The sequence below is a fragment of the Papaver somniferum genome, chromosome 2 (genome assembly GCF_003573695.1).
Source record: "Papaver somniferum cultivar HN1 chromosome 2, ASM357369v1, whole genome shotgun sequence".
In the NCBI taxonomy this organism is placed as follows: Eukaryota; Viridiplantae; Streptophyta; class Magnoliopsida; order Ranunculales; family Papaveraceae; genus Papaver; species Papaver somniferum.
Genome location: NC_039359.1, coordinates 31,331,022 through 31,403,110, shown reverse-complemented (window position 1 = coordinate 31,403,110; position 72,089 = coordinate 31,331,022). Strand labels below are relative to the sequence as shown.

Here is a 72,089-nt window from a genome sequence, read left to right as displayed (position 1 = left end):
GGCATGCCATTGGCACATGTGGCATGGCCGGCATGCCTTGGCGTGGTTTGGGCGTGACCAAAACTAGGGTTTTGGCCTTGAGCCAAAGGTTACCATGTTTTGGTTGGTGACCTTGGACGGCTGAGATTTGCATCTAAGATGGAAGGGTTGCCCGTTGATTGTCGCACGCCTTCGTTTTGGTAGCCGTGAAGGGAACGTCGGCATGGCATGGCTTAGGCGTGTCAAGGTGGATGGCGCGGCATGCCATTGGAACATGTGGCATGGTCGGCATGCCTTGACGTGGTTCAGGCCCGACCAAACTAGGGTTTTGGCATTGGGCCAAAGGTTACCATGCGTTGGTTGGTGACCTTGGACGGCTGAGATTTGCATCTAAGATAGAAGGGTGGCCGTTGATTATCACACGCCTTTGTTTTGGTAGCCGCATAGGGAAAGACGACATGGTATGGTGCGGCAAGGTGGTTGGCATGCCATTGGCACATGTGGCATGGCATGCCTTGGCGCGGTTTTGCGTGGCCAAAACTAGTGTTTGGGTCAAAGGTTACCATGCGTTGTTTGGCGACCTTGGACGACTAAGATTTGCATCTAAGATGGAAGGATGTCCGTTGATCATCGCACGTCTTCGTTTTGGTAGCCGCATAGGGAAGGCCGACATGGTATGGCGCAACAAGGTGGTTGGAATGCCATTGGCACATGTGGTGCGGCTGGCATGGCATGCCATTGGCGCAGTGTGGTGCGGCTGGCATGGTTGGAATGCTTTGGCGCGGAGGTGCGGCTGGCATGGTTGGCATGCCTTGGCGCGGAGATGTGGCTGGCATGGTATGCCATTGGCCCATTGGTGTGGCTGGCATGGTTGGCATGCCTTGGCGCGGTGACGTGGCTGGCATGGTCTGCCATTGGCACAGTGGTGCGGCTGGCATGGTTGGCATGCCTTGGCGCGGTAGAATGAGAATTGGGGTTTGGCATAGATGATGTCAGTCAGTGTTAAGGGTTCTGCCGTGGAACCCCGGTAATTCTTACGTAGGCATGCTGATTGATTCCATAAATGTGCTAATGGTCATAGTGACGTCATGTCAGATGTACAGTTTTACGATTTTGACCCTAAGCTAAAAACCACCATCAACATTAAGTCCCCTGCTTAGCTCGGAACATGAGCATTCTTGCGAGGTAAGCATAAAATGGTGACAGGCGAGGACAAAAATCGAAATGACAGGTCGTGAAAAGATGGTCAGGAAAGTCCGACTAACCTTTTTCGAGAGGTAAGGAGAGTTCATGATCCTCATGTTTGGCGGCCTTGCGTTGATTCTATTTGTGGTGTATACCGTGAAGCGGTGGGATGAAGATCGTCGGCTTGGTATGGCCAAGTATCACCTTGGCTGGGTTAGGGAACATTATGACGTTGGCTTGGCGAGTTGTTGGTGTTGGCGTGGCAAGTCATGGTGCAGACGGCTTGGCATGGTGGGGCCAAGGTAATAGCGCGGACGGCTTGGCATGGTGGGGACAAGGCAATGGCGTGGACGGCTTGGCATGGTGGGGCCAAGGCAAGGCGCGGTTTAGTGAGGCAAAGCATGTGGACGGCTTGGCGTGGTGGGTCCAAGGCATGGTGCGGACGGCTTGGCATGGTGGGGCCAAGGCAATGGGAGGTTTGGTGAGGCAAAGCATGCGCAGACGGCTTGGCATGGTGATTTGTCTTCGCGGCCCGGTTGCCTCTTTTCCTTACTTGACTCAAATAGGAAGTCATTTCCTTATTCAAACTCCCAAATACCACGCCTATAAAAGGGGGCCGGCCTCTCCTTTTATTTCACACCTTTATATTATTTTTTTTATTCTGGCAGGGTGGTAACAGTAAAGAGGACGAGCGAATCCCAAGTATGTCTTCCAACACTTCCTCTTTAACTTGTTTTTCTTGTTTCTTGTGTTAGTGCAAACCCTAGCTGTAGGCGTACCTTTTCATGAACTTGTAAAAATATTTTTATTTTGTGTTGGTATGAATCCTAGCCGTGAATATGCTTTACGTGAACTTGTAGTAACATTTAGGCGTGAATACTGTAGTAATGTTGGCCGCCTCAATTACTGTGCAAAGTAGGCATGCAAGAGCTAGTAACTGTCATTCCCTTCCCGTGAAAACCTAGTTCCTAGGGTTTCCTCCATTTTCTTGGTGTGGCCGTGTGTATTGTTCCCATGGTGGGGCGCGCCTCCTTGTCCGGGCGCAATTTTCCTGCTGCAGGGTACGACCTTGGCATGAGGTGGTAATGCAGGGTCTGTCAGTCCCCATTTCTTTGCTCATGCGCATTATGAATTTGCAACAAATTGGTTTGCGTCCAAGATGGATCTTTTGTGTATGATAAAATAGTTTCCATGCACTTTCCGTAATAATTTGTCTTTGTATTGTTCCATTGTAGTTATTTCGAAGGTGAAAGTAGCGTGAGAGAATTTCGTTAGGATGTCATTTGAGAAAAGTTTTGCCGTACCGGAAGATGTTGGAAATTCCAAGCCAAACATAGACGATGAGTTCTTTACAACATCCGCCACAATTAGGAAAAATCATCCCAAGTATGTGTCGATTCTTCTGACTGGTCCGGAAAGTGAAGGAGGGGCCCGGTCAGTTCGGCCTGGAGGTGTAATAAGATTTTGTCTTCAGAGGAAAGAGTATTCTACTTCTCCCATTGACTCTAAAATCTGTGTGAGTCCGTTGCGTCCCTTTGAGAAATGGATGCGATTCATGACGAGCCAGGAATGTGTAAAAGCCAGTTTGACCAAGGCGCAGATTATTGATGCTGTCGCGGCTTCCACAGTGCTTCAAATTAGGAAAGATATTCCAGGATTGGTTGCTTTTATTTCCAGATGGTGTCCGAACACTCACACGGCCATATGCAGGTGGAGTGAAATGACTATTTCTTTAGAGAGTGTGGCCGTCTTGCTGAACCTTCCCGTAATAGGAAACCTCGATGTCAAGTTGTCTGCAGATGAAGAAGAAATGCGCGCCGCTCTGGTTGCGAAATCAAAAGGATTCGTTCGGAAAGAAAACGAGACGAGGTGCTTCTATGGCTGGTGGGTGTTTCAATGGTTTCCTTATGAGTTGGAGACAAATCATAAAAATAGTACACTTCATGTCGCAGCGTTGTTGGCTCTTTGGTTATCCATAGATATTTTCGATGACGGCTCTGGTAAGAAGGAGATAAGACAGTAACTTATCAAGTTTTCCATAAAATTGGAAAAAGGTGTCGTTCTCCCTATTGGCAGCTTGTTTCTTGGTTCTCTGTACACACACTTGGATCATCTGGTCGCAGACATGTGCGCTTCAAATGGCTACATGAAAGTGGATTCGTATATTCATGCCGCCTTTCTCCAAGCGTGGTTGTGGGAGCACTTCGAAAGGTATGCTCCAAAGCCGTTGGCCGTACTTCCTGAGTCTTGGGGTGGTTCTAGGATACTTTGCTGGTCAAATAGGCGCCCAAAGATTGGTTCGAACCTGGTTGGATTCCTTGACAACTCGCACACGGTCAATTTTCGTCCATGGGCTCCGGTGCATGCGTCCATTGGTGGGTTTTGAAAGAAACCTACAAACTGACCTGCAAGTGTACAGGGTCAATTGTAGTTAGTGATGGGAAGAAAAGGTTTGTCCACAGGGACTTGGAGGGAGCTATTGAAGTTTTCTAGCTAGTCTGAGCTAGTGACAGGTAGTGAAGTTAAGAGACAAAGCACTGAAGCATGAATAAGATGGTGTTTACAGGGGCAGTGAAAATGGTATTTACAAAAGCAATAAAAATGAAGCAAGAGAAAGACCAAGGCAGAGAGCCAAGGGCAGGGAAGCTCAGCAAATAACCAAAGGCAATGAAAGAGAAGTAAACAAAGACAATTCAAGAACAATTTAATCAAAACAAAACATGGGAAAGAAATTGTGGATGGGGAGTGCAAGGAGATGGGTGAGAATTCCCTTTACCTAGCCAGTTCACCTAGGTTAAGTTTTTGTCAAATGTCTAGTTAACCAACCTTACAGCCTTAGCTAACCCCTAGTATTGGCTGTCTGTTTAAGGCACAACCAATCACAGACTAACTAGGCAGTGGCTTACTAACTAATGTAGCTGATTAATTCCTTAGAGCCACCACTGACCCCTAGCATTAGTGGTCTTCTTACAGCACCACTAATCACAAATCAGTTGGGCTTTTAGGATTCTAACTAGCCTAAGCTATTTTAAGTTCAGCAAAAACCATCCTAATAGCTAACCATCATGGTTCAGTTGTTTTCTCACCCTAGTGGGGAATCAGAACATGTTGCAGTTAAGAGTCCTCATGGTTGTCAAGCATTAAGACTCAGAATAAGAACATGTGAGTTAAACAGGGGACTTACAGGATCATGTGTAGAAACAAAACACACAAACTAATTAACACAAACATAACATGGATAATACAATCACACACAGAACACAACAGGATGTTACATTTACACATGAACACAACATTAACAGCACAAACAAATGATCATTTAACAGAACTTGAAAGTTCTGGATGCAGGCTAGTCCAAACATGCTTTACAACAACACCCACAATTCCCTTTTATACCCAATACATCAAATTAGGGTTATCACCCATTTTCCCAAAATGCCACAATATAACAGTACAATTAGGTTTACTGCTTATCTAATGACATGGGTCTAATTGATCCCATTCCCCTACTCTAATTCTCTCCTGGTACGGTTCCAACATGAATTAGGGTTTCTAGAAAGAAAAAAACCCAAATTACAGAGAAATTAGGGCTTGCAATTAAACTCACCTAACATGTGATTTGACGAGTCTTCTCTCGACCCATTCTTCTCCTCAGTCTCCTGCTCCATTCCCATGTTTCAATTACGTCTTTCCAACTCGTCCTATTTTATTGATTTCTTCCCTAGGTTTTTAGAGAGAAATTAGGGGAGAAAACTATATAATAGGAGGCTAGAACAAATGGGGTAATGATGGTGGAGGATAGGGGTGATGATGGTGGAGGTGTGGTGGTGAAGCGGCAGTGGCAGAGGTGGTGTTCTGGTGGTGGCAGGACATGGTGTCTCTGCAGAGGGGGTGAGGTCGATGGAGAGGAAGGAGGAGATGTTTGGTTGAGGTTAAATGATTCGGTTGCTAGGGTGTTAGGCGGGCGTATCGAGTTTGATGTTCTGCGACGCTGAGTCACTGGATGCGAAGCTGGTAGGTGGATCGGATGGTTCCTCCTGAAGAGGTTGGTAGCGACCGTCAGATTTTTTGATACAACGAAGTTAACGGCTCTAGATGGGGTTAGGTGTTGTAGTGTAAGGCGGAGATATCAAACGTTGATGAACAGCAAGGTAGCGACCGTTGGATTCAACTACCATCTAATCTGAAGGCTTGGAATTTCAGCGCTGTGGTGCTTGGCAGAGACTTCAGATTTTGATGCTCTATGAAGGAGCGACCATCGGATGCTCCTGAGAACTGATCTGATGGCTGAGAAAGGAGGCGCTTTTGTGTGTAGAAAATGAGGTTGTGCGCACCATTCTTCGCGGCTTCCTTGCGTGATTTCTCCCGGCTTTTCACTACTTTTCTGCTCTATTCCGCTCCGCAATTCATCCAGACTTTATTTATTACCTAAAAATGCAAAATAAAGTAAGAAAAATATTTATTCTTGAAAACAATGAAAATACAGAATATGGGATAAAATGTAGAATTAATGCACAAAAGATGAGTTAAATGCCAACAAAAAGGGATAAATATATACATTATTTGGCACTCATCAAATACCCCCAAACCTGAATTTTACTTGTCCTCAAGTAAAACAAAACTAAGGAAATCCTAACTATACCACTGTCGCTGGTCTCTCGAATGCATTTAGCGTATGCACTAAGCCTTTTAAACCACTAAGTGTCCCTAGTGGACGAGTTAAGTCTCGTGAAGGTTTGCTTAGAACGTACCTACAAAGTTCTAGGTCAAAATATAAGCTCAGATTCCATCAAATGTGACATGTGCAAAACAGTTTGAGCTCACAGCAAAATGGAGATGTCAATCTAGCTATCAAAGGCACAATTCTAGCACTGATAACAAAAAAAGACATGTGATAAGAGTGTAAAGTGTATCTACACATGTGTAAAGAAAGATCTGAAGTTATGACTACTAATCACCAAGAGATAGTTTCTCAGGCTAAGAACTGAGGTCGAAATCTAGCTAGCTGTCCGGACTTTACGAGAATTGTGAATGAGTTGGAGGTATTTCACAATTACTCGCGTTGTACATCAATGGCATACACCCTCCTTGCTTATTACAAAAAACAACAAAATAACTCTTTACATGACTCTTATTTACATTGACTATTCTCTTTTTATTTTTGGAACAAGAGATGATGGAATACTTGATTTTTTTGTATTTTTCTGATATTTTTTTTTTTTTTTCTGAATATATACATCGTTTTTTTTTTTTTTGCATAAGAAAACACTTTTGATACATATACAAAAGGAAACAAAAATTACATGACACTTTGCAAGAGGTAGCCCTTTTTGATGCACCCAGTTAAATTCGATGGTTGTTTTTCTTAATGTAACCTCCACCTTCTATCCCAACCAACCAAAGAACAAGCTAGTCAAGTTTCGTTCAGTATTCTAAAGTGATTGGCAATCGTAACTTCCTATCAAACACCTTGAAGATCGAGGCCATACATGTATTGGTAGATCGTGCGCGTGCAAATTTCTTATCACTATGTGAATTGTGCTAGAATCAGGGTGCCTAAATATCTAGACTAAGACTCCTAATAAAAATACATATTTGCACAAGAGTCAACATTTCAAGGTAAATGAGCTCCATTTTTATGATTTTTTTTAATTTTTTTTGGAATTTTTCAATTTTTTTCAAAAAGAAGAAGGAGTTCGTTTTCAATTATGGCAAATTATCATGGTATCTACTCTATACCCCCAAACCTAAACTAAACATTGTCCTCAATGTTTCAAAATATGGAAAGGATTAAAATGCAACATATGGAAAGGGACATGCTGAGTAGAGTAAAAGGAGAGAGAATACCCGATTTCGGCGAAAGCAGAATTAAAACTCCGTTATTCAAGGCAAAAATCCAACATATTTCAGCCGAGATCATATTGGATTAGCAAAATATATACAAAAGGAACAAAAGGGTTTTTAAGAAATTTTATCTACTGGATTATATACAAAAAATTCACCATACACTAACAATCTAAAGAGTTGAGGATCAACCCAAAAGACAAAGTGTAGCGGTTTCAACAACTTCACACAATAATAATATGATAGAAACGCAAGTGAAACTGTGAAACAAAATGAGCTACCCCCAAACCTGGATTTTTCAACGGATAAAATTTTGGAAACAAAATCTCGCAGTTTTGGGGGTTCATCATGTACAAGGTCTAGCTCAAAGTGAACTGTGCTAGGGACGGGCAAACATGCTAATTCCAACTGTGGTTCCTCAAATGTATTATACTTAGAAGCAAAATAGTCCAAGAGGACTTGGGAAGCACACAGTTCCAAACCTAGGTTGGGCATTCTCAGAAAAATTGGTTTTACAATATTGGTACAAACCAAATCTAGGTTGGGTGGAAGGCCAATAGATGGTGACTCATGTAGGAGAATAGGTGCGTCATTATTAATCAAATCAAAATCTCCTAAATCATCTACACATGTCACATCATGCTCACAATCATCAATCAAATTAGCAAGTTCACACTCAGAATCATCAACATCATCAACAGATTCATTCTCATGCATCGGCAAATCAGGAGAAATATCACAATGTGACCTAGGTAGAGAATCAGACACATCAAATATATTTTCATGCATATTAGTGTCTACAGAAGATTCAACTATTCCTATGTCATGCTCATCTTCACAGAATAATTGTACGAATCCCATGTCAATATCAAAATCATATGAATTACAATGAGTATCAGAAAAAACAACATTCATGAAGGTCGAGGGCGAGAAGCCATATGTTATTGAACCAACAGGTTCCACAATATTTTCATGTTCTTCTAACATATCATCATAATCATCATAATCATCATCATGGTAGCATGCATATTGGTCCTTATTAAAAGTGGTGGTGTCGTTAGTCGATTCATGTTCCTCTAAATTAGGTTCATATTCAACATCATTTACATGAATGGGACTAGACACTTCATTAGGGACAACATACATTTCCTCATGAATTTCCTCCTTTTGTAGGTGAAGCAAAATCTGATCTAAATATGCCTGAATTCGTGATGTAGATCTATCGAAGTTTTGCTCACTGAGTCTGAAAGCTTCTGTGGTGGAGTCTAAATTCATGGGAGTACAAAATTCTTCATGTTCAAATTGTGGTGATTGGTACATGTGTGCATGGTCATTAGGGTTTATAAAAGATTGATCGGAACCCTCAAAGGATTGATTATGTTCCCAATGACTACCATTCTCACAATTTATGGGCATTTCATACCTTGGATTTTCTCTAGATTGCCTAAAATTATGCAAAATATGACAATTCTCAACAGGGTGGTCTAAACTACCACATGCGGGACATGCATAGATTTCAGGTTGCCTAAGAAAATTAGATGTGACAGATTCCTCATGTGATTGCATTTCTAAAGCTGCGATTCGAGCTTCTAATTGATCCACAAGAGATGATTGGGTGAGTGAGGCACTAGCAAAATGTTCATTTTCACGTTGCGATAAATGATGCATGTATGAATAGTCATTAGGGTTCATGTATTGCGGCTCGGGACTTTGAAAATGTCCATAATAATTCCTATGACTATTGACATCATGGTCTATGGGAGGTTCATAACGTGAAGTATGTCCACACGCAAGTTCTCTAAGGGATTTGTTGTATTCCCCAACTGTAGAAAAAGATCTAGACATGATTGGGCTCAAAGGCTACGTAAAGAGTTTACAAAGCTCAAACTTTGGTTTTTAAGGGATTGGACTTTTTGGAAAAAATTGGTTTTGTTGGGAAAAATTTGGTTTTGGCGGGAGACATTTGGTTTTGATGGGAAAAAGAAAAATTTTGGTTTTTAGGGAAAGATTTGGAAAACTTTTTGGTTTTTATGGGCGAATTTTGGTTTTGTCGGGATAAGGAGGAAGAAGAAAAATTTGGTTGTTAATGTGGGAGCAAAACAAAATTTTGTTTTAAAATCTGGGAGCAAGTAAAGTAAATTTTTTTTTTTTTTTTTTTTTTAAATTAGCCTAGCATAAATTATCACAACCCATAAAAAAAAAAAAAAACAACAATGATAATTTCAAACCCAAAAGAAAGAAAAAGAAGAAAAAGAAAAATTATTACAAGCCCAAATAAAAAATAAAGAAAAACAAAAATTATTACAAGCCCACAAATTAAAAATGGAAGCCCACAGGTTGGGTTCTCTTAATGGGTTTAGGCTTACCTTTGAAGCACAGCCCAGCTGTTCAGTTTGGTTGCAAAAGCCCAGTTGGGCTTTGGATCATCCTAAGCTTTGGCTTCAACACTCAAGGCCCAGTTGGGCTTGGTTCAATTTCTTATCCTTCTGCAGCTTACAGCCCAGTTGGGCTTTATGGCTCAATTTAGCACCAGGCAGCAAGGGTTGCAGCAGATTTGGCCTGGCACCAGCAGGAGGTAGCAGCAGCTTGCTTTTGCACAGCAGCAACAGCTGAGGCACAGCAGCAAGACCAGGAGCAGCAACAGGAGAAGCATCTCAGCAGCAATAGCAGCACCACAAGTTCAGCACCACAAGTTCAGCAATAGCAGCTCAGCAGCAAGGCAGTAGCAGGATCAGGAGAAGTAGCTGGAAAGAAAGCTGCAGCAGCACAGCAGTTTGGCATCCAAGGCAGCAGTCAGCAGCAGCATCAGCTCCACAGGAGCACTTCACAGCAGGTACCTGGACTCAGCAAAGATCAGTTTCTTTCAGCTGCACTACACAGCAGCTACTAAAACAGCAAGTTAATCTAAGATGCAAGAATGCAATGCATGATGCAAGATATGCAGTGCAGAGAATATGCAAGATGAATATGCAAGTGAGGCTAGATGAACTAAATGCAAGGAGAACAGCAAATAAGAATGCTTCGAAAACACAACGCCAAGTCCCCGGTAGCGGCGCCAAAAACTTGGTGGGTTTTGAAAGAAACCTACAAACTGACCTGCAAGTGTACAGGGTCAATTGTAGTTAGTGATGGGAAGAAAAGGTTTGTCCACAGGGACTTGGAGGGAGCTATTGAAGTTTTCTAGCTAGTCTGAGCTAGTGACAGGTAGTGAAGTTAAGAGACAAAGCACTGAAGCATGAATAAGATGGTGTTTACAGGGGCAGTGAAAATGGTATTTACAAAAGCAATAAAAATGAAGCAAGAGAAAGACCAAGGCAGAGAGCCAAGGGCAGGGAAGCTCAGCAAATAACCAAAGGCAATGAAAGAGAAGTAAACAAAGACAATTCAAGAACAATTTAATCAAAACAAAACATGGGAAAGAAATTGTGGATGGGGAGTGCAAGGAGATGGGTGAGAATTCCCTTTACCTAGCCAGTTCACCTAGGTTAAGTTTTTGTCAAATGTCTAGTTAACCAACCTTACAGCCTTAGCTAACCCCTAGTATTGGCTGTCTGTTTAAGGCACAACCAATCACAGACTAACTAGGCAGTGGCTTACTAACTAATGTAGCTGATTAATTCCTTAGAGCCACCACTGATCCCTAGCATTAGTGGTCTTCTTACAGCACCACTAATCACAAATCAGTTGGGCTTTTAGGATTCTAACTAGCCTAAGCTATTTTAAGTTCAGCAAAAACCATCCTAATAGCTAACCATCATGGTTCAGTTGTTTTCTCACCCTAGTGGGGAATCATAACATGTTGCAGTTAAGAGTCCTCATGGTTGTCAAGCATTAAGACTCAGAATAAGAACATGTGAGTTAAACAGGGGACTTACAGGATCATGTGTAGAAACAAAACACACAAACTAATTAACACAAACATAACATGGATAATACAATCACACACAGAACACAACAGGATGTTACATTTACACATGAACACAACATTAACAGCACAAACAAATGATCATTTAACAGAACTTGAAAGTTCTGGATGCAGGCTAGTCCAAACATGCTTTACAACAACACCCACAATTCCCTTTTATACCCAATACATCAAATTAGGGTTATCACCCATTTTCCCAAAATGCCACAATATAACAGTACAATTAGGTTTACTGCTTATCTAATGACATGGGTCTAATTGAGCCCATTCCCCTACTCTAATTCTCTCCTGGTACGGTTCCAACATGAATTAGGGTTTCTAGAAAGAAAAAAACCCAAATTACAGAGAAATTAGGGCTTGAAATTAAACTCACCTAACATGTGATTTGACGAGTCTTCTCTCGACCCATTCTTCTCCTCAGTCTCCTGCTCCATTCCCATGCTTCAATTACGTCTTTCCAACTCGTCCTATTTTATTGATTTCTTCCCTAGGTTTTTAGAGAGAAATTAGGGGAGAAAACTATATAATAGGAGGCTAGAACAAAGGGGGTAATGATGGTGGAGGATAGGGGTGATGATGGTGGAGGTGTGGTGGTGAAGCGGCAGTGGCAGAGGTGGTGTTCTGGTGGTGGCAGGACATGGTGTCTCTGCAGAGGGGGTGAGGTCGATGGAGAGGAAGGAGGAGATGTTTGGTTGAAGTTAAATGATTCGGTTGCTAGGGTGTTAGGCGGGCGTATCGAGTTTGATGTTCTGCGACGCTGAGTCACTGGATGCGAAGCTGGTAGGTGGATCGGATGGTTCCTCCTGAAGAGGTTGGTAGCGACCGTCAGATTTTTTGATACAACGAAGTTAACGGCTCTAGATGGGGTTAGGTGTTGTAGTGTAAGGCGGAGATATCAAACGTTGATGAACAGCAAGGTAGCGACCGTTGGATTCAACTACCATCTAATCTGAAGGCTTGGAATTTCAGCGCTGTGGTGCTTGGCAGAGACTTCAGATTTTGATGCTCTATGAAGGAGCGACCATCGGATGCTCCTGAGAACTGATCTGATGGCTGAGAAAGGAGGCGCTTTTGTGTGTAGAAAATGAGGTTGTGCGCACCATTCTTCGCGGCTTCCTTGCGTGATTTCTCCCGGCTTTTCACTACTTTTCTGCTCTATTCCGCTCCGCAATTCATCCAGACTTTATTTATTACCTAAAAATGCAAAATAAAGTAAGAAAAATATTTATTCTTGAAAACAATGAAAATACAGAATATGGGATAAAATGTAGAATTAATGCACAAAAGATGAGTTAAATGCCAACAAAAAGGGATAAATATATACATTATTTGGCACTCATCATCCATAACTCAGATCAATACCTTTGCTCCTGCTCCCAGCATGTCTTTGTCTTCTGATAAAGAGGATATGAGTGTTGGAGAGATGGTGGTCATGCAAAGCTGCACGCCCGGTCATGTGCCGTCTTTTTTTCGAGGATCTTGCAAAGCAGTTTCTTACAATATCGATAGGGCGGCTCGGCATATGGGTTTTGACCAAGGGGTTCCACTCGTTCGTCAGCCGGTTGTTCCAGAAGACTCGTTGCCAACTGTTCTCGATGCTAGTGTTCTTGTGTCGGGTAAAAGTCTCCCTTTCCTCTTGCGGAACAAAATCCATCAAAAACCTCCAAATATAACATATTTTGGTAGGATGAGTTTCTCGCTATCCATGGATTCGTGAATGATGTGGTAGAACACCGTCGCGGTAAGCCTTCTCCGGCGGTTTTAGCGGAGCACCCACTGCTGAGGTATCCTTCTTCGACCAAGCGAAAATTCGTTAGACCGAATGCAGATAGTCCCCAAGTGAAGGAGCGAAGGTCTAAAAGCCGTGCAGATGGTTCCCAGTCAGATTCGACATCCCTACCTACTTTCAGTTCGTCTAATATACGGGTACGTATGCTTTTCCTCTTGATTTTAGTTGGATGGCGTATATCCTTGTTTCTTTTCTGAGTATCCGTCTTTGTATCTTGCCCAGGGTCTCAACAGCGTGAACACCGTTACCAAACTTGCAAGTAGTCAGAAAACATTGTTTCTCGAGATAGAGGGTGGCGGTGCTGAGCCTATCCATGGTGATGGGGAACCCGAGAAGTATGAAAGTTCAGAGTCCAATGATGTCGAGAGTAGTTCTTCCGACAGCAATGCTGAATCTTCCTCTAGTCGGTATGAAAGTGAATCAGTGAGTCTCCCGCATGTTTTTCCTTCTTTACTCTCTTCCCTTCTCTTTGGAAAATATCTAATCTGTGATATCATAGGGGGAAGCCGTTTCTGAAGACATCCCTGAGACGGAGACTGGCGGAGATACAGCTTTGTCTCCAACTGTGACAGCCGCACCGGGCGACCTTGAAATGGATGTTGATCAAGATGAAAACGTCGTTGTGACTCAGACAATGTAGAGTAATCCAGTGGCCGCAGGTGCAATTGTCGTTAGGAATCCCTTTCCGGTTGCTGATGCAGTCACGGGCGCCACTTTCAACCCTCCATATCTGGTTCCTCATCTGGATCATGTGTTGATCGGGGGATTTAGCGTGTCAGCCAAACACGCGGCGCTATACACCATGATATGGGAAAGCTACTGACATATCGCCACGACCAAGAAAATTACTAGTCGATTTGCCTTGGTTAAGCGTGTGGAGGAAGCTTTGTCTTCGATTGACGACATGTGCAATGTGACTGGTAATACTGTTTCTGAGGATGTAGTCTCGAGCCGGAGGTTCTATCGTGAAACGTGTGTAAACTTCGAGTTAAATGTTCTTTGTTTCGTTGAAGGTTTCTCTGAGGTTGAAAAGTTGCTGGCCGAAACAGTCGAAGGTCCTTCTGCGGATATGGTGAAGAAGCAGAAAGCGGAAGTCGAAAAGTTGTCCAGGAAGATGAAGTTAAAGAGGGCGGCTCTCCAAAGCACGAAAGAGGCTTTTGCCAAGAAGAGCAAGCCATTGTTGAAAAACTTTCCTTGAACGCATTTCTGTCTTCTGAACTTCTTATGTTAATTTTTTTTTGAAAGGCAAATGAAACGCCTAGTTTACGGTTTTGATTTCCTGGATTTTTGGTTTGACAGAAAAATGTTACCTTGAGGGTTTTGGATTATTATTTGGAACGAACTGTTTTTAGAATAACGATGCTTTTTGGTTACGATTGCGAATGGTGCAAACATCCCAGGAAAGCTACTGAATCGTGAGCATTGCTTGTCGAAAGAGAGCATGAGATGAAACATTACATGGCTATTGGTTTCATCATTCCCGTGAAAACCTGAAGTAGTAAACCACGTATTTTGTCTAGACAAGACTTACTCGGTTTTTGGATCTTCTGGTGAAAAAGGAATCTCCCGGATGTAAGACCGAGTTTTGTGGGAAACATCGCCGTGACTTTGGATAGTCCCCAGTCATTCCTTGTCGTGTTGCCGATCCCTGGGCGGATCATTTGTTTCTAACCCCTCGGAAGTCCCCAGTCGCCCCTTGCCGTGTCACGACTAGTAATCGAGCCGCCTAGTAGCTGAGTCGTCGATTCCTGAACTGATCGTTTGATTTTACTGTCCTGACGTATGGGTCGAGGTATGAGATCGAGGATTGAAAATTGACATCGTGACCGAAAGATCAACCTCCCACTGTGGTCGCCAATTGTTTGAGGGTGAAAACGATTTCTGCTGATTTTGCTAATTTCGGGTGTGTGGGTGAGAAACGAGTTTAAACCCTAAACAATGTACTGCAAGGGAGTACTTTAGATTCAAGAGATCAATCTGTAAAAATCTGGCCTAAACCAAGAAATGGATGTTCCAGACTTTCTTCGGTCACAAAGTGAAGGAGAAGGGTTGGTTTTGGGGAGGGAAGCGAAGAGAGTGTTGAGACCAGAATAATTGATTATGGAAGAGTAGTTATTTCACGACTTGTATCAGAAAGTGGGAAACTAACAGATGGAAAGTTAGCAAATATTTTCTGAATGTTGTATCCTCCTGACCTGAACTTGTTGTTCGGTGGAAATGGGTAAGACCTATTTATACAAGTTGAAGTGAAACGTACTCTGGTCTCGTAAGAAATGGAAAACGGATGAGTAAATGGGAGGAGGCGGTAACCTGTAACTCCTGGAATTGATGTTCCATAAAAGAAAGCGTTTCGCTATTACTCCCTATATTTACTAACCGCCTCATCCTTATGACACTGTCTTATAACGGGCTTAGTGTACGCCGCACGCTGTAAGCCGCCAAACCAATACCCAATGAGCATTCCCCAGTTTGTCACATGTGTTGATGTCTCGAGTGTTTTCGTGGAAAACATGTAGCATGTTGTTGTTCGGAAAGTTGATCTTTGGAGACTTGCCGGCTCGATGGTGACCTTCGACGGTCGAGATTTTGCATCTTGAGAGGAAGGGTAGGCGTTGATTATTGCAACCCTTCGTTTGGTAGCAGTGGCATGAAAGCATGGCTGGTACGGATTTAATATGGCCTAGTTTAGATGCGGCCAAAAGTTAGGGTTTTGGCTTTGTTTGGGCGCGACCAAACTAGGGCTTGGCGTCGGGCCAAAGGTTGCCATGCGTAAGCTGGTAACCTTGGACGGCTAAGATCTGCATCTTAGATGGAAAAGTGGTCGTTGATCTTCGCAAGCCTTTGTTTTGGTAGCCGCATAGGGAAGGCCGGCATGGTATGGCGCGGTGAGGTGGTTGGCATGCCATTGGCACATGTGACATGGCTGGCATGCCTTGGCGCGGTTTGGGCGTGGCCAAAACAAAGGTATTGGCGTTGGGCCAAAGGTTACCATCCGTTGGTTGGTGACCTTGGAAGGCTAAGATTTGCATCATAGATGGAAGGATGGCCGTTGATCGTTGCCAGCCTTTGTTTTTGTAACCGCATAGGGAAGGCCGGCATGGTATGGCGCGACAAGGTGGCTGGCATGCCATTGGCACACGTGGCATGGCCGACATGCCTTGGCGCAGTTTTGGCGTTGGGACAAAGGTTACCATGTGTTGGTTGGTGACCTTGGACGGCTAAGATTTGCCCTAAGATGGAAGGGTGGCCATTGATTGTCGCACGCCTTCATTTTGGCAGCCGTGAAGGGAAGGCCAGCATGGCATGCCTTAGGCGCGGCAAGGTGGATGGCGCGGCATGCCATTGGCACATGTGGCATGGTTGGCATGCCTTGGCGTGGTTTAAGCGCGGACAAACTATGGTTTTGGCGTTGGGCCAAAGGTTACCATGCATTGGTTGGTGACCTTGGACGGTTGAGATTTGCATCTAAGATGGAAGGGTGGTCGTTGATCATCGCACGCCTTCGTTTTGGTAGGCGCATAGGGGAGTCCGGCATGGTATGGTGCGGCAAGGTGGTTGTCATGCCATTGGCACATGTGGCATGGCATGCCTTGGCGCGGTTTAGCGTGGCCAAAACTAGGGTTTGGGCCAAAGGTTACCATGCATTGTTTGGCGACCTTGGACGGCTAAGATTTGCATCTAAGATGGAAGGGTGGTCGTTGATCATCACACGCCTTCGTTTTGGTAGCCGCACAGGAAAGGCCGACATGGTATGGCGAAGCAAGGTGGTTGGCATGCCATTGGCACATGTGGTGCGGCTGGCATGGCATGACATTGGCGCAGTGGTGCGGCTGGCATGGTTGGCATGCCTTGGCGCGGAGGTGCGGCTAGCATGGTTGGCATGCCATTGGCGTAGTGGTGCGGCTGACATGGTTGGCATGCCTTGGCGCGGAGATGTGGCTGGCATGGTATGCCATTGGCACAGTGGTGTGGCTGGCATGGTTGGCATGCCTTGGCGCGGTGACGTGGCTGGCATGGTCTACCATTGGCACAGTGGTGCGGCTGGCATGGTTGGCATGCCTTGGCGGGTAGCATGAGAATTAGGGTTTGGCATAGATGATGTTAGTCAATGTTAAGGGTTCTGCTGTGGAACATGACCCATGTAAAAAAAAAGGTACCCCGATAATTCTTACGTAGGCATGCTGATTGATTCAGTAAATGTGCTAATGGTCATAGTGACGTCATGTCAGATGTACAGTTTTACGATTTTGACCTTAAGCTAAAAACCACCATCAACACTTACCTATCAGAGATTGAATCTCGAGAAAAACTTAGAGAAGATAATACTCAATATGATAGAACAAAGTAAGTTCAGAACACATAACTAGAAAGAAAATAGTTGGGTATGGCTTCAGAATCCCAATGAAGTCTTTAAGTCGTTAACATATAATGGTTTTAGAAAAACCTAGGTTAAAGGAGATTCGACTCCAGTCGCAACTAGTATCACACAGGAGGTGTGTGAATTAGGTTTCCCAGTTGCTAGAGTTCTCCCTTATATAGTCTTCAAATCAGGCTTTGCTATCAATGTTACCTTGGTAACGATGCATTCAATATTCACCGTTAGATGAAAACCTGATTAGATTCAAGCTAATATCTTTCAACCATTAGATTTTCTTAGCTTGTTACACAGAAATGAAATGTACCTTCATTTGGATATGGGTAACCGTACCTAAACGTGTACACTTAGTTGGCTCAACAATAGTTAACCGAAGTTATCCATATGAACACTTTCATATCAACTTTGTTCATCTTAATTACAACTAGTTCAAATGACTCAAATGAGACTAGTTATAGAGTTGTTCAATTGTTTATATTCTCAAGTTTACAAGACACAATTGCAGCAAAATCGATTTTGATTCACACGAATCAATTCATGAACATTATAGCCACGGTTTGCATAGATTGCGTTCCTTAATGTATAAATGTATTTGTTCACGAATAATTCGATTTTAGAACTTAACCTACTCAGGTATGCAAAAGTGTACGCATGCCTAGAGTTCCCGGACCTGGTCTGTTTGCCAGTATATAAACATGTACGCATTTTGTCATTCACGACCAACATCAGTTGAAATTAGTACGTATACGGGTATGCATACTATGGTTCCCGGACTTCAAATGTTGAAACAATACGCTTACAGGTATGCATACTAAATTCCCGGACTTGGAATATATCTACAACAGTTAGCATACAAGTACGCATACTGTGTTATATTCAATCAATGGTTAATTGTTTTCAACTCCATTTTAATCATTGAAACATTATTAGAAGACGGGAATAGCTGTCTCACACAAACTATTAGCTTCAAAGCAATTTTCAAGTGATCAATTGATCAATATGAAACATTCCGAGTCTACATCAAATGACTGTCTCACACAAATCATGTAAGATGTTACCAGGCGATTTTCACATGATCATCTTTTGACTATCGTCAAGAATAAAAGATGAACTTGGTTAAAGCGAAAGCTTACCAACACATATTTCGAGAAATATGTAACCGAGTTAAACTCAGCTCGAAATATCAAATGTGTATAAAGTAAAGTCTATATAGCTATACGACTTTTGTCTCAATAGGAGATAGAATAGAAATAGACTTCCGAGTGATACATGAGTTCAAGTTTCCACATACCTTTTGTTGATGAAATTCCACAAGCTCCCCTTAGTAGTTCTTCGTCTTCAATCGATGAACGTCGTGAAGTCTAAAGCTCAACTATGCATTCTATCCTAATCCGAGACATAGCTATAAGTAGACTAAAAATCAAGACCTATAGTTCTGATCACAAAAATTGATAAACAAGCTTGAGACAGCAGCGCTTGCGAGTTCGACCGAGCAGTGCTCTAACAATGAGTACTAAGGCACAAAGAGTATTTTTCTTGAGAACAAAGATTTACATCTCTTAAATAATTAGCTTTTTTTGGTTATTTGATCATGTGTCAAATTTGCTACTTCAGCATTTTAGTGTTTTAAGGCTTAGTTGTTAATCCTTCATTGTTAGTTTGTTACCTTGTTCTCATTAGCATTTTGTTGGTAGAGCAGTGGGTGTTTTTACGACACAATCACTGTTGAGTTCTGTTGGAATATACAAATAATGTGGTCTCAGGTGCTGTTGCTACTAACTGGATTGGGAAGGTAACAGTATGTGACACTTCAAGACGTAAAATCATTTTGTCGAAAACTATGTAGTTCAATAGTTGTGGTTTCCTGTTCGGGAATCCATTGTTTTTCCTGTTAGTTAGTTCAAGTATCTCCAGATTCATAGGTTAGATTAAGAGCGTGTTCAAGATGCTAGATATCTAGACTTCATCCTTCATCTCCTCTTCTGATACAGAGGAATTGACATATAATTAAGTTTTGTAACTGATTGCTTACTATCATTCAATGAGTTAAAAAAACAAGAATAATTCAACATTGGTTTACATGTAGTGGAAATGGAGACTAACATGTCTTAGTAAGGAGGGAAACAGAGTAAATAAAAATAAAATTTAACGTACAAGAGGCTAAAAATTACTTTCTAAGGGTTAATGTACAGAGCTGATTAACGTTTACTCCTTAATGGTATTGGACTGGATGTTTATAAATGCAATTGGATTTTTATGGATCAACAAGTTGTGTATTGCCTCACCAATAACAGTTGGGTGTGAGACTGGAATTTCTTGATTGTGATCATGATAAGTTTATGCCAAGCTTTAGCTCTAGGCCAATTTTAAGTTTTAACTTTGGTCATAGTCCTTCAACGTTACTTCCCTCAAGGTGTATAATCACATTCTCTTTAATTTCCAAATGATAAACTGAGTTTAAATTGTTCCATTGTTAAATATAGTTTCGTCTGATCTTTTAACAGTTTTACTTGTAGTCTTCTGTATTTATCAGGTTTAAATTGGTTGATTTATAGGCTGGAACAGGTCGTGTTGGAAAGATGCTCCTTGCAGACAAGGATAATTATGATACTTCAAATATTATGGTTGAAATACTTAAAAGTCATAAAAATGTTAATGCATTTTTTATGGTATCATTAGTAGCTTAACGAGAGTAAATGCTGTGATACAAAATGATTGAACATAAATAAATTTGATTATTTTTACAAAAGAAAAACTTATTTATTAATTAGACGAGGAAAAGTTACAAGAATTAGATGGGAGTCTGGCAACAAGCTGGGCCCCAATCTTATGGAAAAGAAAATCCTCCGCTATGACATTCGTATCATGACTAGCCATATAATTGCGCAGTCTTTTCAGAAACTCTATAATATCAGTCCCCAACTCACCTAAGGTGGTAAACGCAAGCACCCCAAAACCAAAGCCCTGAGCTGTACACTTATCTAAATATTTGGTTCTTTTTCGACAGCTTGACCAATTGCCTGGCCAGGAACAAAAGCACGCACTCCAACCCCTGTAAAAAGAGAAACACCCGTGGTATCCATACACACATCACGCTCATTATCCTAATTATATACCAAGATATTTGCAGGTCTCAAAGCTAGTCCGGTGTCCGATGGAAACGCTAAATCCACTTCCTTCCTGGCTGGGATCCCCGCACGATAACAAATATCTGCAAAGGCATCCCGAACCAGATCATGTCTATACTTGAGACCCACCCCATGCATGGTATGATCCCCAAAAATATCCATCTCCCTGTCACAACTGGAACAAGTGTCGTCTTCTTCGAGAAGAGGGATTCCAAACCTATAACACAAGATAGCTGTGAAATGCTAAGGCCCAAGCTTTTGATTAAGCCCATCAATCGAAATGGCCAACAAATAATCTTGTGCATGTTTGATCTTGTTACTCTACCGCAAGGCCAAAGTTTTTTTTTAATGTGTTTCTGTGAACCACTGATATCAACCGTTGGTTAAATAATCGAACATGGTTTTCAGAATGACTGTTTTGTTTCATGCAGGGTGGATGATGTCAGATTCATTGCTGAACCCTGTTGAAATACGGTAATGCTTTAACGACCATGAGATGAAATCACTAAGCTCTGCTCAGTACGCTTGGACAAGTCGAGTAATGAAACTGGAAATTGAGGTGATCAAATATTACAAGCGAAGATCAGGGCCGACCCTGGCACAAAGCACCTAAAGTTGAACCTTGGGCAGCAAAAAGAAGAATTTGTTTGTGGGTTTGCTTTTAAACGTGAAATGTGTTTGAACATGAAAGTGTAGATGCGCTGGTGTTTTCGTAATATTAGAAGACATTGAGAGGGGCATTGAATTAGACTATTCAATGGGGCAGTCAATTAAGTACACGGTTCTTCTCCTTTTTGCGTCTTTTAACTTCAACCTTTTTGTTTGCGTCTTCTACTAAAGACCAAAAGGGCGAAAAGCCAATATAATAGAACAATGTTTTTTTTGACGAACTACCAAAAAAACCGCGAGACACTAAACCAAACCAAAAACGGGACCTCTACTGTCATCCGCGGGCTCATTTAGACCTACCAAAAAAATTTGTGAAGTAGAAAGCAAATTCGGTTTTTGCATAGTTCACCGCTCGGTCTGTCCAGAAACACTCTTCTGATAGAAATCAGGGTACTCTTATTCCAGGCAATGTATTCATTCTTTTTTGATCGATTTCTTTTAACTAATTATTATTAATCACTAATACTTATCTCTATTAACTTTTTTTTTAATTTAATTTAAGGAATAAATTAATCATTAATTGATATTTTAGGGCATCAATTACCTTGCAATTGTCATTTTAATTAGATTTTAATAAACTATATTAATTGTATATAATGATTTGTAAGTATGCCTCGGGATCTTAAAAGAAAGCAAAATTTGGAATCTCAAAGGAGGAAAAAGAAGAAAAAGAACGGTGAGTTTGTAAAATCTTTTGATGGTCTTTAAATAAATACTCGATTAAACCTAGGGCATCTATAGTTGAAGATTTGGATAACAGTTATGTTAATACCATGATAGCCATTGGGAGAGAAACAGGTGAATTACTTGATTATAAGCCCATTATCGGAGACTTTGCTCGGTAAATTTTATTTTTCTTCTGAATTCATTTCTCTTTTTATTATGCTTATAATGATGATTTAATTGAATCCATTAACTGATTTACGATGTTAAGAAAATGTTCCAACAATATACGTTTTTTTTTCTTTGTACATAGCTAGTATAGGGGCATCATTTCGTACCGTAACTTCGGGGCATCTGTACTTCAGGCCGGCCCTGGCGAAGATTATAGCTGTTTCTCACACAATACCAGAGGTTACACCCAAATAGCTTAGTAGCTTACCATGTTATTTTTCTGGCATGTTTCATCAGATTCCAAGGATACTGTATAATCTTGCAGTCTCTTGACTATTTTTGCCTCGTTTAATTGGGGGCCCTAAAAATAATTAGGGACTCTGACCAATATGTTTCCCACACCAAAAGTTATAAGGGGGTTTCAAAAGGTGGCGAAAATACTATTATACCCTTTCCTAATAACTAACTTAAAAATCCTATCAGCCCTTAACCCAAGGTTCCCTGTTTCATTTCCTATCTAAACAAAAAACTCATCTTCTCCTCCCCTATTCCTTTCTCTGCTCCCTCCTCCGCCATTAATGATCCAATTTCTATTTTTACTTTTTAAAACATGGCACGATTAGCGTTTACTACAACTATGGCACGTACTAAGGCGGAAGCGGAGAAATGTATGGCTCCAATCAAAAGGTATGTGTACTATAACCCACTAATCTAACTTGGGTTTGCGTTTGATTTGATTTTCTGATTGAAAAAATAGGTTTTCAACTGCAAAATTGCAGTTTCAGTTTTAGGGTCGTTATAGTCGAAGTCCTTGTTCCTTAACGATTTTTCATCTGCATTTTGATATTATGAAATCAACTGCAAAATTGCAGTTTCAGTTCTAGGGTCGTCATAATTTAAGTCCTTATTCGTTAACAATTTTTAATCTGCATGTTGATATTATGAAAAATAGTTAATGTTTATGCTGAGGGAGATAACGACCCTAGGTTAGAGAGTAGGATGTTTTAAGTACCCCGATGATGATTCATGCTGACGACCTATTTTATTTTCAAACGACTCTATATTATACAAAACTACCTCTCTGTCCAAAATAATGAAAGGGTCGTTAGTTTTAATATATAACCCATTAACGATTCCTTATGACGACCCATTTTTAGAACCTAATGACTCTGTATTATAAATAAAAATAATTAGAAGGGTCGTTATCTAAAAGAAGTAGAGTCGTCGTTATGTATTTGAGAATCGTCATGATCTAATTTGGAGTCGTTATTTATGTTGAAGGGTCGTTTGTGATGATGATGCTGGTAATAGTGGTTCTGGTCGAGGTGATGGTGGTGGTGGTAGGGAGGATTTTGAGATTGAGGAGGAGGAGGATGGACGCAATGATGATGATGAGGAGGAGGATGGAAATGGTGGTGGTAGTGGTGATAAGGATGATGATGATGATGGTAATGATGCTGGTGATAAGGAGGATGAAGAGGATGATTCTACCATTCTTAAGCTTGTGGTGAGTATTTATTTTTGTAATTGTAATTGTCATCGTCATCTACATACAAATATAAGTTTTTTAATGTAAATTTGTATTTGAATGCAAATAGAGGGAACGAATGAATCTTTTTGCAAATGCACTGTGTTGCTCGGCCGACAAAGGGGAAGTGTTTGATCCTGACAAACAACGTCGGTACGCTGATTACTGCAGACACGTTGAAAATCCCAACGCAAAGAAAATGCTTGCTGAGCTGGCTAAGGAAGGTAAGAGGACCAAGAAAACACGTAGCCAACTAGGAGAAGAACGTGTTGAACAAGGACAAGATATCCATCATCCTCTTGATGAACAAGGAAGTAGAGAAGATGATGGTTCCCCAGGGGGCTGTGCAACTCAGGGTCCTGATAGAAGATGGAAAGTTAGCCGATCAGGGAGGTACTAGGGGTTGTTGTCGAAATGAACTTATGTTTTATGTTACTTTTGACTTGAACTTATGTTTCTTAACTTTTCATAGATGCAACTATTTTGTCCATTAGATACTTGGGGTTTGGTTTGGATGGTTTGTTGAAATTATTTTGCTTTCCTAAGATTTTAGAACGTTGTTTAGAAGTTCTTTGTTTAAATGTTGGCTAGAATGAATAAGGACTCTGAAGCGGATAAGATTTTATACTGTGGCAGCTTAAGGGTCGTCAACAATATATATAGCAGAACGACTCCTTCATAGTCGTTATTGTTATAGATGTCGGGAACGACGACTCTAAGCTATCTATTAAATGGTTGGTTAGTGTCGTTATTGAATATGATTACACAAATGATGACCCTAAGAGTTACATTTACATAGAGTTTTTGGTTTTAGAGTCGTCTTGGTATAAACAAAACAAAGTAACGACGCTAAGTGACCTAGCTAGCTAGTTAGAGTCGTCAATGTTTATCAGACCACCCTAACGATTTTTCATAATCTGGAAAAGTTGCAGGTTTGAGTCGTCAATGTTTATCATACCAACCTAACGATTTTTCATAACCTGGAAAAGTTGCAGGTTTGAGTCGTTATTAGTAGTGCCAATAAAGTGACGACACTAGAGAGTCGTTTGGGTATACACTCCCCCCCCCCCCCCCCCCCCCCCCCCCCCCGACTATGACGACCCTTACACTGAGTTGTTCCATAGTGTGGATGATTCGACCACTTGGAGAAACAAACAGACAAATCGAAGAGTATAAGATGTTTACCTGATTGTTTTGAGCTTCGGGTTCCTCATTTTGAGGATTCGTTCCTTCATTTGGAGCAATGGGATCTTCATTTGCACCAAAAAAAAAGAAAAAAAAAAGGAAGAGCAGGAGAAAAAAAAAAAAAAAAAAAGAAGGAAAGAAAAAAAAAAAACAAAAAAAAAAAAAGCAAAAAAAAAAAAAAAAAAAAAGAAAAAAAAAAAAAAAAAAAAAAAAAAACAAAAAACAAAAAAAAAAAAAAAAAAAAAAAAAAAAAAAAAAAAAAAGAAAAAAAAAAAAAAAAAAAAAAAAAAAAAAAAAAAAAAAAAAAAAAAAAAAAACAAAAAAAAAAAAAAACAAAAAAAAAAAAAAAAAAAAAAAAAAAAAAAAAAAAAAAAAAAAAAAAAAAAAAAAAAAAAAAAAAACAAAAAAAAAAAAAAAAAAAAAAAAAAAAAAAAAAAAAAACCCCCCCCCCCCCCCCCCCCCCAACCCAAATTTTAACTCCTAAATCTGATTTTAATTTAAACAAACTAATTAGCTTAACTTAACAACTTAATTAACACTAATTATTTAGGGGTAGTTTGAACATTTGAAAAATATTGGGATAAGGGTTAACCACAAATTGTTATTTCATAAATTTTTTTGTCTTGTCGTGTGAGGCTCCTAATTGTTTTTAGGGGCCCCCAATTAAACGAGGTAATTTTGCTGCTTTTACCCATCTCATCATGTCCATATAGATTTGTGTCTATGCTTTATGGTTTTAGAGGGAGCAAAATGTTTCTGTTAGGTGTTGTACTGCTGTTTCTACGTTCTTCAGTATATGTAACAGTCAGGGGCTCTAACATTGTCAAAATTGGATGACTTGATGTTGCTGCAAGCCATTCTCACTCTCTTGTATTTTTTATATGTCTTGCGATGGCCATCGCAGTGCCATCTTTATTTTCTTGGTTATGGACGGGGAACTTTTCTAAAGAACTGGAAGGCGTTGGGTTTCCTAAAGACAGAGAGAGGTAAGCCGTAACCCTACTCAGAAATAGTAGAATTCCGACAGCATACACAACTTAAAATGCATAGGGATTCAAACTGGTTTAACAGCTGAAATGAAGCTATACACATCCCGGACAGGAGCAATGCTTGGAAAACAAATCGGAAAATGGGTCATTTATCCAAATATTTTTAAAACATGGTTCTAATGGACGAGTAAAAATTATTATGGGTGAAATTGACAAAAAAAAATAGCAAGGATGAAACTGGATTCATCCTGGCTTAAACTTAAAAAATAGCGAGGATGAAACGGGATCCATCCTGATGTAAATTAAAAATAAGAAAAAGTATTTGAAAATGGGTAGGATGAAACTGTTTACATCCCGGCTATTTTAACATTTTTTTCCATTTAAACAGTATCAAAATCTAGATGTCTTTTCACCCAGGAATTGTTTATTTTGGTCTTTTTAACCAATTTTGTGAAAACAAATCGTATGGTTAAGTTATGTGCTTGACCAACGATTGTATAGCTTGGGCATACAGTATTTGGAACAACAGTTTTAAAAGCATGTTGGGTCAGGTATGCGGCTTTGGTGGTGTAAATTTTCTGGTGCGATTTAAACCTTGCTCTGTCTGCTGCACCTGACTCCTGAGTGGGTAATAAATTTGTTACTACTAGAATTAGCTTCAATTCTTCCAAGCTTGACGGTCTATCTACTCTAGCCCGACTGCCTTTGTCTTGGACTCACTGAGAGCAACTGCAATGGACGACTAAACCCAAATTTTTGGTCCAGATACGTGACGCAGTCGAACAAAGTAAAGATCAAAAACCAGACTATACTCAAATTTCAGACTATATTTGGTCTGGACTACAGACCAAAACCAAATTTGGTCGAGCGAAGTTATAAACTTCGCCCGTTAACAGGCGTTTATATAATGCACGCTTCAGATGAAGCGGTTGTATACTTCTCGTCCCATGGTCAGGCGTTTATATAACGTACGCCCCACTGAGGCGAAGCTATAATGTACGCCACATCAGGCGTGAGTATAATGTCCGCCTGATGACAGGAGTGAGTATAATCTTCGCCCCATTCAGGCGTGCATTTTATGGCCGCCCCACTCAGGCGTGCATAAAGCTCACGCCCCACACCGAGCGGACATTATACCTTATACTCCGTATGTTACCATGTTTGAACGGATGAAAATAGTCGACAAAAATGTTTATACCGTTGGTAATTTTCGAACGTTGGAGAAAACGGAACGTTGGACATTTTCGAACGTTGGAAAGTTTGAAAGATATTTTCGAACGTCGGAAATTAGGTTTCTTTCATACACCTATATATACACTTGAATTCCTCTAATATTTCCCCAAACATTACTCATTCATACTATCTATCAGCAGCAGCAGAAGAAGTATTATTTCGTCTTTCAAATCATTTATTAGGAAATTTTCACTGAATCGTTTACAATGGCACCACGAATAGCACGAGGTCCAAATTTTACGACAATCGAAGATGTAACGATGTGTAAAATTCATTTATCAATATCTCAAGATCCTGGTGTTGGAACTGATCAATCAGAGGCGGCGTTGTGGACTCGTATCAAGGATGATATTGAACTTCACTTACCTAATAAACCAGAGCGGTCTTGGAGTTCCTGGAAAAACGATATCAGGGAATAAGTAAAGATGTGGCGTTGTTTTCGGCGAAATAGGCGGAAGTGGATGGTGAATATCATACTGGATGGGGTCCTCAAAAGAAGGTAAGTATTCTTTATTTTTTGAACAATTATTTTCTAATATTTACACACCCATGAACTTAACTGTTTAAAAACATTAACAACTTGAAGAAGTAAACATGCGGTTCAAGGAATGCAATAATGAAAAAAATTTAAGCACGAAGAGTGCTACCCAATTGTCTTAGAAAATATAAAATATAATCGGCGATCGACTTTTGTATTCGATATGACGCACGATTTGGACAGTTGTGAGAATAACGAGGAAGATGAGGACAACAAACAACAACTCAAGCCGAGTCCGGTAACGACACAGATAGGGGAGACATAGAGAACACATATCTCCGTAAGATGGGGGAAAAAGCAGCAAAACGATTGAAGAAAACTGGGAGAGATAAATCCACTGTCCAAGAGGAATTGATGGGAATAATTATTAAAGAACAAAAAAATTTCAATACTCATTACCAAGCACAATCAAGATTCAAGATGGAACAAAGAGCATCAGAGTTTGCAGCAAAACAAGCCGGCAAAAAAATCCAAGGAAATTGAAGACGAAGAATTTCGCATCATTATGATGGATCTTCAAAAATTGGATCATGTACAAAAGGAGTACTTCGAACTTCGTAGGGCGGACATAGTTCGGAATAGAAGAAACCAATCCTAACTCAAAGGCGGAATAGTTGAAAACTTTATTATCTCTCCTATTAGTGATTAATAGTTTTAGTAGTATAACTATCTTTTAATATTCTTATTATTACAATTAGCCGTATTATTATGTAATTTTTGGATTTTAAGTTTATTTCTGTTGAATTGAATTAAATTTAAACGTTTTTGAAACAACTAACCGTAATTAAAACTTGATGATGATTACATAAAAAAGAGATAATACATTTAAATAAAACAATTCGTCCAAAAATATTGACCAAGTATTGATCAACATCTTTCGAACAATAATTATAGGAAAGTTACAACATTCTAATTTAATCATTCGTCGGGATTATAGTGCGCAAGATTTGATTTGAAGATTTCATAGCATTCTTCATGCTCAAAATCATTTCCTGTCTCGTGGCAATATTCCAACCGAGCTGTAATTTGCTGCAAATTTAAACAAAAATAAGTTACATATATGTTTAGTTTAAATATAGCTCTAGGCATAGGATTTGAAATATATTTTATTACTATCCAAAGTTAAAATACAAAGAGAATGACAATCATAAGCTTTCATAAAAAAACAACCCATACAATGACAATCAGTGTCCAAATTTTTAATTTCCATATTCTGACCATATATGTTCGATTAAGTCATCACGCAAGCGAATATGCGCTTCTTTGTTACGCATTGCACGTCGGCGCTGCTCAGCTCTAATTTGGGAAAACTCCTCACTATTGCCTCTTAATATATTAACCGGTGTCGGGTTGCTACGTTGTTCATAAACATGTGGCCAGTCTCCGGGTAGACGCTCATCCCCGACTATCATATTATGTAAGATAATACAGGTTTTCATGATATAGGCAAGCACATCTGGATTCCACATTCTTGCAGGTTGTTTGATGATTCCAAACTGTTGTTGGAGTACACCAAATCCCCGTTCTACATCTTTTCTTGCACCCTCTTGCATCGATGAAAAGATTTCCTTTTTCCTACCTACCGGATGTTTAATGGCCATAATAATAGTAGGTATCTCTGGGTATATGCCATCACCTAGATAATACGACATATCATATGAATGTCTGTTTACCTCGTAGCTCACTAGTGGTGCTTTTCCTGTTACAAGACTTCGAAAAACATATGAACGGTTCATAACATTAATATCGTTGTTAGATCCGGGCATACCAAAAAATGCATGCCAAAACCATAGATCATATGACACCACCGCCTCCAACACGATACTTTCGCTCCCTTTATATGCGGTGTAAGCCCCTGACTCTGCCGACGGACATTTATCCCATTTCCAATGAATGCAATCTAGACTACCTGGTATCCCTGGAAATCCACGGTCTTTGTTTTGCTTGAGCAACAGTTCAACATCACCAGCAGTTGGTTCACGCAAATATTCTTTCCCATACACGTTGACAATCGTCTTACAGAACCTCCGAGTAGCTTCCAACACAGTGGTTTCTCCTATACGTAAGTACTCGTCTATTGCATCTGCCGCACATCCGTAAGCTAACATTCTTACTGCTGCTGTTACTTTTTGATGAGGGTTTAATCCTACAACTCCACAAGCATCGTCCTTTTGAACAAAATATCTGTCTGCATTGGTAACACCTTCCACTATTCGGTTAAACAATTGTCGACGCATTCTGAATCTTCAGCGAAAAACATTGGGTGGTTGGTTTGGGTACGGAGAAAAATAGTCGTTCCGTAGAAGTTCAGCTCCCGCATCACGATTTCTGAGTATTTTGATACGAGTTTGAGGCCATTTTGAATTTGTAACAAGGAATCCCAAACTAACGGCCATGTTTTTTCATAATTGTTATTGCATCATCATCAGAGGAATAAAAACTACTATTAGAAGACGAAGAAGAAGAAGAAACAGAAGAGCAATAATGAGCGGTTTTCTCATAATTTTCCATTACTATCTGAAGCAGAAGAGGGGTGTTGTCATTCGTATATTGGGTGATCAGGTCTTTAATTTATATCCAAGAGATTATGTTTAATCCTCTTCGGCTAAAGATTTTTGTTTCTTGTTCGTCTTCATGCGACCTTTGAACCGCGTTGTGAGTCTGTTCAGCATCTGTGCACACATAAGATAGATGCAATCTCAATTTTAAAACACCAACCCTCATTATTCCATATTTTTATAAGTCCATCACCATTTATATTCCAAATACTATAAATCCTTAACACAAACTATATTAATTCCAAATTCTATAATTCCACTTATACTCCAAATACTATAAATCCTTAACACAAACTATATTAATTCCAAATTCTATAATTCCACAAACACAAATTAAATCGTCACCTATGCATGTAGAACATATTAGAAGCCAAAAAAATATATCTCATAACAACTCAACTTAATCACTTCAACATTCCATAAAAATCACTACAAAATCAATTACTTTTAACCCCATTTACATACATATAAATTAGCTATTATACATATGTAACATACAAAATTCACATAACCACAATTTGTCACATAACCACAAGAAATGTAAAAACACATATTAATCCAAATTTATGAAAAAACACATAAATTTAGCTCATTTTAAAACCCAATTTTATATTTAATCAAATCTACATACAACATACGTACTCAAATCTGTTCACATACAATATCATATTCATAATTATTTGTCAATACCCAATTTTCTAAAACCTAATTTTAACAAACTAAAACCATACATAAATTAAAACCTAATTTTAACAAACTAAAACCCTAAATAAATTATACAAAAATATAGATAAACTGAAGAGATTAAGAAAACTATATTACCTCTCATGGAATCTATCTCGTTGCTATTTTCTTTTTTTTTCTTCCTTTCCTACTCGTTACTGCGTTTGAGAATGAGAGTGAAAGATAGAGGAGCTGTTTTGATGGAGGTAGAAACAAAGAGCTAGAAAAGAAGAAGACCGAGAAGAAAAGATTAGGGTAAACGTGTAACACGTAAAGGGGTTTACGTGGAGGTGGAGGTATAATGTTCGCCCGTCCACACGTGTTGGTTACGTGTGTTAAGGGGTGCGGAGATTATATGTACGCCTTGTACCGGCAGAAACTATATAAAAGCCCCATCGGGCGTGCATTATACCACCGTCCCGTGTACAGGCGTAGATTATACCAATGCCCCACATCCAGCGTTTACTATATCAACGCCCCATATCCGGCGTTAACTATATCTCCGTCCCAACTGGGCGTGTATTATATCAACGCTCCACTATCAGACGTTGATTATACGTCCGCTCGATTAAATATACTCGCTATGTAGCGTCATACTACGGACTAAACTCAAATTTGATCGTGGTTTTTGGTCTTTGATCTTTGATCTTGATCGCACCATTGTGGATGCTCCGAGGACACTGGCACCTTAAGAGACTTCATCATCATAATCATTAATCCTAGAGTTGAATCACGTTTTTACCGTGTACCTCTTTGCCTACTAATAGGCTCCTGTGGGACTTAAAGCCAGGTAGTGGTTCTTATGGAGCGCCTTTTTTCTTGCCTCCTAGTCTTCTTAGTAGTTATAGATAGATAGTCAAACAGACCTTCGGATTCTCAGTGATTCCCTCGGCTGCATTAACTGATGTTGTCGGAAGCTGTTACACTTCCCCACTACTCTCCCCTACCCCTTCCCCTTCCCCCGTTAGATGGCAGCATTTTAGTCCGTGATTTCTTGGAATGGAGTTAAAAGGGATCTTTTATATGGCATCACACCACTGTCTGATTGACACCTAATAGGGGAAGGGGGTGGGGAATGGCAGGGGAAGGGGGTGGGAGAAGGGAGTGGGGAATGGCTAGCATTTTCGGATGTTGTCTATCTTTAACTGTAAGTGGGTAATACACAAGTGTAGCAGAAGCATCAGTTTCATAGGTGGTCGTTCCTTCCATTGGTTGTGAGTACCATAGTAGTTGACATACGTGTAGCTATCTCTCCCATATCTATAAATAAAATCAACATCTGATTACTATTCCTTTTCCTTTGTTTATGGGTTGTGTCTGTGTAGACTGACGACGAGTCTTTTCTCTGCTCGTGCCTCTTTATTTGAGAGCAGTCCATGTTATGTAGGTTTGCAGCTGAATATTATAGGTAAAAAAGTAAATAAACCTTCATTGTCGATCATGAAAACAGTAAAACAGTAAACCTACATATATGGGTGATTGATGCAGGTCTCGTGCATCTTTCTTTTTAGTAGTACCAAATTCGTTCAGCTTTCATCAATTCAATTTGACTTTTTTGTACACTCAAATAACCCATATAGATACACATCAACAACGACTAACCCTGATGTTTTCATATTTATTACCCAGTGCATTATAACATTCAAACTAGACTAGACTACTAAAGAACGAAGGTATCAAGCGACTACAATGTAGCAATATTGCTAATAGGGATATCGGATTCCGTTAGAGGGTGTCAAATCTCATATAGGACGCTAGAGGGTGCCAAATCTTATATAGGACAAATCAGTTTTTGTTTATCCTATATAGAGTTTGGTATCCTCATGTGGAATCCGACACCCCATTAATAACATTGACAATTTAGTCTAGTGATAATTGTCATTCTATATTAAAAAATGACTCGCCGAACAAAGTAGTCCTTCGTTAATATAAAATAAAAATTATCACTATCAAAAATTCCAAATGTACCATGAAAAAAAAGACACTAAACAACCGTTCTTCTTACAGGTCTAACTCTTTATTCATTTTTTCTTTTGGTAGGAATTAATATTTAATCTTATTTATGTTGGGCTTTAGACGTTCTAGTCCACCCCTCTCAAGCCTAGTATTCGCCAATCCAAAAATCCCCTGGTTAGACAATTTGGTCCAAAATTTGGACCGGTTAGTCCACTCTAAATTAGACCGATTCAAAATTTGTACAATACCAATATTATCCTTCCTTTCAGAGTTACATATATGAACGATTTTTTTTTTATATTTAGATCTCAGATTTTAAATTATGAGAGAGGGAGGGAGGGAGGCGATTTTGTTGGATTAAGTTGTTTCTTTATCAGATTTTGATCACGGTTAGTTTTTGATCAATTATCTTTTGATATGAAATGGATTTGGTGTTTCATCTTTTGTGCGATCTTTTCTGTTTTTTATTTTGATTTTGTTATTCGTTATTTGATTTATTTTTCTGTTTTTGATTTTGTTTTTGATGTGTATGAAATCCTTTCGATCTTTAGTCCTTGATTTTTGATTTTTGATTTCTTCATCTATGTGTTTTACTAAAACGGTGAAAGTTTTTCATGGTTATTAATTGATAGAGTATTGATTTCTTTTATTTTTTGATTATATAGAATGTGTAACTTTCTTATACAATATATATGTTTCGGTTTATGGTGATTTTAAGGTTATTCGAAAAATTAATTTCTGATATATTTAAATGTGATTCAGATCTTTTCCTTTTAAATTTCTTTGTTAGTTGATTCAAGGTTAGTCCACTCTAAATTATACCGATTCAAAATTTGTACAGTACCAATATTATCCTTCCTTTCAGAGTTACGTATATGAACGATTTTTTTTTATATATATAGATCTCAGATTTTAAATTATGAGAGAGAGAGAGGCGATTTTGTTGGATTAAGTTGTTTCTTTATCAGATTTTGATCACGGTTAGTTTTTGATCAATTATCTTTTGATATGAAATGGATTTGGTGTTTCATCTTTTGTGCGATCTTTTCTGTTTTTTATTTTGATTTTGTTATTCGTTATTTGATTTATTTTTCTGTTTTTTATTTTGATTTTTTTTTTGATGTGTATGAAATCCTTTCGATCTTTAGTCCTTGATTTTTGATTTCTTCATCTATGTTTTTTACTAAAACGGTGAAAGTTTTTCATGGTTATTAATTGATAGAGTATTGATTTCTTTTATTTTTTGATTATATAGAATGTGTAACTTTCTTATACAATATATATGTTTCGGTTTATGGTGATTTTAAGGTTATTCGGAAAATTACTTTCTGATATATTTAAATGTGATTTAGATCTTTTCCTTTTAAATCTCTTTGTTAGTTGATTCGATTTTGATATTTTTTTAGATACGACTCGGAGCTTTTTTATTAGTAATTGCTTTACCATAAGTGTGTTGGTTGATCCTAAGAATAATTATTTTTTGAAATCTTTTATATATGATTTAGATATTTGATCTCTTCATATGTGTGTTTTTAAAGTATGTATTTTGTAATATGCAGGGTATCAACCATGTCTGAGAAGGTTGTGTATTCTATCTTGAATCATGGTGATCATTCGACCCTATTCCGTAGATGTGTACATTTTTGTACAATGAAATTCTCTGTGATGAATGCATGGGTTGTTTTGTTTGAATCAGTGCTCTATTTTGTCATTTTTCTGTAGATTTTTACATACTTGTACACTAGTATGCTCTGTGATGAATGAATGACATGTTTTGCGGGTATGGATGTAGATTTTGTTATTTTTCTGCGGATGTGTAAATGTTTGTACACCGAAATACTCTGTGACGAATAAATGCCCTGTCATGTGGGTATGGAGTTATATTCTTTTAGGTTTTTGTAGAGGTGTACATGTTTGCTCACTAGTATGTTGTGTGATGAATGGATGGTCTGACAAGTGGGTATGGATGCTAGAATTCATTAGGTTTCTGTAGAGGTGTACATATTTGTACACTAGTTATATGTTGCAGTTTATATAGAATGTGCACTTTTAATGTACATTGTATATATTTTTTATATAAGTTTTTTGTAATAATGTAGGGTATCAACAATGCCTAAGAAGGTTGTGTATGCTTATTGAATCATGATGAGCATTCAGCTCTATTTTGGAAGATGTGTACATATTTGTATACTGAAATTCTATGTGATGAATGCATGGGTTTTTTTGTTTGAGTAAATACCTTTTTTATTATAGATGTGTATATACTTGTATGTTTGTATGCTTTGTGATGAATGCATGGCCTGTTTTGTGGGTATGGATGTAGATTTTGCTATTTTAATTTTGTGTAGATGTGTACATGTTTGTACACTGAAATAATCTGTGATGAATATATCATGTTCAAGGTAGTCAATATCGGTTGTATAGGCCGATATTAAAGGTTTTTATAGGATATCGGAAAAAATCTTTACGATATTTAAAATATCGGCGATATGAAGGAGAAACGATAAAAACGCGTGTATTATCATGTACGGACCGATATATAGGTTTCACTTGTACACTGATATATCACTAATTTATTTTGTCTTTTGATTATGATTTCTTGAACTTTTAGTTCAAGAAAGTAACTCCACTAATTTTGGTAAATTCATATATGATTATAGTGGATGTAATTACTGTAAATGTGATGTTGATGGGCTAACAGACATTCAGTGCTTGGTTTCGTTGTTGACAATATAAGGTTCTAATCACCACCTCTTGTTTTGTAAGGTTGAAGTATGTTTACTACAATTATTATTGTCTATTATGGTTATATCAATATATTTTTTTTGTTTGATAAATAATAAATATTAAAAAAAAATCCTAATGATGTATCACCTATAAAAACAGATATTATCATTTGTATAGGTGTATAGGACCCGACCGATACGATACCGATACACGATATTAACTACCTTGATCATGTTGGTATGGATGCTATTTTGTCATATTTTTGTAGAGGTGTACAGTTTTGTACACTAGTATGCTCCGTGATGAATATATCATGTTGGTATGAATGCTAGATTTTGCTAGGTTTTTGTAGAGGTGTACATTTTTGTACACTAGTATGCTCTGTGATGAATGGATAACATGTCTTGTGGGTATGAATGCTAAAGTTTGTTAGGTTTCTGTAGAGGTGTACATATTTTTGTACTAGTATGCTTTGTTTTAAGTTCATTTTTTATTATAATTAAGATTGTCAAAATCATATTTTGGGTGTACGTAGTTGTACACATGTTTATTGTTAATCTGCACATAGTTGTACGCATGTTGGTTATTAATGTGCACATAGTTACACAGAAACTGATTATTAATGTGCAAATAGTTATACACCTGTTGATTGTTAATGTCTACATAGTTGATTGCATGTGTATTAAATTTAGGGACTCATAAGCTCAAAATGGTAGAGCGTCCAAACCTATCACAAGGTTTGCGGAGGTTGATGGTTCAAATCCATTTGAGTTTGAATGTTATGTTTATTCAATGTGGATAATGTTATTGGTGCTTAGGTAGTCGATTCAAGTTGTGTGTGTACAAATTGGTGCACCTTGTCTTGTCTCATGAATATCTGGCCTACTTTGTGGGTTTGGATGTTGGATTTTGTAGACGTGTACAAAATTGTACACCATTGTCCTGTCTCATGAATATATGTCATGTTTTGTTGGTATGGATGCTGGATTTTCTGAATTTTTCTGGGTGTGTACATAGTTGTTCGCAATTGTCATGTCTCATGGATATATTACCTGTTATATGAGTGTGGATGTTGGATTTTCTGGACTTTGTAGCCGTTACTTAGTTGTACACTAGCTAGTGTAAATTGATAAAAATAAATAAATGAAAATTATATCGTCGTATGGATACTCTTTTTGTAGATCTCGGTAAGAACTTTCCGAATATATAAATTTGCAAATTTTTGAAAAACCATTCGAAAAATAAATTGCTTTTTAAAATTATTTTTATATTATTTAAAATTGTTGTTATCAACATGAGTTATTTTGAACTAAACTGTAAATATTTGGATTAAATTGTAATTAGGAAGATTATTCGTGTACATCCTTTATTTCAAATAAAAAATGACTAATTTGTACCTAGTTGAATGGGTCAGGATTAACTAGTATATTTTGGTGAGATTTTGGACTAAAACTGCATTTTTCCTTCTTTTTTTTGGAACATACGATTTTGGTGTTATTTTTTAACTGTTTGTTTAAAGTCTCAAATACTATCATCCGAACCTCTAACATTACTCATTCATCAACCAATTTATTTTTATTTAAATCCCAGCAATAAATTTGGTGAAAGTATAAAAATATAATAGGAATTTCCAACAATATTTAATTGCATATATTTTAGTTTACCACGGTGACTTGAAATATAGTTGGTGGTCTTAATTAGTTTCTGTGACTCAAAATCCATGATATGATCCAAATTCTACCATATACTAAGCACATACTTCGCCTCTTGTTAAGAAATTTACATTGTGAGCCAAAATTTGTATTTTTCTTTTGATCAATGAAGAACAGATTCATTATTCAAAAGATCATACGAAAGGATTGTACCATCCAAAGATGGATAAAGAGAACAAAGAAGAGGGGATAAAGAATATGATCACGGTAACATGCTACCCGTGACCCAAAAAATAAAAAACCTCACAAAAAATTATGGAGGATCAAAGTACACATTCTTCAAACTCGTTAAAGCAAAGATACCATTGATATAGTTCATACTTCATTAATCTCATAATATTGGCTGAGATTTGCAGTTTATAAGTGAATACATGTGTATTCCTTTCTTCCCATATGCACCAAAGAATAACCTCAGCCACCAAGTACCATATCTGCTTCTGTTACAAGTCATTCTGAAATTGCAAAGACAAAAGAGCAGTTAAAACATCATCAGAGATAATAAAATGCAGACCCATAGCTTATATAAAACGAAGCCAAATATCCCTGAAGAAATCACAATGTGGGAAGTAATTGAGAAGGGGTTTCATTGGGACCGCAGAATAAACAACTTGGAGGCGAAAAAAATTCATTTGCGAAGATCTATGGTTGGAAAACTCCTATGACTGATACACCAAATGAAAAAAGCTATTCTGGGAGGATGTATCTGCTGCCATAAGAATCTGAAAATATATGTATGAATATTTCGAAGTAGACTGATCAATAAAAGCATTGTCGTAACTAGACTTCATAGTAAAGTTCTTTTTATAAGTTAAATTCCATTCAAACACATTTTCATTTTGGTTATGTAAGATCAGATTACTACTGCAAATAGTAGCCATAGGAATACCCTTGGATGTAGCCACACTGTAAACATTAGGGAAAGACTTATTATTTTATACTACTAACAAAATAATAAGATCATGTGGGTCTATAGACCAACATGTCCTGATCATTAAAACATATTACTAATTCCATTCAAACACATCTTCCCAGAATCTCATTTGTTCACCATCGTTGACCTTCAATTTCATACTACTAACAAAGAAATCCTTCATCTGCATGATGCCCCTCCATATTATGGTACCATAAGCATTCTTGGGTTGTTTCGACATCCACTCCACTTCAAAAGAATCATGCTTCTCCCTAATATTCCTTTTTCACAAGACATCAGATTCAGTATCATATCTCCATAACCATTTGGTTAAAAGAACTTCATTTATTATTTTCAACTTCTCAACACCAAAGCTCCCATAAATCTTTTTCTTACAGACATAGTCCCGTTTTACACATCGTAGTTTCTTGTTACCTTTATTACCATTCCACAAAAAATAAAGTTCTTCATTAACCTTTGTAACTTAACTTCAATAGATTTAGGCATTTCAAGCAATGACATACCATAAATCGGAAAAATCAACACTATATATATGACTTTTTGAAAAATTAATACGCAATCCAGTTAAAAGCTCAAAACACAATAGAAGAATCCTCAAAAACTTTATATGTTCCATATTAGCATCAAGAAATATCAAAGTGCCATCTGCCAATTGCAGATGACTAACCAAAATGCTTGTAGAAGATACCTGGAAACCACTGAAATAGCCATCATAATAAGTTATAGTCATCAATGCAGTAAAAGCTTCGCCAACAACAAAAATAAAATAGAGACAATGAGTCGCCTTGTGTCGAATTCCTTTTTTTCTTTTGAAATAACCTTCAAAACTACCGTTGATTAGAATAGAAAACCTTACATGCTCCACACAATATTGTATCCATCTTCTCCATTTAATTTCATACTCCATCTTTTGAAGCGCTTTTTCCAGAAATTTCCAATTAACATGGTCAAAAGCATTTTTAAAATCTAACTTAAACAACAATCCAGGGATCTCGTTATACAATCTTGAATCAATCAATTGAGTTGAAATTAAAACTCCGTCAATAATATGTATTTTTTTATACACGCTGACTGATGTTTCGAGATAACATAAAGAAGAGAAAGCTTAAACCTCTCTGCGAATACTTTTAAAGAATTTTGTACACACCTTTCGCTAAACTGATGGGTCTTAAACCCTTTATCTCCTCAACGATTAAATATTTTTCGTGGGATGTAGTAATTAGGATTCGTTTCAGACTTGTGAAGGAAATGGAATTTTTAAATTTAATAAAAATATATATACAAAAATATTAACAATGGTGAGAGGTACTGGGACTAATGATTCGGCCAATCTTCATAACATAGGGCTCAATGATTTATTCTCAACAATAATCGCTCAAAACATATATGGACTCTTATTTTGCCAAAGTAGATTCTCAAAACATTGATTGTAAATGTTAAGCATGGAACATCAAATCACCTAAGCTAAGCATGACCCATCTAATCAAATAACACCCAATTTAATCAAATCATATTTCAATTAATTTTTAATGCAAAAGTCTTAAAAAGAATTAATAAAATTACCCATGTATGAAGCTCGGCCTCCTCCGTCGTCCCAGTGTTGGGGTTTAACTCATCATAGTAAAAATGCTCTCAAAATAATTTATTATGGCTCAATAATGGTTTACAAATGATGAGAATATGAGAAATACAATAAAACCAGAGAACTACGACCCTCAGTGACAAAATAAGACTGCTGAAGCCCTTTCGCAAACGCTATGGAAAATAATACTGCCTGATTACGACCCACAGGTGTTAGTCCTTACTACTGTAGAAAAACGACTGCTGTTGCAGGTCCGTTCTTCGCGTTCTTCATGTTCATCAGCAGCAGCAGCAGCAGAAACCGAGTTTGGGAAAACTCGAATTTCTTCTTCTCTGGCTCTCCTCATCCCCCCAGACTCTCGACAACCTTTCTCTGACCTCCAAGGACTCTATTTAAACCCGAAGCATGCATCGAATCTCCTCCATAACTCCACAAATCCTCGGCAGTGAAAGAAAATATTTTCGGATATTTTCTTTCATGTTTTAGCTTTTCACGCGTTTTCTCTGGTCCAGCACGCTCCAATCGACTTATTCACGCCTCAACACTCTTCCAACGCCAGTAGAACTCCCCCATGCACACAAGAACTTCAATTTTTCTCGTGTTACAGTCCACGTGCTCTGTTTTGGGTATGTGAATCATACCGAAATTTCCAGCCAAATTTGATCGATCATGTCACCCATACTATGTTCCTTAACCTATATCACATCTCTATACCAAATTTCAGCCATTGAATCGACCCATAACCCTTTCATTTTGACGATCGAAATTCTGCCAGAACTGTTTAGAAATTTCCCGCCAAAATCGTTTCAAATGGGGAAGAAACTGGTATCCCCCTATCCAGAGTAGGGGTGCGAATAGCAGCTGCCTTGGGATGACCTGGGGGTGCCCCTTAGCAATTAGGTTACCCTTATCCAAAAGCGAGAGTCCGAATAACACTTGTCCTCCGGGTGCCAAAATCAACTTTTCGACCGAATTTTCCAAAAATGTTTATTTCCTAAAAATACATAAAAACACAATATTAGTACAAAAATAGAGTTCCAACAATACGAACATTGAGGACAAATTAGACACAAAAATGTGTCTATCACTCAACTATGTACTTTTTCGGAATCAATACAATAATAGTATTTTTAAGTCTTCGGTCTTGAAATCCTATCTTCCTATTTCTTAGAAACATTTAGAACATCGACCCTAATAATGCTCCAAGTTATATAGGCTTTATTTTTACTTAATAACTTGATATTGGGCAGACTTCTATCGATACCCACAACTAAAGCTTTATTCTAAGATATTACATTTCCAAAAGTACTTCAATCAATATGGCTATGTTCTTAGAAGGTCGAGCTTTATATTGTCTTCTAGGATAGCTCTCTAAGAAGTTAAAACACTAAATTCTTTCACTTACACCTATCGTTCATATTATTTTATATTCATCGAATAAATGAATTCTTATATCAGTGATTTGGCTAACAGTCTCAACATCAAACATATATTTTATAATATAAATTTTTCCAGTTTAATTAAGTGACATGATCAATAATAAGTTGATCCACTGTATTGTAACTAAAAGAGTAGAAATGGTACGAGGGAGGATTATCTCTATTTGGAATCCAGATGTATCTCCAAATAGGCATATACTTATCATTACCAACTTCCGATACAATGTCTAGATCTTGGCAAATCTCATTCCAGATCCAGGAACCCTACATACTAACAATATCATGCAGAGAGTTAACATTCTTGAACTATTTCAATTTAAGAATTTGAACTCAAAGGTCAGAAGGTTGGTTGACCATCCTCCAAGCGAGTTTAAAGAAAAGAGTTTGGTTAAAAGTTTCAGATCTTCTAATATTCATCTCCCCGAGACCTTTATGTAACTTTATGTCACTCCAACGCTTGAGATAAATATTTTTACTTTCCTCTTTACCACACCAAAAGCTTCTTTCGTTGGCATCCATTTTATCGGTTAACTGTTTTGGCTTGGGAAAAACATACATATGGTGTGTAGCTAATTGCCTCTAAGACATTCTTGGTTCATATTAGTTCTTCCCGAACGAATTTAAAAACTTAGATTTCCAATTAGCTAGTCTAACTTTGATCATATCTACAAGAGTATTAAAGGATTCAATTTTTTTTGGTTCGGAATAACAATTAAATACTTACATAATTTTCCTGCAGAGCCATCCTCCTAATCCGAAGGATGCTAACTACTTCATTTTTATTATGACCGGGGTATCTTTGGGCTGAAAGCAACAACCAATTTCTCTAAGTTCATAAATTGACTAGAAAATTTGCTAAACTAATCTATAATCTATAATCCTAGCACGTTGTCCGGCTTCCCTACTCCTAATTCTGAGAGCATCTTCAATAGAGGGTGAAGTTATTTATTTTTCATGACACGTAGAATTTTACACCCCTATTTTCCATAAATCCATCTCTAGTAGTAGGTCCTACGAAAAAGGAAGGGTTTCAAAATAAATAAGAAGGTCTTATAGAAAGTCTTGTTTAGACCTTGAGAATGACCTCTCCATGTCATCAATTTAACAACTTTTTTAATTATTATTTCCAAATAAATTTTTTTAAACCAATAGGAAAAAAGAAATCACTTTTAAATTTTATCCAAAAAACTAATCATAAAAATAAGACCCTACACCATTGGAGATGGTACATGAGCAAAACATTGTTATTTTTCCCACATATATAAAACCCATAAATAGGACCTAAATAAAAACTCCACGTAGGATTTTTAGCATCCAATGTTGGAGATGCTATGATGAAAGTAAGATAATTATTAGCGAAAAATAAGTGGAAATCGATGAGGGAGAAGAAATTACCTTAACACCATTAACAAACAATCAATTGCTTAATGGAATATTAATTTTCTTAACCACTAATTTGGACGAGTAATTTAGTGTTAAAGTATGTTCCAGTTATTCCACCATTTGAAAACCAATGGTAAACCAAAGATGAAGACTACACCAAAAAGAGATCAAGATACTAATTTCAAGTTAGAAACCGACAACAGCCACACCATATGATAGCTAGTAAGAAAATAAAGAGGAATTAATCATACCTTAACAATAGAATAGGATTTCAAACAATAACATAATAGGATCATGGATATATCAATTAGTGCCTATGCACGTGTTAAACCTATGTTAAACAAACCCTAATTTCTTTTTAATTGAGCATCCTAAACTTAATAGGGTTATAGTTATTGCTTAATGCTTAAGATTATTCTTAATAATTTAATTAGTTAATCTATGAAAACAATCTTATATTTGTACCTCGTAGAGAGCTTTACTCCAAGGGAATCCTTGTATCTTAAGACGTCATTATTAGTTTTCAAGCTCCCAATCCACAAAGTCCACAAAATGGAAGGTATGTAAGTATATACAATGCGCGTTCAAGCTGGACCATCTAATGCAGAGATAATTACTTTAAGTAGTGTTTGGTAAGGAGACCAACGTTTTATCCGCCTACGCTTTGTTCCCTTCCCAGACGCCTACTTCCTTGACGGTCCATGTCCGATACAATATAGCATTAGGTCAAGGAGCAAGGAGCCTCTGAGTTAGTAGCTAGTTGGAAAAAAGTTCATCCTTACACCAGGGGTACCAAGTTCCATAGAGCTATCAATCCAGCGCATCATAAGGTGAGCAGTGTTTTATTTTATATGGATATGGTAACCACCTATGCAATTTGGTATCCCACCCTAGTAGCAGTGACGAAAAAGTTCAGTCTACCATTTTGTTAAAACTAAGTTCTTGGTTTTCCTAAACACGTGGATATGTCAATCAAATTCCTACGGGCTACGGATTATTTAAGTGACTTAAGCAGAAGGAGAGATACTCAAGTAGAACGTTACAAAAATGTTAAGATGGCCTCAACGGATACCTTACAAGAATGGTGTATGTTGGGAGACATACACCAACTGGGTAGAGCCATAGAGGTGTTGGTTGGGTAACATTGTTGTGTGTCCATGAAAATGCGTGAACCGGTAACATAACGTCCACGGGTGTACTTAGTCAATTCTGCTACACATTAAATGCAAATCGTATAGCATATAATAAATATGCAGTGAGACCAGCCCAGGTATGATCATGGACAGATAAATATTATGAATGAATTAGGAGGAGGGAAAGGAGGAGGAGTAAATGATCAAGGTGACTTGTTATAATCCAGTCAGAGCATCCACAGTGGGCGAGTATAACCAAAAATTTGGGATGAGATCATGACGCAGTGGGACGGAGTAAAGATCAAATCCCAGCCAAAGATCAAATTCCAGACCATATTTGGTCGCGACCAAATACCAAATCCTAATATAGTCGGGCGTAAATTTAAAGTACGTTTGTTGCTGGGCGTAAATTTAAAGTACGCTTGTTAATGGGCGGAGATTTAAATTACGCCCGATGAAAATTCAAATTAAAATAAAAAAATAAAAAAATGAGGCGTAAACTTAAAGTACGCCTGTTGACAGGCGTAAACTTAAAGTCCGCCTGGTGATTGATTGGGCGGACATTTGAGATACGCCCGATGAAATTTTTTTGGGGCGGATCTTTAAATTACGCGCGACCAAATTTTAATCGCCACCGTTACGTGACAACACGGACTAAACCCAAAATTTGATCTTTTTTTTGATCTTTGATCTTTGGTTTTGATCGCACCACTGCAGTTGCTCTCAGTCCAGTCCCCCCTGCCTGCTCCAAAAATCTGCTGAAATGTATAAAATGTCTTTTTCTGAAATTTGTTAAGTTTTTATTAAAAGGTCCCCTCACCACATATCCTTTCCCCTAACTAGACGAGTAAACTTGGCAGATGGTAGCTGGATATCAGTTCAATTATTAATTATACACCAGTGCAATCTCCCCTTCATCGTTTTTTTTTACCTTACACCATTCCTTGCCCATCCCTCTATAAGCTTGTGGCCAGGAAAATCTCTTGGAACGGAAGGTTTTGACAAATAAAAAAAATAATAATTTGAAACAAGTCAATAGATTCAAACTTGACAAAGTGAAGTAATTTTTTTTGTTGTTCACACGGCATTATACGGCAGTATCACAACCGACCATTTACGAGCATATGGATCTGAAATTTGTAAAGGAACTCCAAGTTGAATAGGAGAGTATTTGTTTTGGAAGCACAACTGAATTGAGTTCATTGATTGTTTTTGGACCTGGTCTCACTCACTCACATGTAGTGTGGATACCAGGACATGATCAATGTGGTGATGCTGGGGTGCAACCCCATTTTTGACTTGTACATCAATAATTTAAACAGTGAAGTAATTACGCATGTGGGGATGACTGATTACACTTTCAGGTCTGAGAACTGTTAGGCAGGTCTTACTTAACCTTTAATACATTAAAAGAACACATGTGATGATGCAGCACCAAAAGTGTATACACATATAAACATCTTTTTCTTCTCTTTTTCTCTTTTATTAATCCACTCAATAACCTCAGTTTTAATCAAAATTATTAAAAAAGAAAAAGAAAAAGTATACTAAATATTAACAAAATAAGAAAGGAGAAAAATACTAAATAAAACAAACAAATGAGGTTCTGAAAATATTTACAAAATCTTATCTAAGTTTTTAGTGTTCCAAGCAAAAACCACAGTACTACTATTGAATTGATTACTTCAAATATTTAGAGTTTCAAGAAAAACACTGTTAAATCCACACAACACATCCTTTTGATTAATCATTTCATGAACTGAATTCTATGAAAAAGTAAAACTCATAGAGAGACAACACTCCTATACTACTAGCTGCTAGCTACTTCATTAATTAACTAGGAAAAATTAGATTAACTAAGATAATTAAAATGGGTTTTCAGACTTGATAATCCAATTCTAAACAAGAACGTCCATAGTTTGTTTTTGAACCAAACGATCTAATCATAAACTTCATGTCCAACTAAACTAAACTAAATTACACACAACCATTAATAAAAGATGACAGGGAAAAGAGAGAAATCAATTAAGGAGTAGAGGAAGAATTGTTATTCTGTTTCTTGGCCAGATTAAGTTTGTTGTTGTGCATCCAGACCTTAAGAACTCTTCTCTTAACACCAATTTCCTGACAGAATTGTTGAACAACAGATTCTTCTTGCTTTTGTATCCTCCACCCAACTTTCTCAGCAAAGTTCAACATTTTATCCTTCTGATCTTGTGAGAATTTGGTCCTAAACCTCTTTTTCGCAGCATGTGAAGCTCTTGCCAAGATTCCATGATCACCACCACCAACACCTTCTTGTTCATCAGACTCTGAAGGAAGTGAACTCATGTTATAAGGAAGTATCAACGGATGATGGTGATGATGAGGTGGTTGTGCTCCTCTGGAAGGTATGATAGCACCTGTAGGGTACCCTAAAGCTTCTGATCCCAAAAGTTTGTGATGACCCACAATGATCTTCCTTCCCATTTTGCTGTTGAGATGTGAAGGGCGGTAGAAATCACAGGAAGTAGCTTCACCTTCAATCTCCTTCCTATGGAAATTTCTATGGCAATTACAAGCTGAACACTTTAAAGCTTCGAGGCTACCTTCTTCACCACTTGGCATGAATTCTCCACAGCCGTCTGTTGCATTTCCACCCATGGCTGCTGCATGGTTCTTGAGACATTCTCTATACTTGACCAGCTTCTTTGTGTACGGCATATGGTCATCTATGGTAGTAGGAGATATAATGGCTCCATTTGAAGGAAGTTGATGAGGTGCTGTTGATGAAGGGATAATAATGTGGTTGTGTGAAGTAGGTTCATGATGAATTACGTGAGCAGCATGAACATGACTGTGTACTCCTCCTCCATAACTGCTGGTTATTGGGATCGGTATTTCTCCTTCATGACTAGAAAGATCCATCTCCCTCTCTCTCTCTATCTCTCTCTCTCTGGATGGAAGTGTGAAAGCTAGTTAAGTGTGCTTGCTTACTTGCACTTTTGTGTGCTGTTGGTTTGGAGACCAAAAGAGAAGGAGGAAAGAAAGAAAGAAAGACAGATGAGAGTCTTAAAATGATTAATTAGTTTACAGTATATATTGTTTTTTCTCTCGAAACTTGTCTTAATAGGTTTTTAATAAGCTTTTTTTTTTTTTTTTTTTTCCCCTCTTCTCTCACTCACTCACTCTCTGGCTTGTTGGTAGGATCAGACTGCCTGCAGGTGTGAGATTCTAGACACCCATTATCTAAGTAGTAATTATCATCATCCAACTTTTGTTTTTTAGTTTTTGTTTTAATAAAAATGGCAGAGACCAAGGATAAGAAAATAACAAAAAGGAAGAATTAAAATGTGAGGAATATTAGAAAAAACATATTTTGGGGGAAAGAGCTTATAAAAAACAGACCCGGAGGTATGATCAAAATGTATGAAGAGGTACTTACTAGTTACTACTACTGCTTCTTCTGTTTTTTTTTTGTGAGAGAGAAAGACCTAAGTGATGATCTTAAGGCCTGTAATTAGTAACAGCAAAAAACAAAAAGTGATGATGCCCTAAAGATTTGACACTAGCCAGGTTTTGTTTTTCCTACTTACTGTTTGTCTCTTTTTCATCCAACTTTGGAAATTTCAAAAACAAAAAAGAAAAGAAAAGAAAAGAAAAGGGAAGCAAGATGGGAAGAGAGACAGGCAAATAATTGAGAGACTATGCTGATCACAAAAGAGTCAAGAGCTTTTCTACATGGAATGGAAAGAAGAAAATGGTGTTTAAGAAGAAGGATTACTACTTAAGAAGCAAGTATAGCGCAGGTAGGGTTACAAAACAAGGCTTTCAATTTGGTTGTCTTCCTTGTCTAGGCTCAAAGTTTGGGTTGTTTCAAGATTTGAGCAATTAATGTTATAATGACTGAGTAGTGTGGATATGTATCTAAGCTGCAAACAAATTAGTGCACTGGACACCCATCTTTCTATCTATCAATCAAAGAAGTTAAGAAGATGATGGGCAGGGAAAAACACATAAAATTGTTTCCTGAGTTGAAACAGAAAAAGAGAAGTAAGAATTAGAGTGAGTACCTACGTACTATTAGTTTCCTTCCTCCAACATTTTATGATCACATGCAAATACAAAATTAAGAGAAAGAGTTTAAAACAATAAAACCTTTTGCTTTGAATTAAAATCAAAAGCTTTAAATTAAAGATAAATGAAGAAGGGATGGAGAGAAGGATGATCAGAGATTCAAGAGAGATGAGAAGAAGCAAAATGAAGAGTGTTTTTGAAGGTGGGTTTATTTGGCTAGTGAAGCACTAAGCAGAGAGAGCTTATAGTAAGTAGAAGAAGGCAACTAAGAGGAAGAGAAAATTAAAGAAGATTTTTTACAGACAAAGAGGAGAGAGAGATGGAAAAGTTGGGTGCTTGCTTTGGTTTGCTTTGCTTGCACTATCAGGAATCAAGCTTACGCCATACAGAAGGCAATGTGTCAGAGAGAATTTAAGACCCCACCATGCACCTCTCAATCCATGGCAGGCAGGCAGCAGTGAGAAAACTACTTGAAAAGAAATACAGTATAGATATAGAGTCTATAGACCATTTCTTAATAAATCTGCTTAGATACTCTTTGAAAATCCAGTCGTTTAACTGCAAATCCTACTCCTACGTGCAGTCTTAATTACACTACCCACTGCAAAATTTTATACTTCCTTTTAAGACTAGCAGTAAATAAATCCGTGCGGTTCACTTTTAATTGTGCTGATTATTTGTTTAACTTGCTTACTTATACTACAGCCATGAAGTTAAGGAGGTACCTTTTTTCTGATATTTGCATGGCCGTTTAAGAAATTGACTTGTTCTTTTGGATATAAGGTTCACTCTCAAATCATAGCTTTTGTAAACCAAGGGCTATGTATTCCTGCTGGTTGACTGGCTCATTCTACCCTCAGTTATCCAGTATTTATTTATTACCAACCGGCTTAGAGATTTAGAATTGGGACCAGTTCTGCCAAAAATAATGTATTGGTCCCTAAAAGAAATTCCTTGACCCTAGCTCGCTAGCTAAATACAGAACCAGGTCATGCCTTGGATCTCTCTCTGGATTGTTCAATGATTTTTACAGACCGCAGTGTATACAACATTCAACAGACGAGGGGCTTATAGATGGATGACTTCCCCTACGATTAAGACCCTCATGCCCTTAAAATCGAGGGGAAATGCCCAACAAGGCAAAGTAATAATCCACCTCTTTCTTAACAAGAATTCAAACATGCATTGCCGTAGCATACCCAATTCTCCATACATTGATACTAAATATAAGAAAATTAAGTAGATTTTCTTAATTTTAAGTCATTATGAGAATTTGAAAATTTAATTAAACTTGATATTTTCTAATTTGATTGATCCTTGTGGATCATTACTTTATTCTTCATTATCCTTCCTTTCCCTTATTCCAAACCCACCTACATTTCAAAGACACTCTTTTGAATCTTTAATTTTTTTTTGTTTTTATCTCTTTTTTATCTAGTACTTCTAAGCCTTATCATCATCAAGTCTTGGTGGGTTTGATGGGTCTAAATCATTTATAAGATCAAACTGGACAAAAGAACTTAGGAGTATTTTATAAAGTACCATGTTTTTTAAAATTTTCTAAAGTACTCCGTTTTATTCAAAAGGAAAATTTCATCTAGTTAAGTGGTAGGTGGCAGTTATCTTTCCTATTAAAAGTCTTATTTACCCCTGAACTACATCTCCTTAGTAGAGAGGATAATGATTCGACGATCCTGAAAGAGGGTGTAATGATCCTGAACTAGGCTCGACGAACCTAAAAGTGTTGTAACGACCCTGAACCGGGCTCGACTAACCGGAAAAATATTGTAGAAGATTGATTCTCCACCAACCAAAAACCCCAAGACACTTGGGAATGATGAACCCTTTCAGGGAATGATGAAACGAACCTGAAAATGATGACACGATCCTGAACCGAGCTCGACAAATTGAAAAAATGATGTAGAAGGTAAACGTACTAACAAGTAAAGGGTAAAGAAGTAAACTTTAAAGAAAGTAAACTAGTGTTGACTAACTAGGATGGAAAACTGGGGCACTTTAGAAAATTTCTAAAAAACAGGGGTAACAAAAACCGAGGTCAATAAAACGGGGGTACTTTATAAATTCTCCCATAAAAGATGAATGAACAGACACATGGTGTTTCCTAATTACCTAAGAGCAGTTCTTATGGAATGAACAAACTCCAAGTTTGTTCATTTTGCTCTCACTATGGAATGAACAAACATGAAAAATGGATGTTCAACTCAATATATTTATTGATTTGAACATCGAGATGGACAGACCAGTACGGCCCTGTGGTAAGGACGGGAGAGCTTGCTACGAACGATGGCCTTTGAAGAAAAAACGTCGGCGCTTTTACAACCAACGTGCGGTTTTACTTCAAGCGCCGGCGTGCGTATTAGGAACGCCAGCGTCTGACCCAATGGCGCCAACGACTCAATCTGAACGTCTCAAAAATCTTGTGATCCAACGGTTATATTTTTTGAATTCTATAAATACTCCTCATTTTAACTCCAAATTCACACATTCTACACATTCTTCACTCTCAAATCACCTACAAAAATTCCTCCCAGAGTTCGTGCTGTTAGATTCACTAAACAAGAGGATTTAGCCATTTGTAGAGCATTCGTTTTTCACATAGAAGATGTTGTCATACGCAATGTAGCCGATTCGACGTTAACTTTGTGGGAGAAAGTTTACAGAATGTTCACCGCTGAAACTGGGAACATTCATGGGCGTGATTCTCATGGATTGCAGCATCGTTTTAGTGTAATTAGTATGAATGTATTGGAGTTCATGGCTTTACTAATGAAGAATCACAAAAATAAGCTCAACGGTGAAGCCGTACATGAAGTGGAACCCAGATCTTTAGCGATGTGGCGAGTAACTCAGCGCGGTCGACCTTTCGACTTCCATGCTTGTTCCAACATTCTTAGGGTGCTCAACAGATACAATCCCCTAGTTTAGGAATTCCACTACCCGCCGAGAATTGACACCTATGTAGTAGTTGTTTTAATCTAATATATTTCTTTTATTTTCATGTGTGATGTGGTGGTTGTTCGATGCGGTACGTTTTTATTTACGATGTTAATATTGATGGTGCAATTTTTAATCCAGGAAAAATTTAAATTACTGAGACATGCAAATGTGAAGATAATCGTAATAACACCATAGTGAATCGATTTTTCATACAACTTCAATCAGGCCACTCCACCAAAAAACACCTAGGACATTCCCACAAATGCCTTCCACATGTGTCTTCTTCAGAAGAAGTCCACAAATGAATAAAAGTCTTGCAACCGGGCTTTGAGAATGCACTGATTCTCTGTGGACAATGTTTGTATTCGTGATCTCCGTGTCCACAATACTTGCAGTATAATAGCTCATTCTTCAATTTGGCTTTAAGTTTGAAGTTTTTGCAGAGTGTTGCAATCTTTTCTTCTTCTTCTTTTTTAATCTTCATAACATCATCTAGCATATGTGGTTCCTCCGGATAATTGGGATCTTGACATTGCAAATACCTGATCTTTTCCGGTTGTGATTCAATCACCATTCTGATGTGTGAAAAACCTTCCCGCAGACACTTTGAATACATCCAAGGACATTGCATAAGAGTGTGGTTATCCATGAAACATAACAGACAAACATATTTTGCTTCGACACATAACATTTGCTTCGCTTTGCCTTTACAAAACATGGTGGATGTTGAGAAAGAAATCGGTTGGTTTGATTTAGAATAAAACCTAGCGATGTATTTATAATAGAAAATAGGAGATCGGTAATTCAAACGGGTGGTTTTAGTAAAGTCGCGCGGTTTTACTACAAGCGCCAACTTCTATTAATTCAAATAGGCGCTTAAAGGAAAGCAGCCAGCGGTTTTACTTGAAACGTCAACGGAAAAATTTCCAACGGCTCCCTTCTCTTTCTCGACCTATAAATTTCATTCCTCCCATCTCCAAAATCACATCTTCTTCTTCTTCTTCTTCTTCTTCTTCTTCTTTTTTGCTAAATCTCTCTCCCCCTTTGCAGAAATGTCAATCGTGGTCCCAAGTTTACTGAAGAAGAGGATATAACAATATGCAAAGCATATTATTTTAATAGGGTAATAACTGGTGTTGTTATTTCTCATGACGGTTCTTTTTGAGAGAACGTTTTTTCAATGGTCGTCTCACTGAAGGGAAACCCAGGAAACCGAGATGCTCGTCGATTGCGTGCTCGTTTTCAATCTATTATGCTTGGAGTCCAGCCATTTCTTGTTCTCGTAATGGAAATTGATCGAGAAAAGTTCAGTGATGTAACTGAAGATGAAGTGATCCAAACAGCTCTTGATAATTGGGAGGAAGCTCATGGTAAACCTTTCGCTACGAAGCGTGTTTCATAATTCTAAAAGATGGTCCATCTCAAGCACATCGTTACTGCACTCTAATGTCGCTGTCGGTCATTACAATGGATGAAGATGTTACTCTTGTTCGATGTTGGTTACATCGTATGATGAGACCAATGAACAATGACAATTTCTGGGAAAGAGTATTGAGACATTTTGTAGCATCGCGGAACGAAGGCATAAGAAACAGTAAGAGCCTAGAACTAAGAATTGCATTCATCGCTAAGGAAGTCAAACATTATACGGAAGTATTGTGGATGGTTCATCGTAGCAAGTCTGGATTATCCAACGAAGAACTGGTGAGTATCTTACCTTTGTCCTCATGGACTCAAATGCATCATAAAAATATCTGAACTTGTTATTTATCTGTTTTACAGAAAACCATCGCTTAGACCAAGTTTACCGAAGAAAGCGGAAGAGAGTTTAGGCATTTTAAATGTTATGAACTTTACAGAGAGAATGTCGCTGGATTAGATGTGGTTTGATGATTTTTTTGTGGTTTATTAAAATGTAGTTTGATGTTATTTGCAAGTTTAAATTGTAATAAATTTCACTTAATCTGAAGTGGAAATCTATTTTAAAATATAAACATTTTCATTCATTGATATTATTGCCAATTCTTTTACAAGATATAAAATTAGACAATAATAAAAACTTCAATAAAAATCAAGTACAAGTTTTGGCCTCCTGTTTATCTTCATTTGACGTATTTTCCATTCAACGCGCTCTTTGACAGTTTCACCTTTGTTTTTGAACTTTTGTTGTTAACTTTCAAAACTGGAGCTCTTCTTTGCCTTTTAGCGGAACATTTTCTTGGAGAAACTTATAAAACTTGGACTTCCCTTTTATAATTTTCAGTCTTTTTAAAACTCCTACATATCTTAGAAATAGCAGCTTCAAGTTTTGCATCGCAAAAAAGTGTGATCGCCTTTTCAGCCTTTTTAGAAGAGAAAATTCAAGTGAATTTTGGTGTGAGTGAATTGTTTGAAGATGGTGGTAATTTATAGAGGTAAAATGTGAATTTCAAATTTTAAAAAACTACCCGTTGGCGTTTGTAGCAAAAACGCCAGCGTTTTGTCTTGAAACGCCGCGTTGGTTCTTCCCACACCAGCGTTTGTCCTTCCAATGCCAGAGTTGGATCTGCTGAAGCTAGCGTTTAACCTGGATCGCACGCCTATTAATATAACGCCCGGAGCTTTACCATAGTGGAAAACCTAGTTTGGCCATCCACCTGGCTCAACAAAAGAATGGGTTTGTTCACTCCCATAAGAATTTCCATAAATAGGGTAATTGGTCTGGTTGGTTACCACTGAAATCCAATTTAGTTCTATACGCTTCAACAGTTTTCTACCCTCTTTAAGATTTACTTTTATTTCTAAGGCAGTATGGAGAAATTTGATGGTGTTTGCTAATTACCTAATTGGGGTAATTGGTCTAGTTGATTACCATTGAAATCCAATTTAATTATATACGCTTTAATAGTTTTATGCCTTCTTTTGAGAATTACTTTTATTTCTAAGGGAGTATGGTGATTATTTGATATATGTTGATATCTATGAAAATTTTAAGAGAGAAACTAGGTGATTACCGGAATAGCACAGCAGCAAATGGCTTGGATGACATCTTGGTAGTTGAATTTCTTACTCCCTTTATATGTTTTCTTCTTTTAGCAAAAGTATACCAAAATTTTTGCATATTTTTCCTTAAAATAGGTTGATTGTCAAGATTTAACCAAAAACTAGGATAGGAAAACCAAGAAAGAACAAGGGAGATCGATAGTACATGGCTCTGTGCGGATACAATTTTAACTCCTTATTTTTTTGCAAAATTGATAGATATATTTTTGTGTCCGATTTGTCTCGATTCTACATATTGTTAGGGCTCATTTTTGTACTTATTATGGTGTTTTATTTATTTGTAGGTATTTTTGGCCAATAAACATTTTTGGAAAAAATTGGCTCGAAAAGTTGTCGGAAAGCATCCGGAGGACATTTCTTATTCGGACTCTCACTTTGGATAAGGGGTAACCTAATTACTAAGGAGATCCCATTTCCAGGCAGTTGCTAATCGCACCCCTACCCTGGATAAGGGGCAACCATCTTCAACATTTCAAAAACCAAGTTTTGACGGGAAAATAGGTGCAGTGAAGAACAGTTTTGGCAATCGTGATTTGGAGGAGTTTGAGGTCGATTAAACCTCTGATTTTCATAGGATAGACTCCTTATGGGTCTAGGAATCTGATATGGGTGTTTAAATCGATTAGACTGGGCTTAATCGACGGATTTTTCTCACAACAGAAAATATGGAAAGTCACGTGTGTGACCTGTTTTAGGGAATTTTAGAGAGATTAAAGTGTTGTAAACTTTCCCAAATATTTGTATCCATCTAAGGAAGAGTTTATAATAAAAAGGAAAGCTCAGAAACGCGTAGAAATTCTAAAACAAGAAATTGCCGCAACTTGGCCGTGAAGAGAAGGAAAGAGATTTTGGAAGATTTGGGAGAGATTTAATCGGTATTTTTGATATAAATAGATGTCTTGGGTCATATAGAAGAGGTGTCGAGAGTTTGGGAACCTAAGGAGAGCTAGAGAAGAAGAAATCAGAGCTTTACCAAACTCTGTTTCTGCTGCTGCTGAAGAGGAAGAACGCGAAGAACATTGACGCACGGGAAACAGTCGCAGAACAGTGTCGTTGTTTAACAGCTGAAGAACATTAAGCTGTGCAGGACAGTCGTATTTTAGGGTCTTAAAATCAGCGACAAAGCAACGGTATTTACAATAGTTTTCTGTAACAGTTCCATTGTAACAGCTGTTTTACAACACCAATACACTGTTGCAAACAGTGTGTGTTATTACTTTTCACTCTTTTAATCATCTTTTGAGCAACAAACACATATTTTGAGATCGTGATTAATATGAGGAGCTAAACCCCATTGTTGAGGCGACAGAGGAAGCTATTTTTCCAACAAAAAGTGGTATATTCTATTTTATCTTTTTATTTTCAATAATTATATGATTATTTGCCTTGAACTATTATTGAATATGATTTTTATTTGAGTGATTGTGATCTATTTTGATGGAGTATGCTTAGTTTTAAGACTTTTGATGCTTCATACTTGGTATTTACAATTACTACTTTTGAAAATCTACTTGTTGCAATATTTTAGAATCAAATTAAACGAGAAAATTACATAAATATAAGTATTGGTTTAATCACTTTGAACTTGGAAAATAATGGAATATTAGCCTCGGTGTTTCTTTTAGTATTGATATCATCTTTGATTGAGTTTGCTATAATTTTTAGTGAGTTTTCTATTTTAATATTAGAATTTAAGTCTAATTAATATCCTTCACAAGTCTGAGAATCGAATCACTTTTACCACTATCTACAAATCAAATCAATTTTTGGCGCCGCCGACGCGGACTTGTTTTTAGGGTTTTAGATTATTATTTTTTTTATTATTTTTTTAATTTTTTAATTATTTTTTGTTCTTTTTTTATGTTTTTGGGTATTTATCTTGTGTCTACAGGTTCTGGATCATAAAGAAAATTGATCCAAGGAGTTTGGCGATTTCATAAAGACTTGGAGCTAAAGATTAAAGCAAAAAGAACAGAAAAGAAGACAATTTTACTTTAGGGTTTGTTTATTTTAGTTTTAAAAAAAAAAATTGTATTAGGGTTTATTATTTTTGTAATTTTTCTTTGTCTTTTTGGACTTTTGGACTTTGGGACATTTTTTTTATTACCCTACGGAAGGGTACTTTAAATATAAACTGTTTGCAGAGAAGGAGGACGATTACGATATTGTCTCTGCACCTTGGGTTCGTACACTAGACATCGGAGTCAGTGGCCCGAGTCGACTACAACCGATTCATCCTCCGTCTGGAACGGGAGGTAAGATTCTAAACACTCGCGAATCCCCTGTCAGCGAGTTACTGGACTTCTTCGTATGCATATATGTTGAGGACTAAATATGGACATTTATTTTTCTAGTAAAGGGCAAGGCCTGGACATACAAGATAAGCGTTCGGATTTCATCACTGTTTTCTTCTTGCCCGCTTTAGGAACACGTAACCTACGCGAACCTAAGCCTAAAATTTTTACTAGAACGAGACCGATAGGGTAACGAGCTTAACAGGAAAGTCATTCGAAAAATATTGGTTACTCTTTTAAGCATATTTCGAAGTTCTTGACGGTTTTTGTAAGTTGAATGCGTGACTGCGCCGCCTTGTAATACCAGTGAGGCCTTGGGTATCAAAACTCCACCGAGCTTCCCTCGCATCTATTGTAACGAATTCCCGTTCGAAGGATTAGAAGTTGGTCTAGAAACAACCTAAGTGGAGCCATCATGCTTTTCGTTTGCTATAAATCAATAGGATTGATTTGGTTGAGTCGGCCTTGTCTGTGTTTGATTACCCTTCCAATTTAGAAAATTATATTGTATGCCTGAACGTAAAAGAGACGCACTAGGTAGATTTGTTAAAGATAAACCTAGTAGTTCGAAGCGTCTCGATTACCTTAATCTAGAAAGTCCGACTTTTGAAGAGTCTGTTTTTGAACGTCCTTTGACTGAGGAGAGAATCCCTGTTGCTCCGATAGCGCCAGAAATGGCAACTTTGAAAGCTTTTTTGAATCCAACTATGACTACCCGTCCTTCGTGTATTAAGTTAGCTGAAACAGAGGCACCTTATGAAATGAAACCTGGGACCTTACAGATGCTCCCAATCTTTTTAGGGAAAGAAAATGAAAACCCTTATTACCATGTTAGGGATTTGGTGGAAATTTGTAGTACTCTAAGAATTAGAGGCTTAGATGATGATGCTTTGAAACTTAGGTTATTCCCATTTTTCCTGAAAGATAAGGCCAAGTCGTGGTTGTATAGTTTGGACTCCGAGTCAATTGAGAAATATGAACAACTTACATCTGCCTTTTTCACTAAGTTTTTCCCTAGACACAAAACATCGTCTATTAGGACGCAAATATGCACATTTTCACAACAAGAGGGAGAATCTTTATATAGGTATTTGGAAAGGTTCAATGATTTATTATCCCAGTGTCCTCATCATGGTTTAGAAAAGGTTAGGCTAGTTCAGATCCTTTACGAGGGTTTAGATTATTCCACAACGACCATGGTTGAGTCTCTATGCACCGGTGGATTTGAAAACCAAACTGTTGATGCGGCGATGGAATTTTTTTAATGAAATCTCCGAAAAAAACCCAACAATTGGAAAATAGTAGGGCACCCTAGAAAACAATTCTTTTAAGTAGAGGAAACGTTAATAGGGTAGAAGGAGACTATGAATCAGATGCCAAAATTGTTGCTATAGCAAAAAGGTTAGAAGCCTTAGAAGTGGGCCAGACTAGTGGTAGAGTGGAACCTTTTTGGGAAGGCCAGAATATTGAAGAGCAGGCCAATGCTCTTTAAAATAACACTAGATTTGATAACCGTCAAAAGATTGACCCATATTCAGAAACCTATAATCTTGGTTGGAGAAACCATCCGAACCTTTCATGGTCTAATGGCCAAAGTCAAGGTCAGTTTAGTAATTCTAATGCTCCCCCAGGTTTTGGCTTTACTAAGAATCCTTCAGGACTAGCTCAGTTTCAGAATCAGTCAGATAAGAAAATCCTAAGTTTAGAGGAATCTCTCGCCTTGTTAACTCAGCAAACTGCAAAATTTCAGTTATCCGTAGAACAAAGTCTACAAGCTAGTAACAGGATAGGACAAGAAGATAGTCAGGCTATTTCCGAGTTAAAAACCCAGGTTGGTCTGATAAGTGATTCTTTGAGAGAAAAAGGTAAGTTTCTTAGTCAAACACAACCCAACCCTATAGGAGTTCATGAATTAGGTGCAAAACCATCGAATCAATTGAATGTTGTTAGAACCCTTAGAAGTGGTAGAGTTGTAGACAATAAGGTAACCATGCCCGATAGTGAACATACTGTAGTTCACCCCTCAGGATCTCACCTCTCAGGACCAGTAGCTGAAGAGACTGATAAAGTTTCTGATGATGTGAATTCGGTTCCTGAAAGGTCTGATTTTAGGCCTAGAGCCCCATTTCCTCAGCTATTAGTACCAACAAAGAAGGAATCGAACTTTAATGACATAGTGGAGGTTTTTAAGCAAGTTACCATAAACCTTCCCTTATTAGATGCAATTAGGAAATTCCTGCTTATGCCAAGTTCCTTAAGGATATGTGTACGCGAAAGCGAAAACTTAGCGTCCATAAGAAAGCCTTTTTAGCTAGTCACGTAAGTTCAATCATTCAGAACACCACAACTCCAAAGTACAAAGACCCAGGTTCTCCTACCATTGCTTGCACAATAGGTAACTTCCGGGTAGAAAAAGCTTTACTTGACTTAGGAGCCAGTGTGAACTTACTGCCATTCCATGTATACTTACAGCTAGGACTTGGTGAAATGAAACCTACTCAGATGACACTGCAGTTAGCTGATAGGTCTGTTAAAATCCCTCGAGGTGTTATCGAGGATGTTCTTATTGAGGTCGACAAGTTTATTTATCCAGTGGATTTCGTGGTCCTAGATACCCAACCTGTCCCTGACCCAGAGAACCAGATACCTGTGATTTTAGGTCGCCCATTTTTAGCTACGTCTAATGCGATCATTAACTGTCGAAATGGTGTGATGAGTTTATCTTTTGGTAATATGACTATGGAGATGAACATTTTTAATGTCAGTAAGCAACCTCATGAGCTAGATGACACATGTGTTGAGGAGGTGAACATGATAGAAGCCTTAGTTCAGGAGTCATTACCAAACATCTTGTCTGAAGACCCATTAGAAAGTTGTCTATCCCATTTTGGTTTAGATTTTGACGACGATAGCACTATTGAACAGGTGAATGCTCTATTAGATTCTACCCCTGTGTTAGACACTGATGGATGGAAAGCTAGGTTCGAACCATTACCAGTTTCTGAGACTACCCTAATTCCTTCTTTAGAAGAGCCCCCAAAGTTGGACCTTAAACCACTACCCGATACTCTAAGTATGTGTTTTTAGGCCCATCTGAGACTTTACCTGTGATTGTAGCTTCCAATTTGGATAGTGATCAGGAAAGTAGGCTAGTAAATGTACTTCAAGACAATAAGGAAGCTTTAGGTTGGACTATAGCATACATTAAGGGTATAAGTCCTACTGTGTGTATGCATCAGATTCATTTATAGGAAGACTCCAAACCTTATAGGGAGATGCAACGTCGACTGAACCCTAACATGAAAGAGATAGTTCGAAAAGAGGTTCTTAAGTTGTTAGATGCGGGTATTATTTACCCAATTTCAGACAGTAAGTGGGTCAGCCCTGTTCGGGTTGTCCCCAAGAAATCAGGTATCACTGTAGTCCAGAATGATAATAATGAATTAATCCCAACCCGAGTGACCACGGGATGGCGTGTGTGTATTGACTATAGGAAATTGAACAAGGTCACAAGGAAGGATCACTTTCCCCTTCCTTTTATCGACCAAATGCTAGAGCGATTAGCTGGACATAGTCACTATTGCTTCTTAGATGGCTACTACGGTTATAATCAGATCGTTATTGCCCCAGAAGACCAAGAGAAAACCACTTTTACCTGTCCCTTTGGTACCTTTGCGTATAGACACATGCCTTTCGGGCTATGTAATGCCCCTGCAACTTTTCAGCGTTGTATTATGAGCATATTTTCTGATATGGTAGAACGGTTCTTAGAGGTCTTTATGGATGATTTTTCAGTGTTTGGTTCATCTTTCGATGAGTGCTTGCATCATTTGACATTATTGTTGACTAGGTGTAAGGAAAAAAAGTTAGTGCTTAATTGGGAAAAATGTCATTTCATGGTTAAATCAGGAATTGTGTTAGGGCACATCGTCTCTTCAAAGGGTATAGAGGTAGACAAAGCCAAAGTTGACCTTATTAAGACTTTACAGGTCCCAAAAACCGTAAAAGATATTAGGTCATTCCTAGGGCATGCAGGTTTTTACCGTCGATTCATTAAGGATTTTAGCTTGATTTCTAGACCTCTTTGAAATTTTCTTGCAAAAGATGTTAAGTTTGTCTTTGATGATGCTTGTTTAGAGGCTTTTGAGAAGCTTAAAAATTTACTCACTACTGCCCCGATAGTCCAGGCACCTAACTGGAACCTACCCTTTGAGATTATGTGTGATTCTTCAGATTATCCTATAGGCGTCGTTTTAGGACAACGAGAAAACAAATTACTTCATGTGATTTATTATGCTAGCAAAACTATGAATGATGCCCAAATGAACTACACAACTACCGAGAACGAACTTTTAGCCATCGTGTTTGCCTTGGATAAGTTTAGGTCCTACCTATTAGGTTCTAAGATCATAATCTATACAGATCATGCTGCTTTGAAATACCTTTATCTAAGAAGGATACAAAACCTAGATTGATTAGATGGATCCTATTGTTACAGGAATTTTCCACAGACATTAGAGACAAAAAGGGTGCAGAAAATGTAGTAGCAGACCACTTGTCTAGGCTAGTTGTTAGTTCCCCTAGTGATTCCCTTCCTATAAGGGATAGCTTTCCTGATGAACAATTGTTCTATGTTTCCCAATCACCTTGGTATGCAAATATAGTGAATTATCTTGTTACTGGTCGAACCCCTCAACATTGGGGTAAACAAGATCTTTCTAAGTTTTTAGCCGAGGTTAAGCATTTCTTTTGGGACAATCCTTATCTGTTTAAGTATTGTCCGGGCCAGATTATTAGGAGATGTGTATCTGAGAGTGACCAGTCTAGTATTATCTCCTTTTGTCATGAACATGCATGTGGGGGTCATGTTAGTGCTAATAAGACTGCTGCTAAGATTTTGCAGTGTGGATTTTACTGGCCTTCGTTGTTTAAAGATTCCCATAGTCATTGTGTTTCTTGTGAGCGTTTCCAGAAGTTAGGAACCATTTCCCGTAGAAATATGATGCCTTTGAACCCTATTTTAGTGATTGAGGTCTTTGATGTGTGGGGCATTGATTTTATGGGTCCATTTCCTATTTCGTTTGGTTATCTTTACATACTTGTCGATGTAGACTATGTGTCTAAGTGGGTTGAGGCGGTTCCGTGTAAAACGAATGACCACAGGGTCGTAGTCCAGTTTTTGAAAGAGAATATACTTACACGTTTTGGTACGCCGCGAGCTATAATTAGTGATGGAGGTTCACACTTTTGTAATAGACCGTTTTCTATTTTAATGAAACAATACGGTATTACCCATAAAGTAGCAACCCCGTATCACCCTCAGACTAGTGGTCAGGTAGAGGTTTCCAATAGGGAAATTAAACTTATTCTAGAGAAAACAGTTAATCCAAATAGGAAAGACTGGTCGTCGAGGCTTACTGATGCCTTATGGGCTTACCGTACTGCGTTTAAGACACCCATTGGAATGTCACCTTATCGTTTAGTGTTTGGCAAGGCATGTCACCTGCCTGTTGAGTTAGAGCCTCGAGCCTATTGGGCTATTAAGAACTTAAACTTTTCACTTGACAAGGAAGGAGCTCAAAGAAAGCTCCATCTCAATGAGTTGGACGAGATTCGTAGAGTATAAGAACAAAATGAAACTTGTGCATGATAGGAATATTTTACGAAAGTCATTTTCTCCAGGTCAAAAAGTTCTTCTGTATGACACTCGTTTGCACCTATTCCCCGGGAAGTTGCGCTCTCGGTGGACCGGTCCTTTTGTGGTCCGTACTGTTTTTCCTCATGGCGCTGTTGAGATTGAGACACCAGATGGTAGTAGTTCTTTGAAGGTTAACGGTCAGCGATTGAAGCCTTTTTTAGAGCCTTTTCCTACAGGTGATGTTGAGTAGGTCCCTCTGGAGGACCCTGTTTACCTTGATTGACCATCGAGGCGATTTTGTATGTTGTATAATATTTTTGTAGGTTTTTGGTTACACTTCACCCAGGTACTATCTTTCCGACTTCTCTCTTTACTATTTCCTCATGTTACTTATATTTTTGGTACTGTTCTTTGATTAGAAACATTGAGGACAATGTTAGATTTAAGTTTGGGGGTATAGGAGAAACTTTTTAGTTGCATAATTAAACTCCAGAGCCTAGAAATTTATGCCTATTAAGGATGGCACCAACCAATCTAAGTGGATGGAAGCATTTTGGTTGTAGGAGTTGAGGAACCAATCTGACTAGATGGCAACATCTAAAAGAGTCTATTCATAAAAGCACATAGCTCAGGTGTTAGAAATAACATGATAGTTTCACCATATCTCGTTGAGTCCTTTTCACTTCTGTTTTTATTTTGTTTTGTTTTTAAACTATGTTTCCCTAAGTGATTAGGTGGGGCTCACAATTCAAGTTGTTACCAATGCTAGGGTGAATTAGAGTGATTGAGATATAAATAAAAAAAAAAAGACCAGACCAGACCATCGGACCAACTGGAATAAATTCAATAAATTCGACCACTGGAACCCTTGTATATGCCAGTTGTGTTGACCTAGAGTTAGGATTATCAACCACTGGTACCCTTGTATATGCCATTGTGTTGATATTAGTCAGACCGGTATCTCAGTCCATTAGGATAGGTTCATTTTGTCAGAGGCCTTCAGATAGATATGAGAAACACCGTTCACCTAGTAAACATCAAAACCATCTATGTTTTCTATATCCATCTTATTGATCTAACCATGTGATTAGTTTTAACTCCGGATATTTATGTCCATAGTGCGACTATCTGAGTAGAGCTCTGTCACTTCATATGAATTTTAGTATGCTTGAGTGCGAACTCGTGTACAACAATTGGAATTTCGCATCAGGGTACTTCCTCCTGTAGTCAATAAGTATGCCAACCAAGGATATTCTTTAGTGCCTTCCAAGGTTCTGTGTAGATAGCTAGGGTCTGGAGTATAAAGGTTTTGTGGGTATACCTCTGGTAAGCCCTCCGGAGACAACACTCCGCCACTAGGGACACCTAGGGGTTTAAAGGCTTATTGCATACGCTAAATGCAATCGACGATGCCTGCGACAGTGAGTTAGGATTTTATTTCTATTTTATTTTTGCTCGAGGACTAGCAAATAATAGGTTTGGCGGTATTTGATAGAAACATTTTTCTGTCCGATTTGTCTCGATTCTATATACTGTTAGGACTCATTTTTGTACTTATTATGGTGTTTTATTTATTTGTAGGTATTTTTGGCCAATAAACATTTTGGGAAAAAATTGGCTCGAAAAGTTGTCGGAAAGCACCCGGAGGACATTTGATATTCAGACTCTCACTTTGGATAAGGGGTAACCTAATTACTAAGGGGCATCCCATTTCAAGGCAGTTGCTAATCGCACCCCTACCCTGGATAAGGGGCAACCATCTTCAACATTTCAAAAACCAAGTTTTGGCGGGAAAATAGGTGCAGTGAAGAACAGTTTTGGCAATCGTGATTTGGAGGAGTTTGAGGTCGATTAAACCTCTGATTTTCATAGGATAGACTCCTCATGGGTCTAGGAATCTGATATGGGTGTTCAAATCGATTAGACTGGTCTCAATCGACGGATTTTTCTCACAACAGAAAATATGGAAAGTCATGTGTGTGACCTGTTTTAGGGAATTTTAGAGAGATTAAAGTGTTGTAAACTTTCCCAAAGATTTGTATATATCTAAGGAAGAGTTTAGAATAAAAAGGAAAGCTCAGAAACGCGTAGAAATTCTAAAACAAGAAATTGCCGCAACTTGGCTGTGAAGAGAAGGAAAGAGATTTTGGAAGATTTGGGAGAGATTTAATCGGTATTTTTGATATAAATAGATGCCTTGGGTCATATAGAAGAGGTGTAGAGAGTTTGGGAACCTAAGGAGAGCCAGAGAAGAAGAAATCAGAGCTTTACCAAACTCTGTTTCTGCTGCTGCTGCTGCTGAAGAGGAAGAACGCGAAGAACATTGATGCACGGGAAACAGTAGCAGAACAGTATCGTTGTTTAACAACTGAAGAAAATTAAGCTGTGCAGGACAGTCGTATTCTAGGGTCTTAAAATTAGTGACAAAGCAACAATATTTACAACAGTTTTCTGTAACAGTTCCATTGTAACAGCTGTTTTGCAACACCAATACACTGTTGCAAACAGTCTGTGTTATTAATTTTCACTCTTTTAATCATCTTTTGAGCAACAAACACATATTTTGAGATCATGATTAATATGAGGAGCTAAACCCCATTGCTGAGGCGATGAGGAATCTATTTTTCCAACAAAAAGTGGTATATTTTATTTTATCTTTTTATTTGCAATAATTATATGATTATTTTCCTTGAACTATTATTGAATATGATTTTTATTTGAGTGATTGTGATCTATTTTGACGGAGTATGCTTAGTTTTAAGACTTTTGATGCTTCATACTTGGTATTTACAATTACTACTTTTGAAAATCTATTTGTTGCAATATTTTAGAATCAAATTAAACGAGAAAATTGCATAAATATAAGTATTGGTTTAATCACTTTGAACTTGGAAAATAGTGGAATCTTAGCCTCAGTGTTTCTTTTAGTATTGATATCATCTTTGATTGAGTTTGCTATAATTTTTAGTGAGTTTTCTATTTTAATATTAGAATTTAAGTCTAATTAATATCCTTCACAATTCTGAGAATCGAACCCCTTTTACCACTATCTACAAATCAAATCAAAAACCCTAAATTATCAAGTAATATGAGATGGAAAAATTATTATTCAGTTGAAGTTTTATTCTCCCTCAATCAATGCTTTCCACTATCAATTAAGAATTTCTCAACCAATTAGTGATTTTTGGTTATTGTGTTTTTTCTTTTGACAAATCTGATTTTGTACATTTTACCGGAAGAGCGTTTACAAAGCGTCCAAATATTGTTTCTTTAATTCGATTTTAGTAATATAATTAAAGCGACACGATTCTTAAACACGTGAAAAAGTGAGACCGTTATATAACTACTTAATAAAAAATTAACCAGTGAATTATTAATGAGAGATTGACTTTTTTTGTTGTTGTTGAAAGAGTATTATGCATAAAATTTAGGTCACTTGATGCCTTTTCCAGTCCATGAAAAGTTTTATCTCATAACCATGTATCTTTGTGAGTTCTGTTAAAGAAATTTGGGACTCGGTTTATGCAACATGCATTGATCTTAAAAACTTATCGCAGATATTTGAATTAAAATATATATTGTAGAGTCTGGAGAAAGGTGGTGTTACGATAAGATGGTAGCCTGGTGACAGGAGTTAAACCAATGCTAGAACATTAATAAATGTATTTTTTATATGAAACGTGAATAAAGAGACCATTTTTACCTTTTTTTCCCGAACTCAACCCAGGTTAGTTGATGTAAAAGGTAGAATCTAAAGGACGAAACCATTTCCAAATTTAAGGCTAGTTTTTCAGAGTTACAATGAAGGTGCTTGAAAACGAATAATGTTGCACACTTAAACTTAACCTGAGAAATATGCAAGAAACTGTAGTCCGATCATGCTTACTAGAATCCATGGTATATTTTAATAATAGAAGAAAGAATTCTAGAGAAACCAAGAAATTTTTTGAATGAGTATTCTACTGCATCTTTAGCAACTTTATAAAACTTGCAAAAACCGAGTTTACACCCTCCACCTCTCAAGATCGTAGCATCCTTGACATGGGCAGTAATGAATCCCATAACATGAACGACATATATGGGACACCTCATTTTGGATGTTTTCAAATATGTTTGTCGCTACGACAGGGGGTTCAGGGTGGGCCTTTCCCTCTCCCTCGAACGGATGCGTCTACTCCGATAAGCCACCATTGATGCCTATTGGAGGTGTTCGTCGGAGATGAAAAATAATTCCCAACAGACATGAATTCCTTTATAGGTAGAGAGGATATCCTCCCACTCAATTACATAAAATATTTGTGTATACGTTTCTCTCTAAGCATCATCAGAAACTTTTATTATGTGTTCTTGGTTGGATCAAGGAAATACAAATCTTGAATTCAGTTACTTTGTTATGGGCCTCATTGTAACCTAAAGACAATATTTATTAACCTATAGTATTCGCCGATTGATTGGGAATGGTCGAAATATTTGTCGAAAAGAACAGAAAGGCTTTGAAGCATTTCTCTCAACTGATCTCTAACCCCATTTCGCTAACTATGACTTATATGTTTCCTTAAGATATCATAATTCCAAACCACCACGATCTAAGATAAAATAATTTACCTCAAAGCTACTCAAATCATCAATCTTTTAGAATATTTTTGAACCTCAGAAAATACACATCACTTAACTATCCGTTTTTCTACTTCCGCAAGTAGACCACGAGGCTCTGTAAAAGTCCATGATATAGCCATCACTCAGTGCTCTGTTTCGCTCAAATCTGGGGTCACTTTTAGTTCTATACACTTTAGTAGTTTTTTACCCTCTTTAAGATTTACTTTGATTTCTAAGGCAGTATGGTGACTATTTGATGTTGATATCTATAAAATTTTAAGAGATAAACTTGATGATTAGTGGAATACCACAACATCAAATGGCTTGGCTTAGATCTTGGTGGTTGAATTTCAATTGAAGTTTCATTCTCCTTCAATTAATACTGCGACTGTCAGTGAAGAATTTCTCGACCAGTTAGTGATTTTTGGTTATTGTGTATTTTTTGATAAATCTGATTTTCTATGCTCCCACGTTAGTGCGTTTAAAAAGCATCCAAATCTTGTTTAATTTTTTAATTTATTTTAAGTCGTATGATTAAAGAGACGCGATTTTTTTTTGTCAATCAATATATTTTGATTTATTCAAATCGAACTCATGATTACATGATCACTTACAAGAATAACAAGAACATAAAAATATAGGATAATCAAAACCCTAGTATAATTAAAGAGTTATAAACCGCAAAGATATCCAATGATTGTATATGTAGTAGGGAAGAATGATTGTATTATCCAAAATCAATTTCGACCATTTAATATGATTTTTTTCTTCTTCAACAAAGAGATGCTCCTAAAAGAAGTGAGTATTTTACCCATAATCTTTTAAATCCAGACGAACTCCGATGCCCTAAATTCCTTTGATTGAATATGGATTAAAAACAATACCGTGTTGAATATCGATGTTCTTGAAAATCGAGAATATATAGCAAGCCACAAACCAGCAATCAAGGTTTGAATAAATCGCCCTTTTAAGCAGGTGAAGACATGAGAAAAATATATAACTACTTGATATCATGTAAAAAATATATATATTGTATATAACTACCTAATAAAAATTAACCAGTTATGTATTAATGAGAGATTTATTAACTTTTTACGAAAGAGTACTGTGGTCAAAATTCAGGTCATTGGATGTGTTCTCCAGTCCATGAAGAGTTCTATCTCAAAACCACGTATCTTTGTGAGTATTTGTTAAATAAACTTGGGATTCGATTTATGTAATGCACCTTGGTCTCGAAAAATTATCGCAGATATCTAAGTTAAAATCTAAATTGTGGAGTACAAAGAAAGGTCGGGGCGACATCACAATATGTTTAGATAAGAAGGTAACCCGGTGACAGGAGTTAAAATAATGCTATAATGATAAATGAGAGAACCTTAATAAACGTATTTGTTTTTTGAAGCGTGAATAAAACTATCACTTTTAGTTTTAGTTTTAATTTTTTTTTTTTTGCTAGAGTGAACCCGGGTTAGTTGATATAAAAGGTACGATCTAAGGGAATAAGCCACTTTCAAAGTTAAGGGAGTTTTTTTCCAGGGTTACAATAGGAAGGTGTTTGAAAACGAGTGATGTTATACACCTAAACTTATTCCAAGAGATCTGCAACGATTTTCCTCGTACATAATATGGTATATTTTCAAAATAGAATTAGGAAAAATTTAAGAGAAACGAAGCAAATTTTCCATGTATTAATAAGTATTTTACTGCATCCTCTGCAACTTTATAAAACTTGCAAACTGAGTTCACTCTAGCTACCTCTCTAGATCATATAATCCTAGACATGGGCAACGAACTTATAAATCCATCCCATAACATGAACGATGTATGTGGACGCCTCCTATTAGGGTCGGGGTCCCCCCCACCCCCCCTCCGGATGTTATAAATCTTGTGTGGTTTATTTAGAAAACCTAATTCAAATTTGATACATATGGATCTTCTCCGATAAACCACCATTGATGCTTCTTGGAGATGTCTGTTGGATATGAAAAGGCTCTCCAGTAAACATAAATTCCTCGATAAGAAGATGTCCTCTCACTTAATTACATCAAATTTCTATGTATTCTTTTTTCTCTAAGCATCACAAATTTTTTTTATCGTGTGTTCTTGGTTGGATCAAGGGAATAAAATCATGAATTCGTTACGTTGTTAGGTATACCATTGAGAGGAAGGGTCTCAATACTAAGGAAGAGTCTGGAAAAATATAGGTTATTTCGTTTTCTATTTATCTAGGAAACTTCTTGTGAGAATTTTTATTCTTATTTTTGAGAAGGATAACTAGGGTTTGGTATAGCAAAAATTGTGATTACACAAGCTATTTGCAACGTTTTTTCATCTTGCATGTTTTTAGATTTATTTATTTAAATTTTAGAGTTGTTGGAAGATGAACTTGAAGTATGTAATCATTATTGGTTTAATTATTGCAAAAGTCTGATGAAATATATGTGCCTTTACTTTATCGTGAACCGAGCTGATATTTCATATATGCTCAAAAGTTAAATCTATTATGTTTTTTATGAGCGGAAAATAGAACAAACTCTTTGAGAATTTTCTCGCAGTATTGATCTACTTGTGATCACACTTCTGTATTTTTACTGCTTGACACACTCAGTAAGATTTTCTTATGTTGAGTTATATCGATCAAAATTATCTGTTTGTCCGTAACTGGCGTTGAGATTATTTTAAGACAATTTTAGGATACAAATCCATGTGATTTGTTAATGTCCAAAAGAATACTTCTTTTTCATAAAGCAAGGTCACTCATGTTGTTCTCATTGGAATGACATCTAATTAATGGGGGAGAGTTCTTAAATGAACTTGTGCTTAATTGTTATATCTTTGTGAGGGGTGTGGCTGTGGAATTTAAAGGGGATGCTTGTATCTTAAATCTACTAGATGAGCGCTAAGTATTTTCTTACTATGTGATATCATAGAAAAACGTTGATATGAAGAGTTGCAGTTTAACTATGTTATAATGTAGAATCTCTAACTTCCTTAAAACTTGACATATATTTTGGTGGTATTCATTAAGATCCCGCAATTTTCGCACATTTGCCAATTTTATTGACAAAATGGGGGGAAATTATTTTGTAGTTTCGTACTACATACATATGGTTTACGGATCATGAATGTAAGGGAGAGTGAATTAATAATCTATAGGTTTCACCTATTATGCAAAATATGTAAGTATTGATTAAGGGGGGGAAACATATTACCGTAGTATTATTTCTGAGTTGGATACAATTGAACTTTGGAGAAGTAATAATACTATGTTTTTGTATAACGACGATTGAGAATATTTATTTTCAGAGTTGTTATCGCTATGAATACGGTTCTTCATCAACAACGATGCTGAGTTGAACACGTTCAGAATCATTGCAACTTGAGACTACTAAGCATTCAAGGAGTTTAAGAAGCCAAGAAAATCAAGACATGATGGACTCGAGAAGTTGACAAAGCTTTATATAAAAAAAAAAACCTGGAACAGTGATATGTGTCATTGATGTTATTCGGGAATGTTTCGAATCGATTTAGAGAGAAATATAGAACTAGTATAGATTCAGATACAAGACAGTATTATCAGTCTTACAAACTGGAAAAACTGTTATAAGTCTGAACCCGTATTACATATACTCATACACGTAGCAGAGTAGCTATATATCGACTTATATATTTGTGGTACGCATATTCTTATGCACATCATGTGAAAAATCTGTTTAAGACGTGAACCTGATAGGTACACATATTCGTATGCAAACCATTTTGGAACTGTGGTTACGGAATCAGGATTAGTATCCAAATCGTTACATGTACCAAAATAGTTTTGTGTTCCGGAACTCGGTTGTGTATCCAAACCGGTATGCAAACCAAAATAGTTATGTGAACTCCGGACCCGGTGATAGGCTTAAGGTAACCATACCGGTACGCATACCTAAATATTTCTGTTAACTCCGGAACTTGGTTTGTCTCGTTAACTTAAACACCGGTACACGTAATGTGACTGAAACGACTCACGAACGGCGATGGTATTTGTACCTCGTACACTTACTAACCGTGTCGATCATTTTCAAGTGCGATTGAATTATTTTAATGAGATAATTAGCATTTGATTAATTCTTTAAAAACACTAGACTTATTTGATCACATGATTGTGACTGAGAGTTAATATCTTATGTGTTCATGAAAATGAATATTAAGATTTTAAGTTCAAATCAGGTAGTTCCGGCTAACTACGTTGAACATACTCTTTCCACACGATTCGGTTACGGTTTCACCTAACCAGAGTGTATATCTTGTTTATGTAAATCAGATTCAAATATTCATCTAATGGTGGATATTGATTGCTTGGTTCCAAAGCTATCTTAGCTTAAACCTAAAGCAATCTATGATTTGAATGTCTATAAATGGGGAAATTCAAGCAACTGGGATCTTTGAATCCCGACACTACTTTTTGGTGTGTCCTAGTTGTATCTAGAGTCGTCCTCTTCCTGACCCTTTTAGGGATTACCGACTACAAAGACTTCATAGGGATTCGTGAAACCAGGTCCAGTTATATTTCCTAGATAAATCGAGTATCCTAGTCTTGGTCGATTGTTGAGCTGCTCACTTGATCAAGATTGATAGAAATCATCAAAGTTCTCTTCGTCTCAAACTTTATTGATTCCACGAGTTTTGTACTTGTGAGGTGAATAATAATCTAGGCCGCAGTTTAGGTTGCATAAGTCGGGATTTTGAGGTTAGCTAGACTTTGTCTATTTTTATTGATTTCCATCACCTTTGATCAAACTATTTGATTGTAAAATGAAATCATATATAATATTAACCTGTGGGAGGAAGATTGGTTCAAAGTCTTCAATTGAGTTTAATTGGTGTGACGCCAGCTAAGGGAATCAATTGCGCGGAGTCCTGCTGGGATTCAAGAGGCATAAGGAGCGACTGTACCTTAATCGGTGGGATACAGTTTGGTACAGTTTGGTAGTAGGGCTCAACTACCTTCTAGTACGAAATTGGTAGTAGGCTAGTGTCTGTAGCGGCTCAATACAATTTGGTGTTCAATCTGGACTAGGTCCCGGGGGTTTTCTGAATTTGTGGTTTACTCGTTAACAAAACTTCTGGTGTCTGTGTTCTTTCTTTTTCCGCATTATATTGTTTATCTTTATAATTGAAATATCACATGTTATACGTTAATCAATCATAGTAGATACATCCGACCTAGTTTGTTGGATACGACTTGATTGATTCTTGGACATTAGTCTTTGGTACCGTCCAAGTAATCTCTTTGTGATTAGGTTCACGGATTTGATTCTGTAAACTTTCTAATCGCAAGAGAGAGATATAATTCTAGATACTATTTCTTGATTGAGTTTAACTCACGGAGTCGCATTGAGTTTGTCCATACAGATTGCCTAAGAAAAAAATTATGGTGTATTTTGGCACATATGTCAATGGCATTGCTTGTTTTTAGTTATGAAGCTATATTCTGTTGGCCAATACGCCCCATGTTGTGACACTGACTATCAATGTAGCGCCATCATTACGCTTCACTGGCTAGGATGGTAATACTTGACCACTATACCCAACCAGTATGTTGATCAGATGATTACTCGTTGCTAACAAATTTTACAGGAATGACTTTTCTCTTATAACTGTCATAAATTTCCATAAAATAAGGTACTTTTATTTTGGCGGAGTTGAGGGTTGTGATATACTCCCTCCGTCCCTAATTAGTTGAGCTATTTGGTTTTAAATTTTGTCCCACAAATAGATGAGCCATTTCACTAATCAAGGGGATATTTCTAAAACTACCCTTTTAATTGATTATTGTTACTATAAGAAATATGTATAATTTGATAGTCATGTTTATATTCGTTGCGTAGGTGTTTTAAAATGCTTTTCAACGGTATAAAGTTTACGAAAAACTGTGGTATAGTTTAAGAGATAAATCATTTCAAAGTTTTACAAATTATAATCCATAAGGGTATACTTGTAAAAAATACTTAAACATAATCCTTTTCTTTCCTTGTCTTAATAATTGTGCAAACTACAAATGACTCAACTAATTAGGGACTGAGGAAGTAATTAGAAATAAGCTATTCCAAAATCCGTAAAATAGAGATCATAGAACTCATGACCATATCAGATTAAGGCACGATTTGGCCGCTCT

At 37.4% G+C, this 72,089-nt stretch overlaps 1 protein-coding gene, 1 long non-coding RNA gene and 1 pseudogene across 2 annotated transcripts; 1 reads left to right on the top strand and 2 right to left on the bottom strand.

Moving 5' to 3' along the window:
- The first annotated feature begins 32,755 nt into the window (after positions 1–32,755).
- LOC113353102 lies at positions 32,756–34,674 on the top strand. The gene is made up of 2 exons (XR_003361079.1): positions 32,756–32,827; positions 33,998–34,674. It is a non-coding gene; the product is annotated as an uncharacterized LOC113353102 (long non-coding RNA).
- Positions 34,675–45,072: 10,398 nt separating this feature from the next.
- LOC113347277 (zinc-finger homeodomain protein 4-like) lies at positions 45,073–47,709 on the bottom strand. The gene has a single exon (XM_026590900.1). It carries the CDS (start codon positions 46,250–46,252, stop codon positions 45,371–45,373), a length of 882 nt encoding a protein of 293 aa, XP_026446685.1. The 5' UTR covers positions 46,253–47,709; the 3' UTR covers positions 45,073–45,370.
- Positions 47,710–56,733: 9,024 nt separating this feature from the next.
- Positions 56,734–56,833, bottom strand: LOC113354663 (annotated as a pseudogene).
- Positions 56,834–72,089: the final 15,256 nt, after the last annotated feature.

What these genes read in the sequence shown, in the direction of transcription:
- LOC113347277 (XM_026590900.1), bottom strand. Translation starts at nt 46,252, where the DNA reads ATGGATCTTTCTAGTCATGAAGGAGAAATACCGATCCCAATAACCAGC.